We start from the raw sequence: 72,089 nt of genomic DNA on the forward strand, positions 1-72,089 counted from the left end.
TTGGGGAGGCGGCGGCGAGGCTCCCGCGTCCAGTGGCGGCGGCCGGGGAGTGGCCGGGGCTTAGGCCGAGCTCGGAGCTCCGGCGAGCTCGCGTGGGGGCGGCGTGGGGCGAGGGCTGGGGCGGCAAGGTGGGGAACGGGGTGCGGTGGCGGAGAGGGCTTTATATAGGGGGCTAGGGGGCTCGGGGAAGGGAAGGGGAGATAGATCCGGGAGAGGGGATCGGGTCCGGCGAGCTTTGGAAGGGGCTCGGGCTCGGGAAGGTAGGGAGGAAGAAGGAAGGAAGGGGCGACCGGCTCGGGGGAAGGAAGGAGCTCGGGGAGATCGGGTCGGCGCTGGGGCCCACGGGTCAGCGACAGGAGAGAGGGGCGCAGGGGATCGGCCGCCCGATCCTGAAAGGATTCGGATCCGGCGAGTGGAATTTGGCCCACACGGCCTATCTGGCGCCGGTGCGAAGAGAGAAAAAAAAACAAAATGTCTCATTTTTTCTATTTAACTAAAAACAGAAAGTAAATAATACAAAAAGGTAATAAAATAAAATCTAAATATAGAGGTATTATATACCAAAATTTTCAGAAAAAAATCTCTACACGTTTAACATTTTTCCAAGGCAAAAATAAAAACTTAAAAAATGTTTTTTTTTCAGAAAAACCCCTTATGCTATATTTTCTTTTTTGCAATTATTTTCACAATAAAACTTTGGTTTCCTTGGCTCAAAATATTTCAGAAATGCCTCACATTTTGGAGGGTCATTTTCCTCCGCTCTCTCTTGCGTGCAAGAAATTATTTCCCGGCATTTCTCGTGTGAAGAGAAAAAATAGACATGCAAAAGCAAAAGTCGAAAGAATTCAAATGCAAACTTTATTTCAATCAATATGCATAGATGCTTAGCTACAATTGTAAAACATTCTCAATTGGGAAAATTGGGATGTTACACCTTTTAATGGTATTGACCTTCATATGGACTCAATTGAGATTACTCACATAAAACAAAATGTAGAGTCTTGGAGCTTTTGCGAATATGTGTTCGTTATATCTTAAGGGATCCTTCTCACCATATCTTCTAGCCAATCCAATCTTTGAACTTCTTTCTGAAATATACTTGATAAAACTATCAGTCCAAGATGCAAATGTATGTTGTCATTAATCATCAAAACCACCAAGGGATCATTTGTTCTTTTAGAGCACCGCATTTCTCTTCATCTATCCTTTGTCTTCGTGCAAACTTTTTCTGCGGCGGCGACCCTTGCAACTAGTTCGCCGCGGCGCTCGCAAGAACGCTCGCCCGAGACTCCGTGCTCATCGTGTCGGGTGCGGAGCCACGACCATCGTCCATCACAATCATCGTGGTCCGACACGCACTGCATTTCTTCTCCTCCGTCCTCTCTCGCAGTGCTTTGTCGCAAGGACTTTCTCTGTGATGATGATGCTAGCAACTAGTTCGTCGCGGCGCGAGCAAGAACGCTCACCCGAGACTTCGTGCTCATCGTGTCGGACGCGGCACCGCGATTACCATCCACCGTAATCACGATGCACATTGTGTGTGTTAAGTGTGAGTGTTAGCTCTTAATCATGTATACACCGAAACATCATGTAGTCACATGACCCAAGGCAATGCATGACACCAAACACTGTGCCAACATTATTCCCCTAGTGCAAAAGGACTAGACACGAGAAACCAAATAATATGCAGATGTTAAATTTTTGCTTCAACGTCTTCAGTCAACCTTCGTTGAGCCTGAGCTAGTCAGACTGCAACAGGAAAGCAACCATGGGAGCGTTTGGTTGCCCGCATATGGGTCAACCACGCCAGTGCGGAAAGAAAATATGTTGGCTGGTGGCCTGTTTACACTATTCAGCATGCATAACCTGGACTTTAAAGCACCCAGAGCCTGGCCCAAGAGCTACGTTCAGATCAGTCGTTTCTCTAGAGCCTGGCTAGTGTAAAGTAGAGTGAGTGCACATGAGTGGAGCCCTTGCACGAGAGGAGGTAGGAGGAATGCGTGCTGTGTACATGCTTCTTCTTCTACCTCCACTAACCTCCCCCCTAATCTTCTTTCTTCCTCCTCCTTTCTAATCTACACAGCAGTGCTTTGATTTGAGATAAGGTCTACACGAAAAAGATGCACATCGATGTTATGGTTCAATTTTTACGATCCATTTATAGTTTCGTTGACCGTAAGTCATTAGTTTTGTGTTCATGTCCGGAGCTATTTTGGACGAATTTTGTCAAATTCTTCACATACGATCGACCGTTTGAAATTTCCTTTAACCGACAGCTTCATCATATAGTTCCACACGACATTTGTGTTGCAAGTTTCTGTTTTGACGATCCCACCGCACTCACGCCGCAATTACGCGTACACTGTATTTCTTCTCCTTTGCCCTCTGTCTCAAAGCCCTCCTACTCGTTCCTTTCGACGCTTGCATCGTTCCTCCTCCTTGTCGGCATCCTACTACACCAGAGTGATTCCGATGTCGGTCATCTTGGCCTCTTCTTTCTCGTCCTACTACATCGACGTTGTCATGACGCTAGCACTCCATTTATCTTGTGTCCACCTTCTCTGTGTGGACTTTCTATTCGATGACGAGGCTAGCAACTAGTTCATCATGCAGCCGACGGGTCGCTTGCACACGACTCTATCCACGTCGTATCGGACGCGGCGCCACGACCACCGTCCACCACAGTTGCAATGGTCCGACACACGCTGCATTTCTTCTCCTCTGTCCTATGCCCGAGTGCTCTTCACACAGACTTTCTCGACGACGACGACGCTAGCAAATATTTGATGCGATGACGACAAGAGCGCTCATCCGGGACACCGTGCTCGTCATGTCGGGCGTGGCGCCGCGGTCATCGATCACCGCACTCGCTATGGTCCAACATACACTTCATTTCTGCTCCCATGTCCTCTGCCCGAGCGCTCGTCCGCACAGGCCTTTTCTACGACTGCGACACTAGCAACTAGTTCGCTGCAGCGTGGACAAGAATGCTCGTCCAAGACTCCGTGCTCATCGTGTCGAACACGACGTCGCGGTCACTGTCCACTGAAGTCGTGAGGCACGGTGCGCATGCTAAGTGTAAGTGTTAGCTCTTAATCATATCGTGCATATATAATTAAATACCGTGTAGTTGCGTGAGCCGAGTCAATGCAGACAACCAAACGTTATGTTAAAATCTCTCCCTAATAATAAAGCACCGATGGCTTCTGTCGTCCGTCGTGGCAGTTTTGCAAAAACGCCCCCCTGTTTTTTTAAAATCAACCCGCGGTCCTTCAATAAGTGGAAAAAAATGTTTCGTCTTTAAAAAAACCCTCTGTCATCCACCGGTCCAGGGATTGGGTGGATCCGATCTGGCTGAGGAGGAGGCCGGTCCGTCTACGGCGGCTCCGACACCGGCGAGCGTCGCGGCGGTGGTCAGAGGTGGAGGCGAGGCCGAGGGGCGCGTGGGGCGGCCGGATCTGGCGGGGCGGCGAGGATGGAGGCGCAGGCGCGCAGGGCGGCGAAGTGCGGCGGCGGCGGCACTTGGCAGTGCATGCGGCGAGGCGGCGAAGTGCGGAACCGCCCGGCCGGGGCGGCGCGCTGCGGCGGCTGGGTGTACGTGGTGTGCGGCTGACGGGAGGATTCCCCTATCCCTATCCTCGTTGGTGATTCCCCTATCCCTTCCCTCTGTTTTTTCAATGGAACAGGGCTTAGCTTTGCTTTTTTGCTTGCCTCTCGGCTCTCGCTCTCTCCTGTGCCTGCCTCTTCCATTCATGCCGCTAATGGCCGGCCGTGTCTCCATGCGATGATGATTGGAGGTTTTCTGTTGGGCGTGTGATTCCGAATCCCTGACCGCGTTGTAAGTTCGTCGCCCACGCTCTTGAAATCCCTAATTTTCCCTGCGTTTTAACTGCCCGTTTGATCGTTTCAGCGGACGTAGTACGGGGTCATGCTGGGTTTCTTCATTGACTTGGTCGGCCATATCCCCATTTCGTTGGGTGTTGTCTCCAAGTCATGGTTTGTTTTGGGATTTGATTTGTGGCGTATTCGTGGCTGGAGCTCACTGACTGCCTTGCTCAGCTCATAAATTGGTTTTCTTTTTTCTGAAAACCAACAAGTGGAAGTAGCAGTACAAAATTTGAGATAGAGAAGTAGGACTACATTCAAGCCCTGTTCGGTAATCCACCAGCTCTTGCAATCTGTGGAGCTGAGAAACTGCAACTCCCTTAATTTGAACTACAGCTCCGCCAGCTCCGCTCCCGGAGCTGTGGAGCGGAGCGTCTCCGAACAGGGCCTCAGTGTTCTAGGCGCGTGCACCAAAATTGCCCCCTTTTGAACTTCATCTCTGTTGGAAGTGCTAATACAAATGGTGTAGGCAAATCTGAATTTTTTTAATCTCTGCGTCATGTTCCCCTTTCAATAACTAACCTTGAGTTGTCATCATATGGAGGTACGTAGAAGTTAAGTTACTTCTCCAAGGACTGCTTACTTTCCTAAGTGACCATATTATTTGATATGGAAAGAATATCAAGCGCACATTCAGAAGCAGTGTTGCAGCCATCGGATGGACGCGCTCATGTCTAAACCAAAAAGGGACTATACACATCTAACATCTGTAACTGTTAAGATCACAATGTTGTTACATTTTCATTTAATTGGAGGTGATAATTTATTTGTGCAGGTCTCTCCTTTGATCTTATTCTCTGGTGCCAGTGCTTTATTTGGGGGTAAGTTTTTTGCAATGAAGTTCAGTAATCATTTTCTTATCTAAAAAGGTTCTTGAAATTAGCATCGACCGCAAGCGCTGCTGGTGGAGGGAGAGCATGCATCGAGGAGGCAGGGTGAGTACGCCGTCCACCAGTGCCGGCTGAGAGCACGCCGCTGTGACATGTTTGCCACTGGCAGGGCCTTCTCCTGTTGCCATGTCTGACTTGGATTGAATTCGTGACGGTGTCCTTCTCCAACACAAAACAATGGATTGCTCGACCAAGGCTAGACTTCGCTGAGGATCCTCGGCTGGCGTCTCCATCAGGTTGCGTAGTTGGACCAGAAAATCGATCAAATCCTGGAGTAGTTGGACCAGAAAAGCATCATGTTGGCTTCAAGTTCGCCGGAGGAAGAAGCTTCGAGTTCGTCGGAGGTAGAAGAACATATGTCGAGCTGTCCAATATCGCTAACGATGGCTACACCAGAGGTATGTAATGCCTCGACACCCTTAAAAACAACCCTGCTACTTTGGTTGTCAACTTCTGGTGCCTCTATTCCTCACAGTTTCAATTATAGCGAGCAATAGTCCGACCGGTCATGTAAAAACTTAAAATCAAGTAACCTTGAGCTTAGAACTAAAAGTTGTTTCATGGTTAACTGAACTTGATCATGGAACTTTCCTTTGTTTGCACTGTTGTATAATGAATTTGCTTCCCTCGGATCTACCCAAAGTCTGCGAGGGTTGTTTGAAGCAGACTTTTTTGACGACCTTGAAGAAGCTACTCAAACTGAAAGTCAGGTGGCATCGCCTATGATGAGAAGTGAAGTAGATCCTATTCGGAACTGCAAATGGATAGGCTTACCGCTTACATAACAGAAAGCATATCATGAAGGCGCAGTTGAACGAAGCGAGTTGCAGACGTGCACAAACTTTACATGGGCATAGAAGAATGGAAAAAAATATGTGGCATAAATAACTTAAATGCAATATGGTAGTTGTCATTGTATTTTCTGTTTGCTTTAGTTACAAACATGGTAGTTGTTGTTGTAGTTTCTGTTTGCTTTTGTTACAATATAAACAATCCTTCATAACATGTGGAGAAAAAAATCACTACACCTTCATGCGGTTTAGGCATGTCTCTTTTGACCTGTATACATACAAAGACACACAACAGAAATATGAGGACCTTTGGAGAAAAAAATTCCTTCCATGGGTCCGGTTCCCCATAGAAACAATTGTCAATGAACTAAATGAAATAATGAGTTTTCAATACCCAACTATGCCAGCAAGGTCCAAATTATAGTACAGGAATCCTCTCAGAAAGGAAATACAGGCATTGTTCAATTCATTATAGTCATGAACAACTCTTTCGGCCATTTGGACTTAATTGAATATATTTAAAATCTATAATCATGCAGGTCATCTTATGATCTACGGATATTAAATTTTACGGAAAAAAGTAAAATAAGACTGCTAAAATAATGATCATTGGAATTGCTATATCTCTTACAAAAATCAAATTTTCAAGTTTGTGCCGAGCAGTTTCTGCCTTTATTTACAACTTAACTTTCAATTGCTACTGATACAGATGCAGGTAGCTGTTCTTCGGAGCTGCTGGGCAACCATTCATATAGAGGAAATTATTTCTATTAGTACCTTTTATTTTCTTTTGCTTGGAGAGTTTGTATATGTATTAGTCGCTACTATATATAATCATTTGTCATATGTTTACATACCTACTTGCATTTCAAAGGCGGTGCGGAGTTCAAGTAGATGTTGACGAAGAACATGATGGAAGGGGGGTCAAATACGAAATACATGATTCAAAAATCGACAATCTAACCCGGTGCAACGCACGGGCACTTTTACTAGTTGATCCTTAATACGAAAAGACTAAATACGGACAACTAAAACGATACGATAGAAGTTGTTTTTTAAGGCTGAATTTGCTCACACATCTCATCGGCTTCAGCTAGCCAGCCCGGAGTACGGGTGCCAAACACGCCCCATGTGTTTTTCCGTAAGAAAAAAGCAGTCATGTCGCGCCGGTTGGACATGCTAGAAGCTGGTCGAGTCGCACCGCGTAGCCGAGCGGGCGAAGCCAGTCGACTAGCCAGACAGACCCTACGCATCAGAGTATGCGTGCAGCCGAGCCGACGCCATCCCCAGCCCCCCATCTCCGGCGCCGCCCCGCGGCCCCAACTCCGGCCGCCGCTTAGCTCCGCCCGCGCCCTATTAAGCTTGTGAAGAAGCAGAGTTCATTGGAGAGATTAACGGACCGCCTTGTCGCGGTGGCCTCCATGGACGACCTCACCGCATCGCCGGCGAGCGAGGTGCCGTTCCGCATCAGCTTCTCCGGCCATGGCGGCCACCTCCGCCTCGACCCTACCCCCCACCCGCCCAACCCCGTGCCCGACTTCGTCCTGGTACGCGACCCCCGAAACTCCGTCCCACGCTGCACGTTTTTTACTCAGTGCGAAGTCTGAACCCTAAACCCACCGATGCTGTAATGGCAACCGCAGCCGCCGGCCTACCCGCCCGAGAGTCCCAGCAGCGTGAAGGAGTACCTCGAGGCTAATTACCTCAATCCCGAGCTCTACGTCCCCACCGCGGCCAATGACGGCAGGGTGTGGGATGTAGACTGGTTCGACCTAGCCAGGCCGCCTCTGGAGCCCTCTGCCCCGCGCACCATGCTTGTGCCCGCCTGGGAGCCACCTTTTCGCCGAAGATCGTTGTCCTCGTCGTCCGAGCAGCAAGTTTGGGACCCTGAGTCTGTGCAGATGGAGATGAGCCAAGTGTTCGATTCGGGGAATGGGGGGATGGTGCCACGGATGCCAGGCCCGGCGAAAGACTTTGTGAGGGGGAGAGTCAACAGCCGGCCGTTCCGCCCGGGGGGCCTGCAGGACGATGCAGCTGAGGCGGCAGCATTGGAGAAGGCATTTCCAGAGGGTGCGCGAAATGGCGATTGGGTGCGTGAGCTTATGAGTGGTGGCCCCGCTCTAAACGCTCCGCCAGGGTTCCCCAAGGGATTGGACTTGGGCCAGTTGAAGGTTCGGTCCTTGTTAAATATCGAAGTGTTTGTTCGTTTTACCAAGGAATGATATGGGTGTTCTAAACTGGGGCAGTAACAACTAACAACTAACAACTCCTGTCTTATGTTATATAGGAGTATAACAGCCACTGGAAGTGTTTCCAGGACGGGGAGCATGTTGAGGAACCTGCATCTTCATCAAATGACACGACGGTAACCAGCTTAGATGCTCACGGTTCAACATCCACATCGCTGCAGTTTTGTCATTATATTCTGATTGCCCCATGGTCCTGCAGGATAAGTACTCGGTGCAGTTTGATGATTTGTTCAAGATAGCTTGGGAGGAAGATGATGTCAACATTGTGCCACATGAAGATGATTGTGAGCTGGCTAGAGACGAGGGAGCCAACGGTAATTTATTGCTGCCGTACTTCATATGTTCAAGTCACATGAGTATATTCTCTTGCTTTGAATCGCAGCAGCTACTTTCTACACCTACAGATATGCCATTTTGACTTTTCACAGTCTCAATGCAATAATTTGAATATGTTTTTTAATACTAGCAAAAGACAAAAGCAATGAATTATGAAAGCATTTCTAAGATAGACCAAAGTTTGAAAATGCTGCCCGCAAGGATCACACAAAAACCTACACTTAGAGATGGAATATGAAGTAATTGATAAAATGCCTATTACTACCATGTACAGAGTATGGTTTCTTGTAAAAATAATAATATATACGATACGGTTACTTAAAGAAAGAGCTGTATATATGCTACATGTGCTTCTCAATGCTATTAAGTCTTATATGGTTTGTGTGTTAATCCTTCAATTTCCCATTTGTAGATGTCAATGAACGAAAGGTTGATAAGTTGCAAGATGCTTCTGAAACTCTTCCAATGGCAGACACTGACAAACTGGAAGCTAATATCAGAGGAGATATTTCTGAAGCTCAAACGGACTTGGACAAAATGTTATCATCTGAAGTGAGAGATACCCGCAGAGAAACAAGTGGATTAGTTGATGATAAGCCAGCACAGGAGGGCACGGTGGGTGCACATTAATATTAAAAAAATGCGACTTTTTTCATCTGTTGTGTTTCTTATTCCATTATTTTCATTGGTGCTTGGTGTTGCAGAAGCAGCAACATTTCTGAAGAAAACCGAACCACTGATTGTTATTTGTTTCCATTTCACTCAATAGGATTGGGCACTTGTTGTTGGGGATAATTCTATTGTGACAAACTTCCACAAACTTGTTCCGGATATGGCAATTGACTATCCCTTTGAATTGGATAAGTTCCAGAAGGAGGTAACTACTCATTAGCATCTGTACCTTTTATCCGAATATCTGAAGTTTCCTATGCTGATGAGCATCAGTGTGTTATGCTGTTTAAGAGCCTGAACTACATTTCATTTAACATGATGTTCTATAGGCACAACCATGCCACATGCTTGTGTAGTGGTCCATGCACCAGTGAATCGGTGATAGTGTGGTTCCATATCTCAGTGCTTTGACAGTCTACACCTTGTAAATTACCATGAATAGGAAACATTCAATTTCAATTTACCTAGCAACTATATGATTTTTTTTTTAATTTTATTGGTATTAGTTAGGATGGCACAAAATTTCTTTGTGCATGTGAGCTATCAACATTAAGAAACTTGAAGCTGTCGTCTTTCCATCCTCTTATGCCCTGAAAACTGTGAATAATTATGTGTTTTGAAGTCTCAACCTTAGTTCTGACAAAGCTCATTCACATTTTGAAGGGCTTCAGGTTTATGTATGATACAAGAATTGTGTGCTAAGAACTAATAAAATTGCACTCATATGATTTTACCACCATCTTGTGAAACACTGAGTGGTTGATAGACTAGGAATTCAGCATCCCTTCCAAATTCTCTATCCATCACATGCAGACACTTGTGTTAATACTTATGGTTCACACATTGACTACATATGGAAAGACATTACGTATTATGATAGCTGCAAATGGTACATTCCATTTCTATTTGTTCCTTGTCTTTGGCCCTTTTGGGACACAAGACTGCCATATAATTTTCGAATGGAAGGAAACATGAAGCAAGAAGGGGTGTCCCCTTCAGTGGCGGAGCTTCTCAGGGGCCGGGGCTGTTGGCTCCCAGCCCAAGAAAATTTTATGACCTTTAGTATTTGGCCCATATGTCAAGGAAAATCAGCCCAAAACACATACCCCCCCGCCCTAGAATTCAGTCCAAGCTCCGCCACTGGTCCCCTTCATATACTTCCTATCGAAGTTATGCATAGCAATACCAATGTCTAATTGGCATCACCTTATGGTTAGAATAGTATGGTACCGAATGCTTGATACAGTCGCTAACCTGTATTATTTGTATTTACCATAAATAGGCTATATATTATCTTGAGAAGGGGGAATCAGTCTTTGTGGCAGCCCATACATCAGCAGGAAAGACGGTTGTTGCAGAGTATGCCTTTGCTTTAGCATCAAAAGTACGTCTGACTTCACTGATACTTTTCTGTATATTTTTTTCTAAACTGCGGCCTTTCATTCTTCTTATTTACTCTGTTATTTGCGGTCAGCAACGTGCTTGAGTTAGAGGAGATCTCTAGCTTACTATTTATTACCTTATACTACCTCTGTACCGAAATACTTGTAGCTGGGGGAGGGAAACTAGTACAAGTTCCCCCAACTACAAGTATTTCGGTACAGGGGGAGTAGTTGCTTTCAGAAGTACACAGTATTCCTGATACACGCTCACTTTTACTTTTGTTAGTAGATTTATGTCTAGAGTAATGCATACTTTGTTACACTGCTTCTCTATGTACTGTAGCCGTTTATTCAGGCTCTCCGCTCTCCCAAACATATGATGACATGTCTCGATAGAAAGAATGTTAGTGTGGACACTATGATAACATACGTTATTATGCAGCATTGCACCAGGGCTGTCTATACTGCTCCCATCAAGACTATCAGCAACCAGAAATACCGAGATTTCTGCGGAAAGTTTGATGTGGGACTTCTTACTGGAGATGTTAGCATCAGACCAGAGGCAACTTGCTTAATTATGACAACAGAAATATTGCGCTCAATGCTTTACAGAGGTGCTGATATTATACGGGATATTGAATGGGTATGTCATTGCATTTCTGATTATTTTTCTTAGTGGAATATGCTCTGTTTTTCACTTTCCACTTCACATTTTTGCAATCTTATTAAGGGATCATGGTTCATGTTTCTGATGTGTGATTAATGATGCAATCAGGTAATTTTTGATGAAGTGCATTATGTCAATGATGCCGAGAGGGGCGTAGTTTGGGAGGAAGTTATTATAATGCTCCCGAAGCACATTAACATTGTCCTCCTTTCAGCAACGGTATGGATCGAGTGAAAACTGCAATTTTATTATGACTGCTGCAATCAACCAAATACGGAATATATAGCATTGATGTTGAAACTGTTACCCAGTAGTAGTTGAGTCATGCCAATTACACAAGTATGGCATGTCACTAATTTAGTACTCCCTCCGATCCAAAAAAAGTGTCATGGCTTTATGTTGTGACTTTAGACCGAAATAATGTAAAACTTTTAGTTGATTTGGTTGTAGTGGATCCAAAAATAATTGATTTGGTTGACTTTAGACTTCCCTGTTCTGAAAAATAATGTAAAAATTACAACCAAATCACCTTAAGATCTTCAGTATCAATTAAGAATCCAAAGGCAGCAGAATAGTACTAGCATTCCCTGTTCTGAAGTGAAGTCCGAATTATTATGTACTCCCTCCCAGTAGTAGTTGATTTGGTTGTAGCATTATGCAAGTTTTATAGTATGGAAGATTGTCTGATTGTGTAAGTTTCATAGGATGCAAGTACGGTCTTATGATCCAAGAACCTAGATTATGTCATACATGTACACAGGAATGTAATTTATTTGCTGGTTATGGTTATGCAAGTTTCTGGCTGCTACTGTATTCAACCACAATTGTTACTGGTTGTAGCGATCGTTTAATGATAAGCAATGGTTAATGTAAAAATTTGATTCCAAACTAACATATTAAATATATTGCAAAAGTGTTCTTCACTATTGTGCTACGAAAAATCTGAAGTTTGACATTCCATATTATTTCGTCCATGTTCAGGTTTACTTTAGGGTTGACTTTTTAATTATTCTGCCAGGTTCCGAATACAGTTGAATTTGCTGACTGGATTGGCCGAACAAAACAGAAGAAAATTCGTGTCACATCGTAAGTGTAACGTGCTATCATTTTGAAGTGGGGAAAAAATGCACAGTTTACCCCTGAACCTATTTGATATTTACTCCTCTAATCTAGTTTTGTTAATTCCAACCAGCTCCTCTGCTATAGTATTTTGTGCAATAAAAATCTTGTTGAACCGGTATGGCCCAGCCCATACAAGTTATCTCTTTAGGGCCCAGGCCCATGTAGTGGGACTGACCTAAAAAGGATGCTCCCAGCCATCCCGTTCCTAAGCCAGCCGCCACACAAAAAACACAGCTGCTGGAGGTACTCCTCTCTCCCTCCCGTACTCCTCTCTCCCTCCCGTTCCTACATGGTATCAGAGGCCAGGTCCGGCAAGGCCCGACGGACGGCGGCGCCGGCCGGCGTGGCTGCGGGGTCCGGTGGGGATCGACGGCGGCCCTGCGCGCTGGAGAGGAGGCGGCTGTGCGCGGGTTGTGCGCACGCGCGAGGAGGAGAAGCGGCTGCGCGGGCGACAGGGCGACGGCTGGTGCTGGTTCCTTCCTGCCCCGGCTCTCTTATCTCTCTCTGTTCTGCTGTGTTTCTGGAGGTGGAAGGGAGAAGGAGAGAGGAGGAAGCGAAAGAAGGGCAGCTGCTGGAGTCTGGGGTTGCGGCTGCTGCTGTTTGCCCGAGAAGGAGGTTGCAGCTGCTGGTGGTGGTGTGCACTACAGGGGAGACCGGGAGCTGGGTGCTGCTGCTAGAGGAGAAGGTGCTAGTGGTGGTCTGTTCCTGGAGCTGCTGCTGTGCTGTTAGTGGAGCTATTGTTGTGCTGTTCCTGCTGCTGTGCATCTGAGTTGCTGTTTTTGCTGCTGTGTGTTGGTTCTGCTGTGGAGAAGAAGTGAGGCTGTGGTGCTGCTGGAACACCAAAGATGGCTGAACCAAATGCTCTCGCTGCTGCTTTCGAGAAGCTCGCTAAGATCCTCGCGGAGTCCAACTCCAACTTTGGGGCCATCGTTCCTCGACAGGAAGTGGCTCAGAAGCTCGAAATGTCACCCCTGGACATGAAGCTAGAGGGGGCCACAAATTATTTGAGCTGGTCCAGAAGGGCATTGCTGGCTGTGGAACCGAAGGAACTTGATGGGCACTTATTGGGTGCGGTTGATGAACCCGGAGACAAGACTACCGCGGAGGGAAAGCGGTGGAAGGTCATAAACTCTGTGCTTGTTGGCTGGTTGTTGAACTCAGTGGTGCCCTCCATTGGTCGCTTTGTGGAGGGACTATCCACGTCCGCCGAGATATGGAAGACTCTATCCACCCAATACTCAGGCAAGGGTAATTTCATGCTAATTGCTCAGATTGAGGGGAAGATCAGTCGGCTGCGCCAAGGGATGACATGTCAGTGATGGCATATGTAGCAGAGCTGCAGGCTTTGTGGGCAGAGCAGGATAACTGTGATCCTCTGGAACTCTATGATGCGGCGTGCATCGAGTCAGGGCGCAAGTGGATTGCACGCAGGCGTGTGCTGAAACTGTTGGAAGGCCTCAGAGGTTGCTTTCATGGCAGGGGGCTTCCCTGTTGCACCAACCTCTCCTGCCAACTATTGAGGACACTATTGCAGCAATGTCTCAAGAGGAGGTGAGGCTATCTCTTGAGCATGCAAACGTGAAGTTTGTGCCGGCTTCGACATTTGCAGTCACTGAGCGCATGGAGTGGGGAGATCCCAACACATGTCATATTTGTGGGGAGGTAGGTCATTGGAAGAGGGAATGTCCAACTCGTGGTAGAGGCAGGGGATACAACAGAGGGGGCACTGACAGAGGCAGGTATGCTCGAGGCAGAGGTGGATACCCATGGAACTCAGGGGGTCAACTTTCTAGGGGCAGAGGTGGCTACTCAGGAAACTCAGGGGGCAGGGCGCATATGGTAGTTGAAGAGGACACTGGGACGTCACAGGGCAAGGGAGTTGATGAGGCTGCCTATGGAGACTTTGCTCACTTGGCCTTCACTGATGAAGGTAATTCGATGAAGGCATTTCTTACTCCTAATGAGAGTGCTTCAGAGTGGGTCTTAGACTCTGGAGCATCTAAGCATGTTGCGGGTAATTCCTGTGTGTTTGAGTCTTACCATAAGCATTCTCCTACTCACAAGGGCACTATACAAACTGCCGATGGTACCAATCAGCCTGTGGTAGGGGTTGGCACAGTCAAATGCACTTCAACCATCTCCTTATCGTCAGTTTTGCATGTGCCAGCTTTTCCTGTCAATTTGGTCTCTTTCAGTGCTCTCATTGATCAAATAGACTGTCGTGTGATCCTTGACAAGTTCGGTTGCTTGATTCAGGAGCGACAGACGAGCCAGACGGTTCGGACTGGCACCAGGCGTAGGGGGCTCTGGTACATGGACCAGGAGGTGCAACCGGACTTGGTGTGTGCTGCGACCATGGAGGACAAGGAGAAGCAGGCGATGATCCATCATTGTAGAATGGGTCATGTATCTTTTGATAAGATGAGTAGAATCTTTCCGGATGTTATGTGTGGAATAGGCAAGGGCAAGTTGACATGTGATGCTTGCGAATATGCAAAACACACACGAGCCTCATATGTGAGTAAGGGGCTTAGGAGCATATCTCCTTTTATGCTCATTCATTCGGATGTATGGACTAGCCCAGTAGTGTCAATGAATGGAAAGAAGTATTTTGTTACCTTCATTGACTGTTATTCTCGTATGACTTGGATTTACTTGATGCGTCACAAGGATGAGGTGTTTAGCTGTTTTCAGAACTTCCATGCTCTTGTAAAGAACCAGTTTCAGGTGCAGGTCAATGTGCTCAGGACTGACAATGGTACAGAGTATGTGAACAATATTTTTGGGGATTTCATGGCTAACCAAGGAATTCTTCATCAAACTTCATGTCCGGACACCCCACCTCAGAATGGAGTGGCCGAAAGGAAGAATCGTCATATTCTTGAGGTTGCTCGGTCATTAATGTTTACCATGAATGTGCCTAAGTTCTTATGGGATGAAGTAGTTATGACAACCACGTACCTGATCAACCGGACACCTTCCAGGATATTAGGTATGAAATCTCCGTCTGAGTTGCTCATTGGAGATAATAAGTTTGTTGTTTCCCCAAAGTTGTTTGGCAGTACTTGCTTTGTTCGTGATCACCGACCATCTGTTGGAAAGCTTGATCCTCGGGCAGTGAAGTGTGTCTTCCTGGGATAGTCTTCTAGTCAGCAGGGGTATAAATGTTGGTCTCCCTCTGAAAAACGCAGGTTCGTGAGTATGGATGTTACCTTCAGGGAGTCCGAGCCATTCTATGGTACGCCGACTGATCTCAGTCTGCTATTTGCAGAGCTTGACCACCTACATCATGTGCACGATGGTCAAGAGGGGGAGAAGGATGTGTCTCATACTCAGGGTGATTCTGTGGGCAATAACACTGCTAATGATGTGCAAGTTCAGGTCCAACCAATAGTGGGAACAATTCCGGTTAGTACTCTCACTGATGATGATGTGCAGGTTCCTGTCGAGCCAACCGTCGATACACTTAAGATTGGTGCTCTTCGGGTTCCTGTTCGGGATCGATGGCAGACGAACACCCTAGTGTACTCTTGACGGCAACCACACGTGCAAGGGGAGCAGCAAGGCAGTGAGGCAAGAGTGTGCAGGGGGAGCAACAAGGAAATGAGGCAAGAGTGCAGGGGGAGCAACAAGGAAATGAGGCAAGAGTGCAGGGGGAGCAACAAGGAAATGAGGCAAGAGTGCAAGGGGAGCAGCAAGGCAATGAGGCAAGAGTGCAGGGGGAGCAGCAAGATAGTGAGACGAGCTCATCTGACACAGTGGAGTTGCCCATTGCATTGCGAAAGGCTACACGTGAAGCAGCAAGAAAGGGTGAAGTAGCAAGAAAGGCTCTACCGAAGGATGATGCTTGTGATGATCTTGATATTGGCAATTTTGTGTCTTATAAGGCTTTGTCACCCACATATAAGGCGTTTGTTGCCTCCCTTCAAACTGTGTCAATTCCAAAGGATTGGAAGGCTGCAAAGCAAGATCCGAGGTGGCGTGAAGCGATGATAGAAGAGTTGGAAGCACTAAGGAAAAACAAGACATGGGTGCTAACCACATTGCCGGCAGAAAAGAAAGCAGTGAGTTGTAAGTGGATCTATACAGTGAAGCAGAATCCTGAAGGGAAGGTGGAACGGTATAAGGCCAGATTGGTCGCCAGAGGATATAGTCAAACTTATGGAATTGACTATGATGAGACGTTTGCTCCCGTGGCAAAGATGAACACAGTAAGGATATTGGTCTCCTGTGCTGCAAACTTTGGGTGGAAGTTGCATCAATTAGATGTCAAGAATGCCTTCTTGCATGGTGAGTTGCAAGAAGAAGTGTACATGGAAATACCACCAGGTTTTGGTACTTCAGAGACTACGGGGAAGGTATGCAGGCTGAAGAAATCCTTGTATGGACTGAAGCAATCACCAAGGGCCTGGTTTGATAGGTTCAGACGTGCTGTCCGTGGTATGGGGTATGGTCAGTGTAACGGTGACCACACGATGTTCTACAAGCACTCTGATCGGAAGATCACCATTCTTGCTGTTTATGTGGATGACATTATCATCACTGGAGATGATGAGGAGGAAATAGAGAGATTGAAGGGTTGTTTGAGCAAGGAGTTTGAGGTAAAGGATTTGGGTAACCTAAAATACTTTCTTGGCATTGAAGTGGCTCGGACAGAGAAGGGAATCTCTTTGTGCCAACGAAAATACACCTTGGATCTCTTGAGTGACGTGGGCATGATGGGATGTCGTACTGCCCCTACTCCGATTGAACAAAATCACCAAGTGACAGCACAATCAGGAGAGCTAGTGAATAAGGAAGAGTATCAGAAACTGGTTGGAAGGTTGTTGTACTTGTGTCATACCAGGCCTGACATTACGTATGCTACGGGGATGCTACGGGGGTGGTGAGCAGATACATGCATGAACCAAGGAGTGGGCATCTTGATATTGTGCACAGAATCCTGAGATACTTGAAGGGGACTCCGGGTAAAGGGTTGTGGTTTGGGAAGAGTGGACATCTTGAGGTGGATGGCTATAGTGACTCTGACTGGGCCAGTTGTCAAGATGATAGAAGATCAACTTCTGGTTACTGCGTGTTTGTGGGAGGAAATTTGGTATCATGGAGAAGCAAGAAACAGCCGGTTGTGTCTAGATCAACAGCAGAAGGTGAGTATAGAGCATTATCTCAAGGGTTGTGTGAGATGCTCTGGGTGAAGTACCTACTGAGCGAGTTGAAACTTCTGAGGAAGGGGCCCTTGAAGGTGTGATGTGACAATCAGTCAGCTATAGCCATCGCTAATAACCCAGTTCAACATGATAGGACAAAGCATGTGGAAATTGATCGGTTCTTCATTAAGGAGAAGCTTGATGCCGGGGTCATCAGCCTTACTCATGTCAGTTCTGGGCAGCAGTTTGCAGATTGTTTGACAAAGGGTCTGGGAACAAAGGATTGTAACTTGGCATGTCACAAGATGGGAATGATAGATATCTACCACCCATCTTGAGGGGGAGTGTTGAACCGGTATGTCCCAGCCCATACAAGTTATCTCTTAGGGCCCAGGCCCATGTAGTGGGACTGACCTAAAAAGGATGCTCCCAGCCATCCCGTTCCTAAGCCAGCCGCCACACAAAAAACACAGCTGCTGGAGGTACTCCTCTCTCCCTCCCGTACTCCTCTCTCCCTCCCGTTCCTACAAATCTTGATAATTGTTTCTTTTGATATTAGTCCGTAAAGAGAGATCTAAAGGATTGGAGCATCACCAAAGAACTAGCCATGGACAGGGGTGCGTGGAAGCTTGCTATCCATGTGCCAGAACCATGAGTTGGTTGCGAGATATTATGGGTTTCACCTCTAGCCTACCCCAACTTGTTTGGGACTAAAGGCTTTGTTGTTGTTGTTCTTTCTTTTGATATAAGCCTATGATGATCCTATTAGGCCCTTTTTTCCGCATGTATAATAAATTAATAACATGTCATATGATCTGTTAATGGTCTATGCCACTAAAACTTGTTAGCCAGTAGTATGGATGAGGAGGTGCACGCTTGAATCCCGGAGAAGTAATCAACATGCACATACAAATTAGGAGATCACATACACATGCTATGTTAGTCAATAGTCATCTTCATGTAGTTTGCTTGAGACAGTAATTTGGTAGAGGGCCTGGCCGTGTGGATCATGGAGATAATTCAGGTGGTAGTGGCTTGCATGATTGGCTGGTTATCAATTTGATTCATCTTTCAATGGAACAAAATGTGTCATTTGGTGTTAAACATTTGGCTATCGCGAGTGTGTATTTGTCCCTAAGAGGCTGAGTGAGAATGCAAATACACTCGGAGAGATAGAGAGAGGAGTTGAGTTACACAGGATGGAGTTGGGTACCTAGAGGAAACAGTCAGGGTACCGCGTTTCTTTGACATGTATTAATGTATATAGTGGGAGCTGAATTCTGCTTCTTGCCCTCTCATTTTTTCCTAAAGGAGGGGTATTTTTGAAACACTCTTCTCACTCTAGTATATGGACAACAATTTGCCCTCCCCTGATGTGGGGGACATAACACAAGATACCTTTTTGGGTTGGTGCACATAATTGGATAGTGTAGGAGCTTCAACAATATTAGGCTCTAGGTGAGGTCAAATAATTCATCACCTTACAGTGTAATTTTATCTTCTTAACTGCACTTCTGTAATAACATGCTTCCTGTTCTTAAGCTCTTTCAACATATACTTCATCATATCACAATTTGCATCACCGTATGACCACTATATTTCACCAGGACTAACAAAAGGCCTGTTCCCCTCGAGCATTGCCTGTTCTACTCTGGAGAGGTATACAAAGTATGTGAGAAGGATATATTTCTTACTCAAGGATTTAGAGACGCCAAGGATGCTTTCAAAATGAAAAATGCAAATAAGTTTGGAGCTAAACCTGGAACAAAATCAGGAACTCCTGCAGTACGTGCTGGAACTCAAGGCAGAAATCCAGACACTTCTAGTAAAGGGAGAGACCAGAAGCTCCCAAAGCACCACCAAACCAATTCAGGAGCAGCAGCAATTCAGCAAAATACCTCAGGGTCAAGGAGATCTGAGTCTTCGTTCTGGATGCCGCTTATAAATAACCTTTTGAAGAAATCACTTGTGCCTGTATGTGAGAAATATTGCTTTTGACATCTCTCTCCATGCTTTAATTCACGACAAGTTCTTTGAACCTCATGTTCTTCTGCTTTGAAATGTTATTTTTCACTGTGCATTCTGAACCTAATACTCCACTGTAAAATAACATTTTATCTTAACATTTTTTGGCCATGAACATAATTTTCCTTTTATCTATTGTATGTTACTTAACATTTGACACAAGCTGTTCTGATCATTTCTATGGTTCTTCTGCAGGTGGTAATTTTTTGCTTCTCAAAGAACAGGTGTGATAGGTCAGCAGATAGCATGTTTGGTGCTGATCTCACCAGTAATTCTGATAAAAGCGAAATCCGTGTCTTCTGTGATAAGGCCTTTTCGCGCCTCAAAGGGTCGGACAGGAACCTTCCTCAGGTTATCCAGTAGCAAAGTTTTTGACTGGTTAGCTTAACTTTATTTTGAAGCTATATGTTTTGACATCTTTGTTAGGTTGTAGGAATCCAAAGCCTTCTGCGAAGAGGAATTGGAGTTCACCATGCTGGGCTTCTTCCTATTGTGAAAGAAGTAGTTGAGATGCTGTTTTGTCGCGGTGTGATTAAGGTTAAACTTTGAACATCTAACTGATATTTATCTTTGAAAAAGGTTCTTCACTGTGGCCCGCAAACCCCTTATATAGTGCCTATTGCACCTAACACTGTCAACTATAAATCCTGACATCCGAGGTCTGACCTTCCCAACATTAAAAATTGGTGGGCATAACCCTCTATGGTGGTTTTGCATGGTGGTTTTTCCATGATTTCGAGCACATGGAGCTCTAATGTGGATAAGTTGGAATATTGCTTTTGAGCGACCACTTAGTTTGGACTTTGACAATTTGCCACTATTTAGATTGTAATTGATTTTTTGCCACTCTTTAGTTTGCCATTTGATCTTTTGCCATTTGTTCACACAAAAACAATACTTATAAATGATACACATATTATATGCACAATAGAGTGGACAAGTATACCCCTGTGTGCCTGTTTGCCACGCACAGGACGAACTTGATTCCCATCTCTCGTTGCACGACAGTCCACCCGCACCGTGGTCGCGCGTCGCGCCGCGTTCGCACGCGCCGAGGTCGCGCGCCTCGCCCCCGCCCGCGTATGGACGCGCCCGACGCCATCCGTCCGGCCACCGGCCGTGCGCCGCGCCTGTTAGGAAAGCAACTTATCTGTATTGAAGGCCCAAGGGGCATATATATATTACACATGACTTGAGGTGCAAGGAAAGTAAACGTAGACTAATAAGGACTCGTAGACTAATACTAATACTTCCTACCCCCCCCCCCCCCCCCCTTCAAATGCAAAGCTTATGCAATAACATTGCATTTGAAGAAGTGTAATACTAAAAAAAATGATAATTCAAATCCGCGTCTTGAGAGTGTCGTCGTAGCATGAAGAGTCTTCAAAACTTGTCGAGTCGCCGAAGGAAAGAACGAAGAGATGGCATATCAGAGGTAGACACCGCATCACTTGAAGATACAAGATAAGTATCAAGAGAAGATGGGTTGTCAAAAGAAGATGACACATCAGAGGAAGACACCGAAGAGATGGCACATCAGAGGAAGACACGGCATCACTTGAAGATACAACATAAGTATCAAGAGAAGATGGGTTGTCAAAAGAAGATGGCACATCAAGAGAATAAAGCATTGCGCAGAAAATCATAATCCACGACAACCGTCGGCGAAAGAAGCTCGGCGGATAAGGCACGACGGACGTAGATCGACAATGCAAAAGAAGTCCGGGAAATCCTATAGAAAACAACAAGGGCAAACAGGCCACAAAAGTTGCATAGAAAGGATCAGGACCAAAGAAAAGGCCGACGGACAAAGGTATGGTGGACTCGCATGACGTGAGAAAACACAAAATATCAACGGATTTGGTTGACGCAGCGGAAAATGACAGAGGCCAAAACAGCAGTAGCAACACGTAAGCAGCTAGCAACAGGTAGCATGCACCACGTAGCAGCACGGGGGATCACGTCATGTACGTGGCTTGTAGAACAGCAACCTAGCAGCAGCAGTGGGAAAGCCAGCACATGGTAACAACAGGAGAGTAGAACGCTGGTCACCATGCAGCCATGCAAGCCATGTGGGCCATGAAAACAAGCAAGGGAGCAACATGCAGGAAATCATCAAACCAAGCCGACGACGGCCTACCAACAGCGACCAGGCAAGTAGCTTTGCATGGGCGACGGCTGGATCCCACGAACGAGAGACCAGAACCGAAACTACCAGCCTCGATCTGGAGCACGATGGAGCAGGCCTCGATCTGGAGTTGCGGCAGCAGGGAAGGAGCCTGCCGCAGTAAGATCCACAAGATCCGTCGGGGTCAGGGCAGAGGTTGATCTCCAGCTGAGGTAGATGAGATCCGGCCTGACGAGCTGAACCAGCGCGGATTGGGGGCGATGACTTGCGAGACGGGAGCCGACGAGATCCGGCCTGACGAACTCTAGCAGCGGACGTCTAGTCGGCGGCTAGCAGCGGACATGAGCCGGCGGCCCGAGTCGCGGGAGACGGGGACAGAACGGGTCGCGGAAGACGGGGGGCAGGACGGGGCCGCCCCTGCTCAGATCGAGCAGCAGCGCGAGACGGCCAGAGGACGATGGCGGCATCACGAGGGGAGGCAGCGTCCGGCCGAGAGGAGGTTGGTGGCGGCGCGAAATTGGATCTGCACGAGTTGCGCGTGCGAAAAAATAACCTAAAGCTCTAATACCATGTTAGGAAAGCAACTTATCTGTATTGAAGGCCCAAGGGGCATATATATATTACAGATCTGAGCAGCAGCGCGAGACGGCCAGAGGACGATGGCGGCATCACGAGGGGAGGCAGCGTCCGGCCGAGAGGAGGTTGGTGGCGGCGCGAAATTGGATCTGCACGAGTTGCGCGTGCGAAAAAATAACCTAAAGCTCTAATACCATGTTAGGAAAGCAACTTATCTGATTTGAAGGCCCAAGGGGCATATATATATTACAGATGACTTGAGGTGCAAGGAAAGTAAACATAGACTAATAAGGACTCCTAGACTAATACTAATAGACTAATAAGGACTCCTAGACTAATAATAATACTTCCTAAAAGCGCCAAGGCCGCGCGCCTCGCCCCTGCGTCGCGACGCGCCTGACGCCATCTCGCCTGGCATGTGCGCTGCACCCTGCCCTAGCCTACGACCCCCGTGCGGCCTGACCAGCGCCCTGTGCCCGGCCTCCGCGCCCCGTGGTCGGCGTGCCAGGCCGTGCCCGTGGCCGCCCCTGGCTGCTGCCTCGTCGCGCTCATGGCTGCCCGCTGGAGCGTCCGTGGCCGTGCCCGTGTGCTTGCCCGTGCTGCTGCTTGCTTGCTTGCCCGTGCTGCTGTGCCGGCCCCTGCGTTGCCGGAAGTATCTGCCGCCGTCACCACTGTCTCTGGAAGTACGGGCGAGAGAGAGTTGGGGAACGGGGAGAGGACGTTGTGCATGGTCAATGGTGTGGAGGCGTGGAGCAGGGACAATCTCGTATTTTCTCATGGGCAAGGGCAAAAAATCAAAGTGCAAAGTAAGATGTGGTAAAATATCAAATCCAATATAAGCAGTGGCAAATTATCAAAGTGCAAAGTAACACGGGGCAAATAATCAAATCCCCCGTTGGAATATTGGACAAGCACACCATCATGGCTCCGCATGTCATCTTCTTCCTCCTCCTGCCTTCTCTCTCCCTCTCTCTCTCTCCTCTGCCCTTGCTGGCCACGGCCACCTGCTCCTCTTTGTTGTCCGTCACCTCCTTACTCAATGGCCGCCTGCTCCTCCATGCCTTCCAGAGCTCGCTGCACTCCGCACTGGCTCGGTGCAGGACGATGCTCCCGTGTGCCATGGCATGGTGGAATCATCTCCTCAACCTGAACGGGGATCTGGAGCTGATAATGATTGGTCCATATGCTGCTTGTGCTGCCCCGTCCCGAGCTCGTCTCGAGCCCAGTGGTGAAGGCCTGCTGCTCACACGGAGCCGAGTTCATCTCAAATACTGCCAACTAGCGTTGTACTCTTCCTCCCAGTTGATTTTCCGAGTTAAACATCGTCTCCAATGGCGTCTCCCGCCTGAAGAGAGTGAGTGGAATATGATGCCATGTGTCCATGTGGGGTCCTGACATGACTCTGCAGTTTTCCTACTTAACTAAGCTGTAGCTCCACTTGTGGAGAACTATTAGCATAGTTGCAAAACCACCTCGCGAAACCGCTCTAGAGGGTTTTCTGCACTGGTTTTGGAAGCTGGGAAGGTCAGATGTCAGGTTTGATAGTTGAGAGGTTTAAGTGCGCCAAGCATTATACTTGTGAGGGTAAACTGGGCTTCTCTTTTCGTCTTTCAGTTACATGTTAGAAACTGATGTACTAAGCTAATCAGGATTAATTACTTCTCAATTTTCAACGTTCTAGTTTTTGTCTTAGTAGTTGCACTTCTTGAAGCCTGAAGGGAAACATTCATGGACGGGCCATATGTTGTAGGATATTTGCTAGATGTAAACAAAGTGTAAATGCTTACTAGTGAGTAGTGGCTACTAGTTGGCAGTTGTGCACTGTGCTCCAATAATAATTGCTGAACCAGTATCATGGGCACAAGTTCTTTAGCTTGAGTGAGCAATTTAACAGTGAAATGATTGTTCGGTTCAAACCAGTGTTGTCAGCTACTAGCTAAGGCCTTGTTTGGTACTAGGGTTTTTGAGGAGATTGGTGGGGATAATCCCCACTGGGATTTGGGTGAAACCCCAACCTTCACCCAATCCCTTCAAATCCCCATTTATCCCCAATCCGCTAGGTAGGGGTAGTGTATTGGGTATTGAGAAAAATGCACTAGAATTTGGGGATTTGTAGGGAAATGTGGGGATGAAACATGTCAAATACGCTAGAACCAAATGGTGTTATGGGATATGTGGGGATTTAGGGGTTTGACCGGGATAATCCCCACTAATTTCCTAAAATACACTAGTACCAAACAAGGCCTAAACAGTTATATTTGCTGCAGTTATATTTTATAAATTAACCGAGTGGCAACCTTTTGACTTGCTTAAATTTGTTGCAGGTACTGTTTTCCACCGAGACATTTGCTATGGGTGTTAATGCTCCCGCAAGAACGGTGAGTTCTTTTTTTATCTCTTCTCTCATATGGAGGGTTTCAGTGTTTCTGTATCTTGTGTTCCGACTTCAGATTGCTATTATACGTAACTTGTGGCTTGGGGTGAACGCCTTGTAGACCCAGTTGCCTTTCTTGCCCATTTCCTAAACATTTTTCCCAGCCACACCCCTGGCACAGTGAGTTCCATTAATAAGATAAGACTCTATACATGCTCTGGTCAGGAGACTCATGACATTTGGTAGATAGAAGTTTCAGTTTTCAACTGCTAATTAGTGACTATAATACACAAGATCAGATACAAAGGGAAATCACAGGTCTGGTGCCAATGCAATCCACTGTCACGTAGAGGTTAACGGGCCGCTCTATCTCTCCTCGCTCATGAGGGGAAGGGAGGTCAGAAGAGAGTGGAGGTTCGGGGTTGCAAGAGGAAGGGGACACCGTACCTTGAGCAGCTTGGCTTCGAGACAGGAAGAAGCGGAAGTCGCTGTCGTGCTGGCCCTGCTGACGCTGGTGGTCTTTGACAGTGTGCATGGCCGGCGAACAACCATCGCGCCAGCACACGGCTGTGTCGCCGCCCGAGGCGGACCACCCCCTCACTCCTCTTCCAGTGCACCCGACCAACGAGCGCAGGCGTGGTAGCCCAATGGCTGCAGCGTGCTTGTGCTAGACGGATCTGGGGCCTACGCCAGGGGAGGGGGCATCGGCGGCTAGGATTACCAGGCTGCAGGTGCAGCGGGGTCGATGTCGCGGGCAGAGGAGGGCGTGGCTCCGGAATACGATGGCGACACGATTGTAGCCGCCCATATCAGACTACTTGTCCTGAGCTGCAGGCCGCGGTCGTCAAGCGCGACATCATACAACGTGAAGGTCTCGCTAAGCGGCAGCGCGGGATACGGTGGCATGAGGGTGCGGCAGCCGTGGCGCGAGATGGAGAGAATAAGGGGTGTGCGGCGGCCACGGCGCAAGAGGAAGAGAAGGGGGGAGGGGGGTTGTGCAGCGGTGGCGCATTAGGGGGAGAAGGGCGTCCAACGTTGGTCGGCGCACTGTTTTGGCGGAGTGGGAAGACATCTCGGGAGGGACGGGAACGGGGCGAGGGGGTCGTGGGGGTGTTCGTGGGCTCGTGGCTGTTTCTTTTTCCCCCTTTTTTCTCGCTACTTGGAACGAGGCGCTGGTTTCTTTTGAGATCAGGTGTGGGGAGTGAAGGGAGGAGCGAACAAGGCGGGGGCAGCCAACGAGGTCGAACCATCACGACGTTCGATTGCCCTTTAATAGTAGAGAAATACTCACCTCGCCGAGATGTGGGATATAAGTATATAACCGTCAATTTGTCTTGGCATGTGTATTGGGAGTTTGGGACAATAATATCTAGTGATTTATTATGGTTTGCAGGTTGCTTCTGTTGAATATGCTTTGGACTAGACCAATTTTAATGTATTGCTAGTATCTTGCCAACATTGATTGACAGGTTTCTTTTTCTAAATATATTTTGCAGTTTGCTGTTGACAGTTACACATAATGTCCAGTGTTTAGTTGAAGCAAACATAAATGTAGTCAGGCTGATGTACATATTGTTTTTTCTTATTTCTGTGCGCCATTTGGAATCAAGCTAATTTTAGCTCATGATTAGTTTATATGTTTGAGCCTACCATGCCTTTTAAGCCCAAGATTCTGATAAACTGCTCTGTACCCCCGACTAAACCTTGCAAATTCAACAGGTTGTGTTTGATACTTTAAGGAAGTTTGATGGAAAGGAACATCGAAGGTTACTTCCAGGGGAGTATATTCAAATGGCTGGACGAGCTGGTAGGAGAGGACTAGATACCATAGGTACAGTGATAATGATGTGCCGAGATGAAATTCCTGAAGAAAGTGATTTGAAAAATCTTCTTGTTGGAAAACCAACTCGACTGGAATCTCAGTTTCGACTAACATACACTATGATACTACATCTTTTACGTGTGGAGGAACTTAAGGTATACCTATCACTGTCGACTAGAAAACTTTCCTGCTCAGCCATGTTATTTGAAAAAAAGCAAGTTTTGTATTTAGATGTGGGTGTATTTCCTGTGGCCAACCATCTTTCAATTTCTCGAGCTCATGGGGCAGATGCACATGCTCTGAAATATATATGTATCAACTTCCAACTCTGGATACTCAGAATTGCAACGTAAACTTGTCATATGTCCCTCTTGCTAAACTGCTCAAATCAGCTTATTTCCTCTTAAACAATCTTCTTTCTTGAGCTTACTGGTGTCGAAGCACATGCATTAGTAATATATATGTTTGAATTATAGACCAAAAACGGAAATATAAGTCAGAAATATATGTTGCTCTTGCTGCTGTTAGACATACATATATTAGCTGTCTGATATCCCTATTGTTTTAAGGGGTTGAGTGCAATTTTTCTTTGCCTGTATACTGGCTATGGCCTCATGGGAATACAAGTTGCTATTCCTAACAGCTGCACTGCTCAACTCAGGTTATTTACCTCTTAAAACATAGTAATATTGTCAATCAATGTTTTGATAAATATGTTGATCAGAGAGTCTGTATTCGGGGGTAACACCTTGTACCTGGCATGGATGGGTGCCCCCATTATCTCTACCAATGGACGCGCATTGAGATCTGCGCACATTCTCTTGTCACATATATATCGTGAGAGCATGTGCACAAATCTCAAGGTACGTTTGAATGGCTGATAAAGTGGAAGCACCCAGCCATACATACAAGCAAAAAGTCAACTCATGTATTCAACTAAATTTCTTGACTTGCAGTCTGCTTAATTTGCATTGCTGTTCGATGTGAGACCACGGGCCGTTGCAATTGGCACTGATTCCGAATGAGCATAGGGTGGAAGCATAATTGATTGCATTGTTGTTAATGTCATTATCAGCTGGAAATACTAAATACATGATAAACTTTGTTAAGTTTAATTTTCTTTTCTCCTAGGCATACTGACTTTACTGTCGGTATATATATTTTTCGCTTTGGGAGACGCTAGAATGTGTCTCGATGTATTCCATTGAAAGGATAATGCACAAGGCCAAGAGGCCCTACAGAGGACGTGACTATGTTTTAGATGTGTGCCACTATGCTCTTTTTAAAATGTTCCAGAGGAAATGGGATATCCTTTACTGATGCATTGTCTTGTAGGTGGAGGACATGCTTAAGAGAAGTTTCGCAGAATTCCATGCACAAAAGGATTTGCCTGAGAAGGAAAAGCTGCTTCTGCAAATGCTACGTCAACCTACAAAGACAATCGAGTGAGACATCTACCCTTCTTTACCAAATTATATTAGGACCGGTACCAATATTTGATATTCTTGTACTTGTGTTTAATTTATGGGCTGGGTATCTAATTTGTGGAACTACAACCCTTTGTAGAATATACCCAGCACAACTTTAGAGTAAGACATTTGGCACTCCAAAGAGGTGATAGAATACCGTAGTTGGCAAATATGTTGATCTAGTCTCATTTTTTGGATGTGCAAAAACGACCATCTATTCCTAGATAATCTTTGTTCGTCTATCCAAGTTGGCAAATGAGTAAATACGCAGCAATGTCTTGTAGCCAAATATTGGAGTAGTCTGTTGGACTTGGTTACAGAAGATAAAGACGATTAAAAAAAACCTTGGTTACAGAATTGCAGACATTTATTTATTGAATCTGGAAGCTTAGTCCTCTACCTCCCAGGCTCCCAGTCATGAACTGTGCATCTGGCCCCAAAAAGGACATGATTGTGGCACTCATTCTCTGTAGCACCTTGCAGGACTAGATGTACAGTTGGGTTGACCCAGGGCACAGAATCGGTCCTCTGTGAGATCTTTGGATGCTATGAAATGCCAAGTTGATCTTTGGAGTACTTGGTATTTTCTTTTGTATACAGTTAATCAATAAATAAACCTACGGCTCAGTGGATAGAGTGTTTGTTTCCTATGCAGAAGATCTTCGGTTCTACCCCTATTTGGTGCGGTCAATCATTTTACTCGTTAACAATCACTCGTTGGGCCTTTTGGGGGCTTTCTTATTTAGTATTACATTTCATCATTTTCTTCGCCGTGTTACCTATATAGCACTATGAAGCATGTAACTCGTTTTGGTAAAGCACTAACCATATGGAGTAATAATAATAATAAAGTAGCAAGATAATATATTGCATGCAATAAACTATCCTATCTGCATCATAATATAATTATTATATTCATTCTTAAATCGTCAGGTGCATAAAAGGAGAGCCTTCTATTGAAGAATATTATGATATGTTTTTAGAAGCTGAAGAACACAGGGAATTTGTCACAGAAGCAATTATGCAGTTGCACACTACTCAGCAGTTCCTTGCGCCTGGAAGATTGGTGGTTGTTAAATCCAAATCTGTATGTATTCTTTCTATTGGGTTACATTTTACACATGCTTTAGTTTTGCTGTTCATCCTTTCAGCGATTTTTTTGTTTACTTATCCTGTCACAGATAAGAATTCAATTTTGCGACCTTTTATTAAACAAATACGGATCCCATCCCAAGGGGAGAAATCCTTAAATTCAGGTGACATGAGTATACACACAAGTAGCTTACTTGAGTTGAGCTTGGCCCAAATTCAGTCTTGTGTTTGAAATTAAGCTTGATATCTGCATCTTCTTGATACAAACTGAACTAAATTTCTGTTGGACCCCAATTAGCTTACCACCTTTGAGCTTCTTTCTCAGTACCTCCAATTTGAATGATAAGAACTTTGACCAGCCATTTGAAGCAAGCTACATTAACTGTGAACTTCTTGTGGCACTTCTATGTAATTTATAGAAGCCTGTCACTTCTATATATAATGAATCGAATTTGAGAGGTCATCCAGGGGCTTACTGGCTAGCACCATGGTTGGTGGGATAGACAGCTTGGGTTCGGTCCTCACTTCTACCTTAATTAGATCTGTTCTTTGTTTGTTCTAGACATCACCCATTTAATCTACTCGATGTCATATAGGTTCTAATATTGAAACGTCTGTTCTATTGTTCTACCATGGATTCTGATAAACCACAGTAGGCTTGAGGATAAAGTGGTGCTTTGCGCTTATTTCTCCCTCCTACTTTTGTTACAAATGGTTACTGGCACAACAGTGGCATCTTTTCCGCATTATAATGTATATGTTATATGACAGGATGATGATCACTTGCTTGGCGTAATCGTGAAAAATCCATCCGTTGCACTAAAGCAGTATGTTGTTCTTGTACTGACCTGCGATTCCACTTCATCTGCACTATCCCCTAATTTATCCAGTCAAAATGAGAAGGGGCCAGGGGATTCTCAAGGATATTTGGTTATCCTTCCAAAAGGAAAACGTGGCATGGACGATGATTTTTTCTCTTCCTCTAGAACACGAAAAAGTTCAGGTGTTATCAATGTAAAGCTACCGTACACGGGGGACGCATCTGGAATGGGTTTTGAAGTAAGAGCTGTGGAGAATAAAGAGATTATTAGTATATGTACAAGCAAAATAAAGATCGATCAAGCCGGACTCCTTGAAGACATTAGCAAAACAGCTTACTCTAAAACAGTTCAAATGCTTATTAAAGAGCAGCCAGATGGAAAGTACCCTCCTGCGCTGGATGCAATAAAAGGTACATATATTCTGCGAAGGCTAAACTGCCATATAAAATCTTGTGCTATTCCATTGAAGGTCAAATCAGATTAGAAAAGAAGACCTTGTCTGCATGCGGATTATTGTGTTCATTAGTTTACTAGTATGTTCCAATTCGTTTGCAGTCAATCTTGTAAGTAGAATAAGTTACAGGGCTATGGCGTACATGTTCTTATGGCTTATACCTCCCTTAACTCCTAAGGTGTTTGTGCTAGAGAGACTTGAATGGGCAAGAATTATTGAAGTTGCAACTAAACAAAATGTGATCATGTAACTCTTAATTTTCACTATCTTATTAGTACAGTGGAACCTGTCTAAGTTCGCTGATGCAACATCAGTATTTTATGATTTACCTGACTGATCTGAATTTATTTGGCCGTTTCTTACGATTGGAAAGAGCTCAATAATCTTTTAATGCTTTGTTCCACTTCCTGTGCTTGATTTATAAACTGATCCAATTTGTTTATTTTCGATGCAATGCAGATCTAAAAATGAAAGACATGGATCAAGTTAAAAGATATCATGCACATAACAACCTACTGGAAGAAATGTCTAAAAATAAGTGCCATGGTTGTATAAAATTGAAGGAACATAAGATATTGATGAAGGATCAAAAGGTGCACAAGGATCGGCTGGATCAACTGAAATACCAAATGTCAGATGAGGCACTTCAGCAGATGCCACAGTTTCAAGGCAGAGTAAGACTTCACATATTTTTTCTTGTCCTTGTGGGTAGATTAGAATTTTTTTTTCCTTAAGCAACCATAACTATTATTCCTGGCACAACAATTTCCAAGGGTGGGAAACTCAAATTTTTCATAATATGTCCAATCATTTCTGATCTGGGTCTGCACAGGAGGTTCTTGGTTCTTACCCTACTGTATTGGAACAACAGTTTGGTTTTGAGTATAAATCATAAGGCTAGTTTTTGTTCATGGTATTTGTTTATATACGCTCAATCCAAACAGAATATCATAATTGGAATGCGGACTGGTCCAGCTACACATGCTTGTGTTGGGATTAGGGATGGAGGCGGGCATCCTGCATAGTCCCGCAAAATCAATCAGCTAGTACAAAATAAACTAACTCTATCAAACAAAAGGTACAACTAATTTTACCCATCTTGTATACGAAGCGGGGCGGATCCGGGCGCCGCTCTACATCCCTAGTTATGATACTGTCACAGTTGATTAGTTACCATGGTTTTCGCAAAAGGCCTCAACCAGGATATTAAGAGGGAAATATCATTTCTTGGAGTGTGGATCACATTCACCTCAATTAATATTTTGAACCTTTAAGATTCTGTCATATCTTTCTTATTTTTTCCACGTGTGCAGATTGATGTACTAAAGGAGATCCATTACATCGATTCCGATCTTGTTGTGCAACTTAAGGGCCGAGTGGCATGTGAAATGAACTCTGGTGAAGAGTTAATATCAACAGAGTGTTTATTTGAGAATCAGTTGGATGAATTAGAACCTGAAGAAGCTGTGGCTATTATGTCAGCATTTGTTTTCCAACAACGGAACGCGTCAGAACCATCTCTCACTCCGAAGCTGGCTGATGCCAAAAAGAGGTTAGTTTCTTTTTGTTGCCTGCTTCTAGTGCTTATCGCTCCAGCACACCTTGTGTCTTGGACCCTGTAACATTGCCAAGTACATTTATGAACAGAGGGTGCAATTGCTTACATGATACATACCTCAAGTACCTTTCGTTCTTCTGTGTGTCTCCCTATTAGGCTCTATGACACGGCAATCAGCTTAGGACAGCTCCAAAAGAGGCACGAGGTGCCTGTGGATCCTGAGGAGTATGCGCGTGATAATCTCAAGTTTGGTCTTGTTGAGGTTGTCTACGAATGGGCAAAGGTAATACTACCACACACATCTTGGTGGGAACTCTTTCTGCGGGATGGCTGTAAAATTATAACTCTTCTTCTGTGGCGTCGGTGTGCAGGGAACGCCTTTCGCGGACATATGTGAGCTGACAGACGTATCTGAAGGGCTGATTGTACGAACAATCGTGCGGCTGGATGAAACATGCAGGGAGTTCAGGAATGCCGCCTCCATAATGGGTAACTCTGCGCTGTACAAGAAGATGGAGATCGCGTCCAACGCCATCAAGCGCGACATCGTCTTCGCAGCAAGTTTGTATGTCACAGGAATATGATGCGCCTGGGCCTGACCATGTTTGTAAAGTAGAGAAATTCCTGTTCTGGGTGTCTAGTTTCTTCGCAAACCCAGTCTTAACAAGCGCACAAGTGTAAAGATGTTTTTAGCGAAAGTACCGCCCGATGCTGTTGACACCCATGACTGGGTAGGTAGAATCAACAAAATCTACTGCATTTTCTGACCAGTTTGTGATGTTTTTAACCAACAAGCATGTACAAGAAGAATTGCCACGACTTCACAGAGATATACAGGCCTATAAATGTTCAAGTCAGTAATCATATATTCATATGGCAGCATCTACCGAACGTAAGATACTGGGTGAACAAGGCAAAAGAGGCCGCTGCTGCTTCTTATCGTGCTTCACCTGGTTAGCCATGCCTTCCGGCCTGAAGAAGAACATGGCGTCGTGCGTCTTGCGCATGGGCTCAAACAGCACGTCCTTCACCTGTCAAAAAAGCGCAAGCTAGAAGGATCGGTATTTCGACGCCATGTGTATATTGTGTGCAAGAAAAGGCCGGGAGGCAGACGGCGATGTCCGAGCCGGAGAAGCCGTAGGATCGGTATTTCGACGCCATGTGTATATTGTGTGCAAGAAAAGGCCGGGAGAGAGTATGGTGACATATGCAGACGGCGATGTCTGAGCCGGAGAAGCCGTCGGTCCGGTGAGCCACGCTCTCGAAATCGCTCTTGGTCAGGCTGTGAGGGGTGTCGCCGAGATGGACCTGCAAAGGTGAAGCCTGACCGAGTTAACTGAACCTTGTTAAGGGTGACTCAAGTTTTCTTTTGGTCAGCTCGTTACCTTGAGCATGCGTTGTCTAGTTTTAAGGTCAGGCAGTGGAATGTAGATGCGTTTGTCGAAACGTCGCCTCACGGCCTGGGGCACAAGTATGATGCGTTCAGTACTACTACAAGGATAACACACAGCACAAATGTACATTGCATTTTTTTTGGCAGATGTTCAGTACTATAAGGATAACACACAGCACAGATGTTCATTCTTGACATTCATACGTTCTCCATCCCTTGAAGCTTCCTGTATCTTGTCCTAGATTCACGTAGTGCTGCAGCGCGGCCGCCTAGTTGCGGGAGTCGTCCTCCTCCATCGCCGGCAGCGTGGATCGATCGCTACGGTTGGAAAAGGAGAAGGAAGAGGGAGCTCCCCGGAGCCGAATTGCATTTCCGAAGGAAGAGGAGGAACTATGTTCAAAAAAAAAAAAGGAAGAGGAGGAACTTGTACGCGACGGACTGGTGCGGCTTGGTTGGGCTCGTCCATCCCCGCATGTCAGAGAGACAACGAGCAGGAAGAAAGAAAAGAAGCCGTAATGCTGGGCCGTGGAGGATGCTGCCTGCATGCATGCCCGTGGTGTTTTTGTTGGGCCCGCTGAAGCCGAAACGAACGAGAGGCTCTGGCTCGGCTGGTCGCCCGTGCGCGGCAGCAGCCGCGTTCTCTGTGCCGTTTGTTTCGTTTAGTACCACCTCGCTCGCGGAGAGGTGAAGAGGCGGTCGAGGCTGGTATAAGAGGAGGGGGAGGGCAGCAATACAACTCATACCTTTCTCGGCCTTTTGGCTAAGATCAAGTGTAGTATCTGTTCTTATCAGTTTAATATCTGATATGTGGACTACATGTCCACAACGATATTAAATTTATTTTTCGTGGGGGTGGGCCCACCACAGTAGCTTGCTGCTGGGGTCCACATGCGTCGCCTGGGCGTTGCACTGCTGCCCTGGCCCGGCGCACCCCAACCAAATCAATAGTTAAACTGTTAAAATTTAATTTCTGGCTCGGCTGGCTCTGGCTCAATAGTTAAACTGTTAAAATTTAATATCTGGCGCACCCCAACCAAATCAATAGTTAAACTGTTAAATTTAATATCTGTTAAAATTTAATAGTTAAACAGAGGCTCTGGCTCGGCTGGTCGCCCGAGCGCAGCAGCAGCCGCGTTCTCTGTGCCGTTGGCTAAGATCAAGTAGTATCGTATCTGTTCTTATCAGTTTTTAATATCTGATATGTGAGCTACATGTCCACAACGATATTAATTTTATTTTTTGTGGGGTGGGCCCACCACAGTAGCTTGCTGCTGGGGTCCACATGCGTCGCCTGGGCGTTGCACTACTGCCCTGGCCTGGCGCACCCCAACCAAATCAAAGTTAAATTTTGTAAATCCATTTGAAATCTGGACCACCATTTTTGAAGTCTTTCAGAAGCAAACATATGAAAATCTGTTAAGGTTTGTAACTTCACGCCGCGGAGATTCTGCCAGGCAATGCTTATCGGACCGTCGAACTTCAAGGAACTTGTTCACATAAACCTGTTTAAAAATTAGGAACAGCGATTTGTATTGTATTATGTGCTTAACTACTCTTGTTTTGAAAGTCTCAAAACGCCTGAAAATTTGTAACAGATTCAAAACCAGCTGGACGGCTTGCACGGCCTGGAGATTCTGCTAGGTACAGAGATTACTTCTATGTACAGCTGTAAGAAGGTCATGCTGACTTGCTGTGTCAAAACTGGTATGTTGAACCCTGTTTATTTGGTAGTACTTGTTGCCATTCTCAACTTGTTGCAGCTATGAAGGAGAACAAACAAGTTAAATGTTCTCAAGGTCTCGCCTAATCGTCTGATTCCTGCTCTCTGCAGCGGCAGCAGGAACTGTCACGCTGCTCGGTCGGGACTCTGCAGTGGCAACAGGCCATGCTGATTTGCTGCGTCCAAACTTGGCCTGTTGGATCCTCTTTATTTTGTACTACTTGCTGCCGTTCTGAACTTGTTGCAGCTATGAAGGAGAACAAACAAGTTACGTATCCCAACATTTTGTTTTCTCAAGCAAACTTCAAGGAACTTGTTCACATAAACCTGTTTACGTTTTGTATGTGTCATTAGGGGGCGGCAGTAGGCGGAAGTGGGCGCAAAACAAGCGGAAGAAGGCCAGGCACTGACGGGCGACAGTACCGCTAGAGCGGTACTACCGCTCACCAAGGCAGTACTACCTGTTTTCCTGCTTATGTCTGTTATGAATTTATCATGTTCCCTAATCAGACTTTTCTAAAGTTGGAGAATATTGCAAGTGCTCTCGAGCAAGAACCTTAGAACCACTAGTATCCACTATAGCCATTGATGGGCCATTCAAGCTTCTGAGCCATAATGGAAACGCGCGACCGAAAAGGATTTGTTGGTCATTGAAGCTTCTGAGCCACTGAAAAGCTTCTTACTGAAAAATAAAGAAGCCGTATTAATACGGGGCCTTGCAAGGATGCTGAACACCATATACTATAGTAACCAGTATCTACATAACCCTATTTACTGCAATTACAAGATAAAGGAAGAACATACATCTCTTTTTAATAGAAAAAGGACTGCTGCAATCAGTCACATAAATGATATAGATTAAAGCACTGAGTGTTGCTACTGTAAGGCACTCCACTAGAGTAAGTTTTCCATTCTGATCTCCTAATGAGGCTAGTTAATCATCAAGAGGTTACTCTCACCAGAAGAATTGTTGGTTGCTGATACACTGGAAGCCTATTGAACTATCAAAACCATAACTGAATGGTACAAGGCCATGTATGGATAGAACAAAACAAGATTTATGACGGGGGGATAACCCCGGGGTAGTCTAAAATCAAGCGTTTCTCCCATCCTCCTTCGAAAACAACAACGCAAGACGAGCTCTTCCCACGAAGGGCCGGATGCCTCTGGCCGGTTGCGCAACCGAGCCGGCTCGGGGCAAGGGCGCACTCCATCCGGCTCGACTGCGTCCCGCTAGCCAGCGGGTTAGCTCCAGTCACATCGCCCTAATAAATGCGTCAACGACTCAAGTACTGCTGACCTGACCGTGCATGGCTACAATGGTGGCGTTCGTACCACGGACCCTCGCCGATTGTGACTAGCCAAGGCGACACAGTGGCAGCACGCCCGCCATCCACTCCATTACCTACCCCGACGTGGCTACAGTGCAGCCGGCCGTACCAATGACTATAGCCGTCTGCACAAGACAACACTGTATAGTGAGGTGCACGCCGTTAACAAGCACGCACCAATGACGACCACTGGCCCGCGGGTCCTGACTCCTGGCGGGACCCTGCATCCGGCGGGCCCCTACATGCGTCAAGACTCCTCTAACCGGTGGGTCCCCTGGACGGATAGAGAGGCTGCCAGCCGGGTCCCCCTGGTACCCTTTATTCTTATTGTAAAGCCAGGGTGTTAGCCTATAAAAACCCCTCGTACAGCCTCATGCACGGGGTCGGCCGATCACACACATACAAACACACATGAGAGGTAGAAGGCTACTAGCTCCTTCTTCCTCCTCCATCGTACAGCTCAAGGAGCACCATTGTAGCCCCATTCGGTTCATCAACCAAACAAGCAGGACTAGGGGTGTTACCTCCCACGAAGGGCTCCGAACCCGGGTACGTCGTGTGTCTCGCACCGCTTATCCCCAATCCCATTTCCGGAGCCCGCCGGTGTTCTTACAACCCCAACCACGATCGATAAGCCACCCCATAGCATCTGTCGCCTGAAAACGACGACAGTTGGCGCCCACTGTGGGGTCGTCCCTGGTGCCGGTCGGAGTCACGCTCCGGACGGGATCCCTTGCTAACTCCGTCGAACGCATCCGTCTAGACTGATCAGCACACCCTCCATGACTGTTGGGTAACGTAGCATAAATTCAAAAATTTTCCTACGCATATTCAGATCTTCCTATGGAGAGACCATCAACGAGAGAGGGGTGAGTGCATCTTCATACCTTTGAAGATCGCTAAGCGGAAGCGTTGCTAGAACATGGTTGATCGAGTCGTACTCGCGGCGATTCAGATCGCGGTGTGATTCCGATCTAGTGCCGAACCACGGCACCTCCGCGTTCAACACACATGCAGTCCGGTGACGTCTCCCGCACCTTGATCCAGCAAGGAGGAGGGAGAGGTTGGGGAAGATCTCCGGCAGCACGACGGCGTGGGTCGATGGAGAGACGAGGTCTCCCGGCAGGGCTTCGCCAAGCACCGTGGGAGAGGAGGAAGAAGGGAGGGGGGGGGGGGGGGGGCAGGGCTGCGCCGAGGGAGATGGAAAACTGTGTGTGAAACACCCCCAAAACCCCCACTATATATAGGAGGAGGGGAGGGGGGTGCCACCCCTAGGGTTCCCACCCTAGGTGGTGCGGCAGCCAGGGCAGGGGGAGGGGGTGGCGCACCCCTAGGTGGGCCTTAGGCCCACCAGCGCCTAGGGTTTCCCCTCCTCTCCACCTCCTGCGCCTTGAGCCTCCTTGTGGGAGGCGCACCAGCCCATTTTGGGCTGGTTGCCCTCCCTCTTTTGGCCCATGCTACCTCTTGGGGCTGGTGGCCCCTCCCGGTGGACCCCCGGGACCATTTCCGGTGGTCCCGGTGGTCCCGGTACATTACCGGTGACGCCTGAAACATTTCCGGTGTCCAAAACCATCCATCCTATATATCAATATTTACCTCCAGACCATTCCGGAGCTCCTCGCGACGTTCGAGTTCTCATCCGGGACTCCGAACAACTTTCGGTAACCTCGTATAACAATTCCCTATAACCCTAGCGTCATCGAACCTTAAGTGTGTAGACCCTACGGGTTCGGGAGACACGCAGACATGACCGAGACACCTCTCCGGCCAATAACCATCAGTGGGGTCTAGATACCCATGGTGGCTCCCACTTGCTCCACGATGATCTCATCGGATGAACCACGATGTCAAGGATTCAATCAATCCCGTATACAATTCCCTTTGTCTGTCGGTATAGAACTTGCCTGAGATTCGATCGTCGGTATACCTATACCTTGTTCAATCTCGTTACCGGTAAGTCTCTTTACTCATTCCGTAGCACGTCATCGTGTGACTAACTCCTTAGTCACATTGAGCTCATGATGATGTTCTACCGAGTGGGCCCAGAGATACCTCTCCGTCACGCGGAGTGGCAAATCCCGATCTCGATTCGTACCAACCCAACAGACACTTTCAGAGGTACCCGTAGTGCACCTTTATAGTCACCCAGTTACGTTGTGACGTTTGATACACCCAAAGCACTCCTACGGTATCCGGGAGTTGCACAATCTCACGGTCGAAGGAAAATACACTTGACATTAGAAAAGCTTTAGCATACGAACAATACGATCTAGTGCTATGCTTAGGATTGGGTCTTGTCCATCACATCATTCTCCCAATGATGTGATCCCGTTATCAATGACATCTAATGCCCATGACCAGGAAACCATGATCATCTATTGACTAACGAGCTACCCAACTAGAGGCTTGCTAGGGACACATTGTGATCTATTTATTCACACATCATTACTGTTTCCTGTTAATACAATTATAGCATGAACAATAGACGATTATCATGAACAAGGAAATATGATAATAACCATTTTATTATTGCCTCTAGGGCATATTTCCAACAGTCTCCCACTTGCACTAGAGTCAATAATCTAGTTACATTGTGATGTATCGAACACCCATAGAATTATGGTGTTGATCATGTTTTGCTCGTGGAAGAGGTTTAGTCAACGGGTCTGCAACATTCAGATCCGTATGTACTTTACAAATTTCTATTACTCCACTCTGGACATGGTCCTGGATGGAGTTGTAGCGGCGTTTGATGTGCTTCGTCTTCTGGTGAAACCTGGGCTCCTTGGCTATGGCAATGGCCCCAGTGTTATCATAGAAGAGTGTCATTGGACCCGACGCGCTTGGAACCACTCCAAGGTCGGTGATGAGCTCCTTCATCCAAATTCCTTCATGAGCTGCTTCTGAAGCAGCTATGTACTCCGCTTCACATGTAGATGCTGCCACGACTTCTTGCTTGCTGCTGCACCAGCTCAGTGCCCCACCATTCAAAACATATACGTATCCGGCCTGTGACTTAGAGTCATCCGGACCTGTGTCGAAGCTAGCGTCGACGTAACCCTTTACGACGAGCTCTTCGTCACCTCCATAAACGAGAAACATTTCCTTAGTCCTCTTCAGGTACTTAAGGATATTCTTGACCGCTGTCCAGTGTTCCATACCGGGATCACTTTGGTACTTCCCTACCAAACTTATGGCAAGGTTTATATCACGTCTGGTACACAACATGGCATACAAAAGAGAGCCTACGGCTGAAGCGTAGGGGGCAATACTCATCTTCTCTCTATCAGCTGATGTGGTCGGCGACTGAGTCTTACTCAATCTCATACCTTGCAAAACTGGCAATAACCCTTTCTTTGAGTTTTCCATACTGAACTTCTTCAATATCATGTCAAGGTACGTACTTTGCGAAAGACCTATGAGGCGTCTCGATCTATCTCTATAGATCTTGATGCCTAATATGTATGCAGCTTCTCCAAGGTCCTTCATTGAAAAACTCTTGTTCAAATAGGCCTTTATGCTCTCCAACATCTCTATATTATTCCCCATCAATAATATGTCATCCACATACAGTATGAGGAAAGCTACAGAGCTCCCACTCACTTTCTTGTATAGACAGGCTTCTCCATAAACCTGTATGAACCCAAACGCTTTAATCACCTCATTAAAGCGAATGTTCCAACTCTGAGATGCTTGCACCAGCCCATAGATGGAGCGCTGGAGCTTGCACACTTTGTTAGCACCCTTAGGGTCGACAAAACCTTATGGTTGCATCATATACAACTCTTCCTTAAGATTCCCGTTAAGGAACGCTGTTTTGACGTCCATTTGCCAAATTTCATAATCATAAAAGGCGGCAATTGCTAACATGATTCGGACTGATTTCAGCTTCGCTACGGGAGAAAAAGTCCATTTGTAGTCAATTCCTTGAATTTGTCGAAAACCCTTTGCGACAAGTCGAGCTTTATGAACGGTTACATTACCGTTTGCATCAGTCTTCTTCTTGAAGATCCATTTATTTTCTATGGCTCGTCGGTCATCGGGCAAGTCCACCAAAGTCCATACTTTGTTCTCGTACATGGATCCTATCTCGGATTTCATAGCTTCAAGCCATTTGTTGGAATCCGGCCCCACTATCGCTTCTTCTTAGTTCGAAGGTTCACCGTTATCTAACAACATGATTCCCATCACAGGGTTGCCGTACCACTCTCGTGCGGAACGTGCCCTTGTGAACCTTCTCCGTTCAGTAGTAACTTGATCCGAAGCTTCATGATCATTATCATTAACTTCATCTTCAGTTGGTGCAGGCGCCACAGGAACAATTTCCCGCGCTGCGCTACTTTCCTGTTCGAGAGGGGGTGTAATTACCTCATCAAGTTCTACCTTCCTCCCACTTACTTCTTTCGAGAGAAACTCTTTCTCTAGAAAGGATCAGTTCTTGGCAACAAAGGTTTTACCTTCGGATCTAAGATAGAAGGTATACCCAATAGTTTCCTTAGGATATCCTATGAATACGCATTTCTCCGCTTTGGGTTCGAGCTTTTCTGGTTGAAGTTTCTTCACATAAGCATCGCAGCCCCAAACTTTAAGAAACGACAACTTAGGTTTCTTGCCAAACCATAGTTCATACGGTGTCATCTCAACGGATTTAGACGGAGCCCTATTTAAAGTGAATGCTGCAGTTTCTAATGCGTATCCCCAAAATGATAGCGGTAAGTCGGTAAGAGACATCATAGACCGTACCATATCTAATAAAGTGCGATTACGACGTTCAGACACTCCGTTGCGTTGCGGTGTGCCAGGCGGCGTCAGTTGTGAAATGATTCCACACTTCCTTAGGTGTGTGCCAAACTCGTGACTCAAATATTCTCCTCCACGATCAGATCGTAGACAATTAATTTTTCTGTCACGTTGATTCTCGACCTCACTCTGAAATTCCTTGAACTTTTCAAACGTCTCAGACTTGTGCTTCATCAAGTATATACACCCATACCTACTCAAATTATCGGTGAGAGTGATAACATAACGATAGCCACCGCGAGCTTCAACGTTCATTGGACCACACACATTAGTATGTATTATTTCCAATAAGTCGGTTGCCCTCTCCATTATTCCTGAGAATGGAGTCTTAGTCATCTTGCCCATGAGGCACGGTTCGTATGTGTCAAATGATTCAAAGTCAAGAGATTCTAATAGTCCATCAGTATGGAGCTTCTTCATGCACTTAACACCGATATGACCAAGGCGGCAGTGCCACAAGTATGTGGGACTATCATTATCAACTTTACATCTTTTGGTACTCACACTATGAATATGTGTAACATCACGATCGAGATTCATCAAGAATAAACCATTCACCAGCGGAGCATGACCATAAAACATATCACTCATATAAATAGAACAACCATTATTCTCTGACTTAAATGAGTAGCCATATCGCATTAAGCAAGACCCTGATACAATATTCATGCACAAAGCTGGTACTAAATAACAATTATTAAGTTTTAAAACTAATCCCGACGGTAGATGTAGAGGTAGCGTGCCGACGGCAATCACATCGACCTTGGAGCCATTCCCGACGCGCATCGTCACCTCATCCTTGTCCAGTCTCCGCTTATTCCGCAGTTCCTGCTTTGAGTTGCAAATGTGAGCAACAACACCGGTATCAAATACCCAGGAGCTATTACGAGCGCTGGTAAGGTACACATCAATAACATGTATATCACATATACCTTTGACGTTGCCGGCCTTCTTGTTCGCTAAGTATTTGGGGCAGTTCCGCTTCCAGTGACCTTTTCCCTTGCAATAGAAGCACTCAGTCTCAGGCTTGGGTCCATTCTTTTTCTTCTTCCCGGCGTCTGGCTTACCGGGCGCGGCAACGGCTTTGCCGTCTTTCTTGAAGTTCTTCTTACCCTTGCCCTTCTTGAAACTAGTGGTCTTGTTGACAATCAACACTTGATGCTCTTTCTTGATTTCTACTTCTGCAGACTTGAGCATCGAGTACAACTCGGGAATGGTCTTCTCCATCCCTTGTATGTTGTAGTTCAGCACAAAACCTTTGTAGCTTGGTGGGAGAGACTGGAGGATTCTGTCAATTATAGCATCATCCGGAAGTTCGACTCCAAGTGAAGTCAGATGACCGTGTAACCCACACATTTTGAGTATGTGCTCACTGACAGAACTGTTCTTCTCCATCTTACAGCTAAAGAACTTGTCGGAGACTTCATATCTCTCGACACGGGCATGAGCTTGAAAAACTAGCTTCAGCTGTTGGAACATCTCATATGCACCGTGTTGCTCAAAACGCCTTTGGAGCCCCGTTTGCAAACTGTATAACATACCACACCTAACGAGAGAGTAGTCATCACTCCGCGTTTGCCAGACGTTCAGAATGTCCTGGGCTGCTGCGGGAGCGGGAGGGTCACCTAGCGGCGCATCAAGGACATAAGCCTTTTTAGCTACTTCAAGGATGAGCTTCAAGTTCCGAACCCAGTCCGCATAGTTGCTACCATCATCTTTCATCTTGTTTTTCTCTAGGAATGCGTTGAAATTGAGGTCGACGTTGGCCATCTACAATATTTATAAAGACAACTTTTAGACTAAGTTCATGACAATTAAGTTCATTTAATCAAATTAAGTATGCACTCCCACTTAAATTGACATCCCTCTAGTCATCTAAGTTATACATGATACATGTTGACTAACCTGTGTCCGATCATCACGTGAGACGGACTAGTCATCATGGTGAGCAACTTCATGCTGATCGTATTCAACCATACAACTCATGTTCGACCTTTCGGTCTCTTGTATTCGAGGTCATGTCTGTACATGCTAAGCTCGTCGAGTCAACCTAGGTGTTTCGCGTGTGTAAATCTGGCTTACACCCGTTGTATGCGAACGTTAGAATCTATCACACCCGATCATCACGTGGTGCTTCGAGACAACGATCCTTCGCAACGGTGCACACTTAGGGGAATACGTTCTCGAAATTTTAAGAGGGATCATCTTATTATGCTACCATCGTTCTAAGCAATAAGATGAAAAACATGATAAACATCACAATGCAATCATATAGTGACATGATATGTCCATTATCATCTTTGCTCTTTCGATCTCCATCTTCAGGCATCGCATGATCATCATTGTCACTGGCGTGACACCATGATCTCCATCATCATGATCTCCATCATCGTGTCTCTGTGAAGTCGTCACGCCAACTACTACTATCATTACTACTATAGCTAACCGTTAGCAATGAAGTAAAAGTAGTAAGCACATGGCGTTGCATCTCATACAACAAATTAAGACAACTCCTATGGCTCCTGCCGGTTGTCATACTCATCGACATGCAAATCGTGAAACCTATTACACATCTCATACATCATACATGCAACATCACAACTTTGGCCATATCACATCACATGTCAAACCCTGCAAAAACAAGTTAGACGACCTCTAATTGTTGTTGCAAGTTTTACATGGCTGATTTGGGTTTCTAGCAAGAACGCTTTCTTACCTACGTGACAGCCACAACGATGATATGACAAATCTATTTACCCTTCATAAGGACCCTTTTCATCAAATCCAATCCGACTAGAGTAGGAGAGACACACTCCCGCCAGTCACCTTTATGCACGGTGTGCATGTCTGTCGGTGGAACCAGTCTCACGTAAGCGTACGTGTAAGGTCGGTCCGGGCCGCTTGATCCCACAATACCGCCAGAAAAGAATAAGACTAGTAGCGGCAAGCAATTGACAAATCATCGCCCACAACCTTTTGTGTTCTACTCGTGCATAGAATCTACGCATAGAAAACCTGGCTCGGATGCCACTGTTGGGTAACGTAGCATAAATTCAAAAAATTTCCTACGCATATTCAGATCTTCCCATGGAGACACCAGCAACAAGAGAGGGTGAGTGCATATTCATACCTTTGAGGATTGCTAAGCGGAAGCGTTGCTAGAACGCGGTTGATGGAGTCGTACTCGCGGCGATTAAGATCGCGGTATGATTCCGATCTAGTGCCGAACCACGGCACCTCCGCGTTCAACACACGTGAAACCCGGTGACGTCTCCCGCACCTTGATCCAGCAAGGAGGAGGGAGAGGCTGGGGAAGATCTCCGGCAGCACGACGGCGTGGTGTCGATGGAGAGACGAGGTCTCCTGGCAGGGCTTCGCCAAGCACCGTGGGAGAGGAGGAAGAAGGGGGGCACGGAGATGGAAAACTGTGTGTAAAACAGCCCCAAAACCCCCACTATATATAGGAGGAGGGGAGGGGGTGCCACCCCTAGGGTTCCCACCCTAGGTGGTGCGGCAGCCCCCCCAGATGAGAGGTGCGGCGACCAGGGCAGAGGGAGGAGGTGGCGCACCCCTAGGTGGGCCTTAGGCCCACCAGCGCCTAGGGTTTCCCCCCTCTCCACCTCCTGCACCTTGGACCTCCTTGTGGGAGGCGCACCAGCCCACTTTGGGCTGGTTGCCCTCCCTCTTTTGGCCCATGCTACCTCTTGGGGCTGGTGGCCCCTCCCGGTGGATCCTCGGGACCATTTCCGGTGGTCCCGGTACATTACCGGTGACGCCCGAAAGATTTCCGGTGTCCAAAACCATCCATCCTATATATCAATCTTCACCTACGGACCATTCTAGAGCTCCTCGTGACATCCCGGATCTCATCCGGGACTCCGAACAACTTTCGGTAACCTCGTATAACAATTCCCTATAACCCTAGCGTCATCGAACCTTAAGTGCGTAGACCCTACGGGTTCAGGAGACAGGCAAACATGACCGAGACACCTCTCCGGCCAATAACCATCAGCGGGGTCTGGATACCCATGGTGGCTCCCACTTGCTCCATGATGATCTCATCAGATGAACCACGATGTCAAGGATTCAATCAATCCCGTACACAATTCCCTTTGTTTGTTGGTATAGAACTTGCCCGAGATTCGATCATCAGTATACCTATACCTTGTTCAATCTCGTTACCGGTAAGTCTCTTTACTCGTTCCATAGCACGTCATCGTGTGACTAACTCCTTAGTCACATTGAGCTCATGATGATGTTCTACCGAGTGGGCCCACAGATACCTCTCCGTCACGCGAAGTGACAAATCCCGATCTCGATTCGTACCAACCCAACAGACACTTTCAGAGGTACCCGTAGTGCACCTTTATAGTCACCCAGTTACGTTGTGACGTTTGATACACCCAAAGCACTCCTACGGTATCCGGGAGTTGCACAATCTCACGATCAAAGGAAAAGACACTTGACATTAGAAAAGCTTTAGCATACGAACAATACGATCTAGTGCTATGCTTAGGATTGGGTCTTGTCCATCACATCATTCTCCCAATGATGTGATCCCGTTATCAATGATATCTAATGCCCATGACCAGGAAACCATGATCATCTATTGACTAATGAGCTACCCAACTAGAGGCTTGCTAGGGACACATTGTGATCTATTTATTCACACATGTATTACTGTTTCCTGTTAATACAATTATAGCATGAACAATAGACGATTATCATGAACAAGGAAATATGATAATAACCATTTTATTATTGCCTCTAGGGCATATTTCCAACAATGACTACCTCACGTGCTGGACCAAGCTGCGCAACTCTTGTGAAGGGGTACACTAAGTGCAGCCATCCAATACTTCATCGAGGGCTACCGAGACGGCACCCTCCTCAAGCACAAACTCATGTGCTAGGAGCTGGCCACCTTGGCGGAGCTCATGGCTAAGGTGGACAAGTACGCCACGGCCGACTCCGTGATGCGGATCAAGGTTACCGCGACCGGCAAGGCCGCCCGTCGCCGGCTGCCAACAATTGAGGACAACAGAACAGCAAGCGGAAGGCCAACCAGCCGGATCCCCGATATGGAAGCAAGCAGGTCACCACCATCGAGGAAGAGTAGGCATCTGCCCAGGCCGCCAGCCAGCGCCAGTGGGTCGGTAAGGGCGTTTGGCAGCCCAACCTCATCTTCGAGCACATGTTCGACGCGCCCTGCAAGATGCAGTCCGGTGCAAAGACGACCACTCACACACTTCAGTAGTGCAACTTCTCCCAGCGACTCGCCCGAGGTGAGGGCCTTCCGGCTTATCCACCTCCCCCAATGACGGCTGCCTCCGCGACCAGTTCCCCGATTAGAACCGGGCCTACGTCGTCTTCACCAACGAAGGTAGCGACAAGCATAGCCAGCGTCAGCGCCGGCATGAGGTGAACACCACCGTGCCCTCGGTCCCGTAGTACATGCACTGATCCGAGAATCCGATCACCTGGAGCCGAGCTAACCACCCGACTGTGACGCCAAACCCTGGCAGCTACGTCCTCGTTCTTGACCCCACCATCGCCTCCAACAGGCTCACCTCCGGTTCTCACGAGTACTGGTCGGCGGCGGCAACAACATCAACATCCTCTACTGCTACATGTTGCTCAAGCTAGGGCTCAGGCAAAAAGACGTGCAGCCAACCCGGACGGTGTTCCATGGCATCGTGTCCGGGCAGTCTTGCTCCCCCATCGGCAAGATCCACCTCGACGTCCTCCTCGGCGACAAGGCCAATTTCTGCGCGCGAGGCGATATGGTTTGAGGTGGTGGACCTGGACAACCCCTATCATGTGCTCCTGGAAAGGCCGGCGCTCGCCAAGTTCATGGCGATCCCCCACTATGCGTACCTCAAGATGAAGATGTTGGGTCCCAAGGGCATCATCACCGTAGCCGGCGACTACAAGAAGTCGATTGAGTGCACGCATGACAACAGTTGGCTGGCCAAGGTACTCTTGATAGCGGAGGAGAAGCGCCACCTCAACAGGCTCGTGGCCGAGGTGTAATGGCATTCTCCTACCTTAAGTGTTTTGGTGATGATGACAATTCACTACGTTATCTAACCGGGTGTCAAGTTGTGCACGTACAACATGTAAAACACTAGACGGTTAGGTATTCCCTCCAAATGGAAAAGATCGAAGACGTGTTCCCTACGTGTTTATTCTCTTTGGTTGTAGGGATCCCGTACTATTAAGAGGGAATCCACATTGGAAGTCTATGGGTGAATCAATTCTCTCTCACACTCTTTTGCACCCACCTCGTTCCATCGCATCATTGAGAGAGAGGCCCCTCCTTCCCGATTGGCCGGTTGTATCGCTGCCTAGGGCGGTTGTATTGCTCCCCAAAGGGCGCTTGAACCGACCCACCACAGGTCCAAAACCGGACACAGTTCTATTGTGCTGCGGTGGTTGGGCGGTGGTGGCCCGGTTGTACCGCTATATTAGTATAGCCGATACTACCGATGTTCTCGGCGGTTGTACCGCTTGGGACTTAGTCGTGCCAAGTGCTACTTCTCAAAAAACAACGCCAAAAATTGACACGTTGACGGAGACTTGCTTTGGTCGGTTTTTCCCTTGAAGAGGAAAGGGTGATGCAACACAGGAGCAGTAAGTATTTCCCTCAGTTTTAGAACCAAGGTATCAATCCAGTAGGAGAATCTCATCAAGTCCAGAGTACCTGCGCAAACACAAACGAGCTTGCACCCAACGCTATAAAGGGGTTGTCGATCCCTTCAAGATTGATTGCAAAGTGAGATCTGAAGGCAGAAAGTGCAACGAAGTAAAAGAGTAAGGCTGAAAATATGGTGTGGAGTAGACCCGGGGGCCATAGTGTTCACTAGAGGCTTCTCTCAAAATAGCAAATATTACGGTGGGTGAACAAATTACTGTCGAGCAATTGATAGAACCGCGAAAAGCCACGACGGTATCTAAGGCAATGATCATACATATAGACATCATGTCCGAGACAAGTAGACCGATACTTTCTGCATCTACTACTATTACTCCACACATCGACCGCTATCCAGCATGCATCTAGTGTATTGAGTTCATGACGAACATAGTAATGCCTTAAGCAAGATGACATGATGTAGAGGGATAATCTCAAACCAATGATGAAAACCCCATCTTTTTTACCCTTGATGGCAACAACACGATGCGTGCCTCGCTACCCCTTCTATCACTTGGTGAGGTCACCACACAGTATGAACCCAAAACCAAGCACTTCTCCCATTGCAAGAATCATAGATCAAGCTGGCCAAACAAAACCCACAATTCGAAGAGAATTACAAGGATATGAAATCATGCATATAAGAGATGAGAAGAAATTCAAATAAGATTCATAGATAATCTAATCATAAATCCACAATTCATTGGATCTCGACAAACACACCGCCACAGAAGATTACATCGGATAGATCTCCATGAAGATCATGGAGAACTTTGTATTGAAGATCCAAGAGAGAGAAGAAGCCATCTAGCTACTAGCTATGGACCCGTAGGTCTATGCTGAACTACTCACGCATAATCGGAGAGGTCATGGTGTTGATGAAGAAGCCCTCCATATACGAATCCACCCTCCGGCAGGGCACCAGAACGTGCCCCAGATGGGATCTTGCGGAGAGAGAAGCTTGTGGCGGCGAAAAGTACTTTCGATGATCTCCTGATTTTTTCTGGAATTTTTGGGAATATATAGGCGAAAGACCTAGGGCAGAGGTGGCCCAGGGAGCCCACAAGCCTGGGAGGCACGGGCCCCCTGGCCGCGGCTAGGGGGATTGTGGGGTCCGTGGTGGCCCCCTGCCCTGATTCTCAGGCTTCCCGGTCTTCTTCTGTTTCAGAAAAAAATCTTTTTGGAAGTTTCGTTCCGTTTGGACTCCGTTTAAAATCCTCCTCTGAAAAGGGTCATAAACATGAAAAAAAACAGGAACTGACACTTGGCACTGAGTTAATAAGTTAGTCCCAAAAAAGATATAAAAGACATACAAAACATCCAAAGTTTGACAAGACAATAGCATGAAACCATAAAAAATTATAGATACGTTGGAGACGTATCAAGCATCCCCAAGGTTAACTCCTGCTCGTCCTCAAGTAGGGAAGTGATAAAGACTGAATTTTTGATGTGGAATGCTACCTAGTATAATTGTTCTTTGTAAGTTCTTTCATGTGACATGAATGTTCAGATCCGTAAGATTCAAAACAGTAGTTTGCTATTGACATGAAAACAATAATACTTCAAGCAAACTAGCAAGGTAATCATGAACTTTCAAAATAACAAGGCCAAGGAAAGTTATCCCTACAAAATCATATAGTCTGGCTATGCTCCATCATCCTCACACAACTAATGTAAATCATGCACAACCCCGGTATTGGCCAAGTAATTGTCTTCGCACTCTTACTTTCTCAAACTTTTTATAACTATCACGCAATACATGAGCGTGAGCCATGGATATAGCACTATAGGTGGAACAAAGTGAGGTGGTGGTTGTGAGACAAAAAGGAGGAGATGGTCACATTGACTCGGCGTATCAAAGGGCTATGGAGATGCCCATTAATAGATATCAATGTGAATGAGTAGGGATTGCCATACAAAGGATGCACTAGAGCTACTAAGTATGTGAAAGCTCAAAAGGAGAACTAGTGGGTGTGCATCCAACTTGCTTGCTCACGAAGACCTAGGGCAATTTTGAGGAAGCCCATCATTGGAATATACAAGTCAAGTTATATAGTAAAGATTCCCACTAGCATATGGTGGTGACGAAACGAGAGGCTCTCAATCATGAAGAACATGGTGCTATTATGAAAGCACAAGTGTGGGAAAAGATAGTAGCATTGTCCCTTCTCTCTTTTTCTCTCTTTTTTTATTTTTTTTATTTGGGCTCTTGGGCCTCTCTTTTTTATTTGGGCTCCTTGGCCTCCTTTTTTTTATTTCCTCACATGGGAGAATGCTCTAATAATGATGATCATCGCACTTTTATTTACTCACAACTGAAAGCTCAGAACGATGATGACTCTTTGGAAATACCTCCGGCAGTGTACCGAGATGTGCAACGATCTAGCTTGGCGTATGACGTTGAAACATCTCTCTAGCTATCTTACGATCATGCAATGGCAATATGAGAGTGATGACACAAGTCATGAGACGAAACGGTGGGAGTTGCATGGCAATATATCTCGGAATGGCTATGAAAATGCCATAGTAGGTAGGTATGGTGGCTGTTTTGAGGAAGGCATATGGGGGGTTTATGCACCGGCGAAAGTTGCGCGGCACTAGAGAGGCTAGCAATGGTGGAAGGTGAAAGTGCATCTATACCATGGACTCACATTAGTCATGAAGAACTCACATACTTGTTGCGAAAGTTTTTATTAGAACTCACATACTTGTTGCGAAAGTTTTTATTAGAACTCACATACTTGTTGCGAAAGTTTTTATTAGTAATCGAAACAAAGTGCTAAACGCATACTCCTAGGGGAAGGGTTGCTAGGTGTTAACCATCGCACGATCCCGACCTCAACACAAAGGATGGCAATCAATAGATCAATTATGCTCCGACTTCCTAACATAGCGGTTCACCATACGTGCATGTTACGGGAATCACTAACTTCATCACAAGTATTTCTAGATTCACAACACCCTACTAACATAACTCTTAATATTACCAAATCCATGTCTCAAAACTAATTGAGAGGAATCAAGACTTCTCTTTCTACTCAATGCACATGGAGATGGAGGTTTTTGTATCCTCTTTGGGTACCTATCACCTTTGGGACTACTTTCATAGCATAAGCCAACTACCAAGTCATGCACCGCCGTGCTCTAAAAAGATCTAAGTGAAGCACATAGAGCAAAATTATCTAGCTCAAAAGATATAAGTGAAGCATGGTGAGCATTCTAGGAAAATCACGATGAGTGCATGTCTCTCTCTCTCAAAAAGGTGTGCAGCAAGGATGATTGCGACACAACAAAAAGAAAAGACTCCTACGATACAAGACGCTCCAAGCAAAACACATATCATGCGGTGAATAAAAATATAGCTCCAAGTAATGTTACCGATGGATTGAAGACGAAAGAGGGGATGCCTTCCCGGGGCATCCCCAAGCTTAGGCTTTTTGGTGTCCTTGAATTTGGCTTGGAATGGCTTGGGCATCCCCAAGATTGAGCTCTTTCCACTCCTTATCTCTTTTTCCATGAGAACATCACCCAAAACTTGAAAAATTCACAACACAAAACTTAAACAGAAACTTGTGATAACATTAGCACAAGAAAACAAACTACCACCTATTTAGGTACTGTAGCAATCTTGATTTCTATTTATATTGGTGTTAGGCTACTGTATTCTCACTTTTCCATGGCTAGTACCCCCACCCCCCGATACTATCCATAGTTTTATCAAAACAAGCAACCAACTCAACAAAAACAAAATCTGTAGAAAACATACCAGTCTGTAGAAATCTGTATACTTCGTATACTTCTCGTACCTCAAAAATTCTGAAAAATTACGAATGCCTGGGAAAAAGGTATATCAAACAGAAGCAAAAAGGATCAACTCGAAAGCTATTTTTGAATAAAAATGAAAAATCATCTCGTGAGCGAAAAGTTTCTGTCTTTTTCCAGTAGGATCAAACAACCATCACCAAGACTAGTCATAAAGGTTTTGCTTGGCTCAAACAGAAAAAGAAACACAAAAAACACAATCAAAACAGAGTTATGATGGTGTGGACACAACAAAACAGAAAGAAAAAATAAATTCATTGGGTTGCCTCCCAACAAGCGCTATTGTTTAACGCCCTTAGCTAGGCATAAGGCGATAAAATCACGTATCGTCGTCTTTGGTGCTCAAACCATAAGTGGCGTGATCACTCATCATCTTAAGGTCTTCATCTTTCTTACTAGATGATTCACCACTATTTTTAGGAACAAAAACATACTTGGTGACCTTATTGTGGGCAAAATTTGGAGTATACTGCACAATGGCAAAAGCGGAACCCAAGTTGGTTATAACATCCTCTAGTTTGCCAATCCTAGCGGAATCATGACCTAGTTTTTCGTTAACTGTGGGTTCCTTCTCCTTTAGATTTTTCAAAACCATTCCCACCTTGTATCCGTACTGAGTGATTTGGTTGTGGATCTTTTTATCCAAATTCTCAATTGGTTCGATCGTAGCAACTTTATTTTCAATGACGTCTAGCCTACACATGAGATGTTCCAGGGTTAAGGTAGTTCCATTAACCATGAGTGGGGGTGAGCCAACCAAATTTATTACAACACCGTAAGAATCAACGGTATGGCTACCCAAGAAATTTCCACCTACGATGGTGTCAAGAATATACCTATTCCAAGGAGAAACACCCACATAAAAACTGCGAAGCAGGACGGTAGTAGATTGCTTATGAGTAGATCTACTCTGAGCATTGCAAATCCTATACCAAGTGTTGGGGATATTATCTGCGGTGTGACCCGCCCTAGTTCGGCCAGGTCACCAAGTGGGCAACTCATCCTTTGGTGATTTAAGCTTTGGCCCAATAGGTCCGGGACCTGGATGGCGGTTCAAGATCCTCGCGGAGAACCAATTATCAGGGAGTATTCCAGTCTTGGAAAGCACGGCGATTTAGAGATAGAAAGACTCACGAATTACGTGAGGGCAAGGATTCTTGCAAACCCTAAGGGCTCGACCTATATATAAAGGTGAGTCCCAGGGAAGGAGGGGCAGGTTAGAAATCATCGAGTGCTAGGTCAGGCGAGTTACGCCCTCCTTGTAATCGAAACACCATCAATACAACACCAAGCAGGACGTAGGCTTTTACCTCCTTACGATGGGCCGAACCTGGGTAAATCTGTGTCTCACTCCTGATCAACCTCTTTGAGTCGCCACTAAGGTGCGATGGCTCCAGCACTAAGTCCTTTCATGAGGACATCTGCCGTGACAAAACCACGACAGTTGGCGCCCACCATGGGGCCTGCGCACGGTGGAGTTGAGTTCTCAAAGGGAGCCCTACCAGGGTCAGCGAGCTATGCAGTGGGGCTCATGACTCGGAGCCGTCGCAGGAAGTACTACATCAGTAACTTGCTGTTGGGGCCCGAGGCCGATACAATCGAAACCGGCTACAGAATCCCCTTCGGCAAGATCAACGTTTTTGTCGACATGGTTGGATCGCCTACGCCTGAGCCGGACATCTTCACCGACATCGTCGAGCCGGCCAGGTACGTCCGCCCTGTTGCGGCGCCAAATCTAACCCGCCCGACCTTTGTTGGTTTCACACAGGGATCTGAGGAACCAGAATGATCGGTGACTCAGGAGACCACGCTAGTCAACATTGATGACGAGTCATCCATGGGCCACTCAGACTCAATTCAGTCTCTACATGGGCGCTGCCTCGGAGGCCTGTCACTAGCAATGGACCCCGAGGTTCTCGACCGAACCCGCCATCAGATCGCCGTCTACATGGCAGGGGCGACTTAGCACCCGCCAAACCCGGTAGGCAACGACGGGACTCGCGAAACATCCAGAAGCCCGGCTGCGATCTTGGTGGATTTGGCGGCTGAGATAACAAGGCTCATGGCGACCCTTGTAACAGCAGAAAACCAGGATACGATAAATGCCAAGTTAACAAAGCTAAGAGATGGGGTGGCAAAGGCCCAGCGAGACGCTGAGGTAGAAGTCGCCAGGATCGAAACCCAGCAAGCTCAAATCACCGCTGAGGCAGTTCGCGTGAACACCGAAAACTGGCGGCTCCAGAGGCATCAGCGCGCATCTCACGCTGTCCATCAGTGGAGGCACAGGGGCGTTTACCCCCTGATCTCAACCCGACCCGCCTATTCGACACTCCACGTACTCCCGGAGCAGGAGACGCTCCAGGAGGAGGGCCGGGCCAGCCGCCAAACCCGCCGCTTCAGCCAGCTGTTGATCGCGTCCCTCGATTCCAGACACCTCGAGGTCACTTTTCCAACCCGGTGGATAACGTCCTCGCCACGACTCGCCATTTAGAGTCCCTTCCGATTCATGGCAACACCCCGGCTGGAATAGAAGCAAGGAACACCATTGAGATGTTGAAGACGGTGGTGGTTCAAAACGCCCAGTTCTCGCACAGCCTCGATCGGCTCCACTCCACCCCCCAGGCAAGCTGCACCAGGAGCCGGCCAAAGGACCAGCCCGCCATAACCAGCGGACCGCGACCCTTTCCCCACGTCAACTCGCCTGATCATTGGGACCCGCTGGGTCGGGATCACCCGGACATCCAAACCGGCCCAGCGCCGCTTGTTAGAGGTGGCAGGCAGGTAGGGGTGCCATGCTTGGCGCCCGCCCTTCGCAATGAGCGAATGCCAAAGGATTTTAAGGGACCAAGAAAGGTTCCTAACTACACCCCGGACCTTGAGCCAGCATCATGGGTTGAGAGTTATAAAATCGCCATGGACATGCTGGATGTAAGTGAAGCAATCTGCGCCAGGTACTTCACAATGATGCTCGAGGGAACGGCACGTACTTGGTTAAAAAACCTGCCCCCAACTCCATCCAGAATTGGGCTAAATTGAAAGAGCGTTTCATCAAAAACTTCCGGGGAACTTGCAAGCGCCCGATGACAATAGACGATTTACAGCACTGCGTTCAGCGCCCTGATGAGTCGGCTCACCACTGGACGCGGCGGGTCGCGGAAATCATTCACTCATCGGACGGTGTCACAGCGGCTTAGGCTGTGCTGATCTTGGAGCAAAACTGCCACTATGAGCCCTTGGTACAGAAGTTGGGGCGACTCAAGCGAAAAGTCCAGGATATGGGGGAGCTAATAGACACCCTCACTAGGTATGCCAAGGCGGAAGACACTAAAGATCCAGGAGAAGATGGCGGCAATGCCAACTCGTTGAGGAAAGGCGAGTCGTCCAAAAATCATACTCGGTTTCAGGGACGCGCCCGCCATAATCACAGAGGGAACGACAAGAGAAGGCAGCAAGAAGAATCCTCGGACTTAGTCGCCAACACCAATGCCAACAACGGCAACCAGCGCCAGAAGAAGAGGGGTTACAGTGGCAAAAAGACGCGCAATTATAACGAGATACTCAAAGGCCCTTGCCCGCTCCACGCCATGGCGGATGTACCGGCGACTCACTCCTGGGAGGACTGTTACGTGATGCGGGAATTTCGGGCGGAGGCGATCAAAAAAGGGCAAAGCGGTGACCCGGACCAACGACAGGAACAGTTCGGTGCACCTAACCAACGCCAGAACCCGTTCGGCGGCTTCCCCGAACCAGGGGCTCAGGGCGGCTCACAGCCAAGCAGTGGCCAGTACCCAGTGCATAACCAACGGCGGTATAACCCGCCCGGAGTTTTTCAACAGCCACCCCCACAGGGGCTCTGCAGGGGCAAGATGATAATGGCGGGTTCCGCAACAATCCCAAACAATTAAGCAACGGGCAATACCACGTCTTCACCACCAATGCATGTAGGCGTGATAAAAAGGTGAATCACCGAGCGTACAGTGTATCAGAGCCGGCACTCCCTAGGTACATCCAATGGTCCAAGCAAATTATATCGTGGAGCAGGGAGGATCACTCGCCCAGAGTTGGCAACCCCGGCGACTTAGCGTTGGTCATGGCTCCTCAAGTCGGGGGATATACCTTATTGAAGGTACTGATGGACGATGGTAGCAACATCAACATATTATACTTCGACACTTTTCGAAGGATGAACCTGCTGGAGAAAGATTTAATGCCTTCAACCACGATATTCCACGGAATTGTCCCAGGTAAATCAGCATACCCCATAGGCCGGGTTAAACTCACAGTTGCGTTTGGAACAACATCCAATTACGGGAGTGAGTCGCTTATGTTTGAGGTGGTCAAGTTGAAGAGCCCCTATCATGCGTTGTTTGGGCGACCGGCTTACGCCCGTTTCATGGCTCGCCCTTGCTATGTTTGCCTTAAACTCAAGATGCCCGGTCCTAAGGGACCCATCACGGTTGATGGTGACAGGCGGATCGCAAGAGAGTGTGAAGAAGCGGATGCAGCTTACGCAGAAGTCGCTTGCGCTTTAGAAGAGCTCAAATATCACCAGGCCAATGTTGATCCGGCTGATATGTCACCTCTAAAGAAGCCAACAACAGACGCCGAGCCTCCCCCCAAGTTCGAACCAACAGACGACACTAAGATAGTGGATTTCGTCCCTGGCGACTCAACCAAGCAGTTCACTATCGGGGCGGGTCTGGACCCCAAATAGGACAGCGCGCTCATCGAATTCATCTGTGAGAATCGGGACATCTTCGCATGGAAACCTTCTGACATGCCTGGTGTACCGAGCGAATTCGCTGAGCACCATCTTAATGTTGACCCAAAAGCAAAACCGATTTAGCAATATCTTCGCAGGTTCAATGAGGAACGACGCAAGGCAATCGGGGTAGAAGTCGCCCGTCTTTTGGCCGTCGGGTTCATTGTAGAGGTCTTCAACCCCAAATGGTTGGCTAACCCGGTCCTCGTGCTCAAGAAGAACGACACCTTCCGCATGTGCATTGATTACACATATCTTAACAGAGCCTGTCCAAAGGACCCTTTCGCCCTTCCCCGTATCGATCAAATCATTGATTCAGTGGCGGGCTGCGAGCGTTTGTGTTTCCTGGACGCTTATTCTGGGTATCATCAAATCAAGATGGATGTGGAAGATCAGGAGAAGACAACTTTTATAACCCCCTTCGGGGCTTTTTGCTATGTGTCCATGCCATTTGGTCTCAAAAGCGCCGGGGCGACTTACCAGCGCTGCATCCAAAATTGTCTCCGTGGCCAAATCGGACGCAACGTCCACGCTTACGTTGACGACATTGTGGTCAAAACTCATAGGAAGGAGACGCTCTTGGAAGATTTAAGGGAAACTTTTGACAATCTACGGGTATACCAGATGAAGCTTAATCCCACCAAGTGTGTCTTTGGCGTTCCCACAGGAAAGTTGTTGGGTTTCCTGGTGTCTGAGCGCGGCATTGAAGCCAACCCAGACAAAATCGAGGCGATTACTTCGCTTGGGAAACCAGCGAATATCAATCAAGTTCAACGGATGGTGGGTCGTATCGCAGCTTTAAGTCGCTTCATAAGCCGCCTGGGAGAAAAGGCTATTCCCCTTTATCAGTTGCTTAAGAAATCTGACCGTTTTGTTTGGACAGATGAGGCCAATGAAGCTTTTGAAGCCTTGAAGCAGCAGCTGGTCAACCCGCCGGTTTTGGCCGCCCCGACTGAAAAAGAGCCTATGCTTCTGTACGTTGCGGCAAACTCCAAGGTGGTGAGCGTGTCAGTGGTCGTCGAAAGGAAGGAAGAAGGGAAGGAATATCCGGTGCAACGCCCGGTGTATTTCATTAGTGAGGTGCTAACCCTCTCCAAGCAACGATACCCGCACTAGCAGAAGTTGGTCTATGGGGTCTTTATGGCGAGTCGAAAGGTCAAACACTATTTACAAGAGCATCCCATCATGGTGGTTAGCTCTGCTCCTCTCGGAGACATCATCCAAAACCGAGAGGCGACAGGGCGAATCGCCAAATGGGCGATCGAACTTGGGCCGCACCACGTGCGATACACCACTCGCACGGCTATCAAGTCTCAGGCCTTGGTTGATTTCATCAACGATTGGACCGAATTACAGATTCCGGAAGACAGGCCCGACCTCACGTACTGGACTATTTACTTTGACGGGTCTAGGCAATTGGAATGTTCGGGGGCGGGCGTGGTGTTGATTTCGCCCCAAGGAGACAAATTCTGCTATGTTCTCCGACTCATGTTTCCATGCACCAACAACGCTGCGGAATACGAAGCCTTGCTTCATGGTTTGCGACTCACCAAAGAGATTAACCTCACGCGGGTCAGATGTCTCGGCGATTCTGATCTGGTGGCTCAGCAAGTTTCAGGTACTTGGGATTCCCGGGACCCCCTGATGGCGGCTTACAGAAGGACTGTGTCTGATGTGGCGGGTCATTTCCATGGCTATCAAGTTGATCATATCGATCGACGCCTTAACGAAGCATCTGATGCCCTTTCGCGTCTCGGCTCACAGCGTAAGCCAGTTCCTCCCAATGTCTTTCTTAATATTTTGCATAATCCTTCTGTAAGGTTGCCCTTAGAAGAGGAGTTGGCAATACCAGACCCTGAGTCCCAGTTCATGGCGGCTCTCCGTGTTACGCCGGATTGGGTTCTTCCATATCTGGCATATCTCGCCCGAGGCGAGTTACCTTCGGATGAAGTGCTGGCTCGCCAAATTGTTCGTTGAAGCAAATCCATGGTCATCATCAATGGTGAATTATATAAGCGAAGCACTTCTGGGGTATTCCAACGATGCGTTTCTTCCGAAGAAGGATGCGTGATTCTGAACGACATGCATGCCGGGATTGTGGGCATCATGCCGGGTCACGTTCCCTGGTTTCAAAGGCGTTCCGTCACGGTTTCTTTTGGTTGACGGCTCATGCAGATGCAGAAGAAATAGTTCGTCGATGTGATGGTTGCCAGCGTTACGGATGACGGGCTCATGTGTCGGCTCAAGAACTAAGATGATACCTATTACTTGGCCTTTCGCGGTTTGGGGGCTGGACATGGTTGGCCCCTTTAAGATGTCGTCCAACAAAAAAACTCATCTGCTGGTGGCGGTTGATAAATTTACCAAGTGGATCGAAGCAGAACCTGTTGGTGCTTGTGATGCGGAGACATCGGTCAAGTTCTTAAAAAAACTGATCTTCTAGTTCGGGTATGCACACATCATCATTACTGATAATGGTACTAATCTATCACAAGGTGCGATGCAGGAGTTTTGCCATCGTGAGCACATCCGGCTTGATGTCTCTGCAGTGGCTCATCCATAATCTAATGGGCAGGACGAACGGGCGAATCAGGAAGTATTGCGAGGAATCAAACCCCGACTTATGGTTCCCCTGGAACGCACCCCTGGGTGTTGGGTTGAGGAGTTGCCTTTAGTACTATGGAGCATCCGGACCACCCCAAACCGTTCTACTGGTTTTTACTCCCTTTTTCCTGGTATACGGAGCAAAAGCTGTTCTTCCCACTGACATTAGGCATGACTCGCCCAGAATTGCTGCTTACGTGGAACAGGATAACGAGTTGGTGCGTCAAGATTCTTTGGACTCTTTGGAGGAAGCACGCGACTTGGCTACCGCCCGATCGGCGATCTATCAGCAGGACTTGCAGCGTTACCACAGCCGCCGGGTCAAGAGCCGAACCTTTCAGGAGACCGACTTAGTGCTTTGATTGATCCAAGATCGCACTGGCATGCATAAATTATCACCACCATGGGAAGGACCGTTCGTTGTCAGCAAAAGTCTTCGCAACAGGTCATACTATCTGGTGGATCTTCGGCCTGATCGGCCAACCACGGAGGCTGAGTCAACTCGCCCCTGGAACATAGCCCACTTGCGGCCTTATTACACTTGAGCTATTAGCTCTGCTTTTTGTAAGTTTTTCATTTTTTATGAAGCAATAAAATTACTGCCCACAAGCTCGGGGGCTTTCCTGCTATTTCATTTTATTGAAAGTATGGATATTTTATTTTGCTCATCAACAAGTCGCCCAAGCATGGACGCTATCCATACCAGAGAGCATAAGTCGCCATGATGTACTTATTACAAAACTGGGTATCGATAAGACAAAGAGGATCAAAGTTGCTACAAGCGCGCGATTCAAACATAGGCGCCTTATATGATTCTGTGGATTAGGCCGGCTTACTTGGGGACAATCTGTTCCCAAGTCGTTTTGTGGTAATAGCGTATACGCTTCTACAATCCTATGACCGGTCTTTCCCTAATCATAGGTCACTTGGGGGCTTCCTCTCACTGAGATCAGCCTTACTACCCATTTGGCCTGCGAAAAATTACCGCATTACAAATGGTTATACTGGACTGTGTGTTGGCCAAATCGCCATATGGACCCATGAACTCTTGGCGAGTTACTCCGCTTTATGGACCCTGAACTCGCCTTGGTTAAAACATGTCTGGTACCGGCTAGCGCCCCACATGGAAAATAGAGAAACCATTGGTTCACTGAACCTGCTTCACTGAAGCTTAACTCGTGCGTGATCAGCCGGTCTAAATACTTGAGCTTTTTATACAAAAAGTCTCCCTTGGGTAGCACCTGAGTTTGTATAACTCGTCCTATCCTGTCGCGACTTGAATGAGCCGACGAAATTCTTATCTTTTACCTTCCTGGCACTGCCACAAGGTTTTTCAAAATTTTCCGACTCACCTTAACATGTGGAGTGGGTTATTATTTTATCATCCATTACTCACTGAGGTGGTTTGATGCATGTTTTTTAAAGCCTAACAGGTTGATGATCGAAATCATTATTGCCATGACGGGTCAAGCATCATAAAATGCCCTGAGGGCGGGTCAAGCATCATAAAACACCTGGAGGGCGGGTTAAGCATCATAAGGCGCCTTGAGGGCGACACAAGGGTTTTAAATACATCACAAGACAGGTTTGTTTTCTACGAATGACTTATTACAAGGCTCTGATGGCCAAATCCATGAAGGATTACTCTGCTGGTGTCCCCGGGTCAGCCTGCTTTGAGCTCTGACCGACTTCAATTTGCAAGTCGCCCAATACCCAGTTACACTTGGATAAGGCGGCAAATTCATCTTCATCGTTCAGAACTGATGAGAGATCCACCTCCAAATCAAAAGGGTTCTTGGGTCGACGCGGAGTCAAGCTGGTCGTCACAAAGGTTGGCGGATTAACTTTCTTATTCTTATCATCATAGGCAGCCTGATACTTTGATAAATCCAAGCATGCTGCAAGCTGAGTCGCCGCCAAGCAGGATTCTTTGACAACGCGTTGGTAATCCTCTTGAGCAAATTCTGACCCGTCGTCCTTGAGCTGGGGAAAGGCTGCTGCTACTTCTTCGGGTTTTAATTCTGGAGCATACGCCAAGCACCGACTCAACGAAGTCAGCACCCCTTTTCGGGCAGCTGACCGGGTTAGCTCGCCGATCTGAGGCGGAAGGGTAGATAAGCAGCCAAGCATCTTTTTTTATTGATGTTATGGGTTCCTTGGCACCCATCACTGCTTTCACGGTCAGCACGCTTCCGGTATATAGTTGCTATGTTAATGTGTAAATCGCCTTCAACATCAGGTCGCAGTCATTCTGAAGGTTGGCAGCTCTCGGACCTATATAAGGGATAATGATGGTCAGTAACTTCTTCATGCTAAGTTATTTATTTACAAAGTGCAAGGTCAGGGTCTTATTTCTTACCAAAGATAGCTTGTGCCATGTTGGAGATATGTTGCTTTAAGCCGACCAGCTCTTGTTGCACGGTATCCAATTTAGCTTCAGCTTTTTCTGCTCGCTTTACCATGGTGTCTTGATAAGCTTGAGCCTTTTTGAGGGCGGCTTTCAGCTTCTCCATCTCAGATAAGATTATTTGATATTTTTCTTCTGATTTTGCCCGTGCATCTTGCTGATCGGCTAAATTTTTCTTTAAGTCGCCAAATGCTGACTCAGCTTTGGCAAGAGATTCCTGTCAAAATATATTATCAAGGGGCAAGTGTCATAATTATTGCAAGCAACATCTCTGACACTTGGGGGCTAATGTATAATTTTTTAGACACAATTATACAGTATCAAGACCCAGCTCGTCTTTCAACAAGACGACCCGGCCCTTGGGGGTTACAGGTCGAAAGATTTCTTCTACTATCAAGACCCGACTCATCTTTCCAGAGATGACCCGGCCCTTGGGGGTTACAGGTCGAAAGATTTCTTCTACTATCAAGACCCGACTCATCTTTTCACAGATGACCCGGCTCTTGGGGGTTACAGGTCGAAAGATTTCTTCTACTATCAAGAACCGGCACATCTTTTCACAGATGACCCGGCCCTTGGGGGTTAACGAGGATAATATAGTATGCGGAAGGCGTACCTCATGTCTGTTCTTCATCATAAGGAGCAGACTTTTTTCCATTTTATAACTCGCCTCCAGGCGACTTGCAAAACTGGAGCAGAGCTCTTTAAATTCAAGATTTTCATATTGGGATAGCTTAGCCTTGGAAATTTCATGTTCAACAGAAGGTTGAGCTGATGATGATACGTGCTTCGACAAAACTGCTGAAGCCGTCTTAGAAAAGCGAGTGCCAGTGATGATCACAACATCTGGATCTTCTGCCGTTTTCAACGGACTCGGCGGATTGGGCGTTTCCATGCCTTCCTTGGGCGAATTCGGGAGATCCGCTTGACCTTCAGATTTATCCTTGGACGGATTATCCTGAATCGGCGCCGATTTTTCAATAAGCTCCGGAGCTGTAATGGAAGTTGACCCGCCAGCTTTCCTCTTCTTCGCTTGTGCCCTAAAAGAAAAGGGGGTGCGCTTAAAAACAGACATTATCATCATCAGGACAATGAAAGTATTATAAGAACTTACCCTGGAACACGGATCATCGGTGGAAGGGCTGACATTACTGAGTCGCGTGACAAAGGAGGAGAATTCTGCAAAAATAACACCTCAAGATGTGAGCGAGTTATAAACATGATCCAAAAGGAAACGAAAGGAGATGCTATTAAAAGGATACCTCATTCTGCCTCTTCTTAGTTTTCGTTGGTAACCCGGACACCAAGTCTCCAGAATGACTTCGACTTTCCGATTGGAAGCATATTGCGTTTTCTTCAAAAGGAAATTACCAAACAAGCATTTGGGTGAGACATGGGAAGTTTCCCACAAATCCGCCTGGACGGCTTAGGCGGAGGAGAAGATGAGTCGGAGGAAACATAAATTACCTCTATAGAGTCTTCCTGGCTTTCGTTGTCCTCATTCTACACAAGAGATACGGAGGCGTAAACACAAAACCATAACAATGAATGGCAAGTCAAAGAAGGTAGAATTTTACCTCTGAAGGTACGTCGCCGACTTGGGATTCATGTGCGTTAGACGGCTCAGTAACGGCGGCTTTGCCTTTGCCCTTGCATTTCTTCTTTGGGGGCGGCTTGGCTTGCTTCAGGGCCATCTTTTTCGGCCTCTTGGACCAGAATTTGTTGCCTTTCTGAAATGGCATTTTTATTATGAGAATCATAATTCAACTAAGTCGGAAGGAATGAAGTAAAGGCGGGTTAAGTTATTTACCTTTGGCGCCGGGTTGATCTTGCAAAATGGCTTAAGACCTATTTGACCACACTTGGCGAAGGGCTCGCCGGTCAACTTCTTGATGATGGATACAATGTCGTTTTCTGTCAGTGCTGTACGGAAGTAGCACTGGGGATGGTCCAAGGTGCCATCAAACTCACACATTAGGCCATCTCGGCGACTTAAGGGGAGGATGCGCCATTCAACCCAGCAGTGGATCAAATCGATCCCAATAAGACCGTTGTTTGTCAGAGATCTTAACTCGGATAGCACTGGGATACAATCTGACTCCTCTTCTTCAGTAAGCTTGTCTGGGAGTTTGAAGTTTGTCGGAAGGCGTTCCTCCCTATAGCCAAGGAGCTTGTTCTCACCCTCAGGAGAAGTTTCCTGGCAATAAAACCAAGACTCGCCCCAGCCTTTGGGATGGTTTGGCATGGCGAGTGATGGGAATGGACTGTCCCTGCGGCGTTGAACGTTGACGCCTCCAAGTTCCAAGCTAGGGCCATTGGAAAATTCTGTCTGGCGATTCAAATGAAAGAAATACCAGAACAAAGGAACTGAAGGTTCCATCCGCAAGTAGGCTTCACAAAACACTTGGAACTGACATAAATTGCTAATTGAGTTAGGTCCTAAGTCTTGGAGGCGGACATTCATGAAGGTCATGGCGTCTCTGAGGAATTTTGACCCTAGCGGCTTAAATCCCCGTTCGAGGTGCTGAGCAAAAACAACTATTTCCCCTTCCTTCGGGTTGGGAATCTCTTCTCCAAACCCGGAACGCCATCCGATAACCTCTTTCGGGTCAAGATTTCCCGTCTTCACACATTCATTGAGGAAAGCTTCATCAACTTTGGTCGGGAGCCAATCGGCTTTGAAAACGGTACCCATGCTACAAAGGGAGAGACTACGGGTAAATTAACTCGCCGAGCGCTTACTAAGTGGTTAAAAGATCAATTAACTCGCCGAACATTTGTCAGGTGACTAAGGGGGTTTGTTGACTCACCAACAAAGGGTCGGGTCAGAATACCAGGGCGATTTATGAATTTCCTACTGCTTAAGAGAGATGGCTCAGAGCTTCAGGGATGTTCGCTAAAATGGTGAAGTATGGATCCATAAACATGTTTTATACAATAGGCGGTAACATATGGATCTACAGAGCAGGCAAAAATAGATGAAAAAGCCTGGATAAAGGAAAACAGCCTATGGCTAGGGTGAGAACAATGAAGCTGATATTGGCGAAAATCTTTCTAGATTTTCAAACCAAAGCTAGTCAACTAAGGGTATGGTTGATGCTACTGTGCCTACTGTTATCGTCACGAACTAACCAACGATTATGGAGGCATTCAAGGTGTTCTAAGAAACCGGCAGACATGAACTTCGAAGAACTGAGATCTGCCTCTAATGGCGGAGGACTGACCTGGTGATGACGACCGGAGGCGACCGAGGAAGATCCGCGGCGAGTGCTGCGCGTTTAGCTGGCGTCGGGATGCGTCGGATACGACGGCCGGAGACGGAGGTGTTCGGGCGGTGACGGAGGTCGCAAGGAGGAAGGGGACGACAAGATAGGTAGGTGGAAATGTGCCCTGTCTCTTCCCCCAGCCTATTTATTAGGTCAGGCGCTGGAATCAAGGCGCCACGCGCGGGAACTGCCAAAGGGATAAAGATTCGCTATAATGGTGCCCAAAAGTTTTGGGATATCTGTGCTGAAGGATCCGTTGGGGATTGCGTCATTATCTCTTCCGACATTAAAGGGATAAGATGATGTCAACAAGAAGTGGTTCGACGACTTAGGTATCTCCGCAATAGATGGCGGTTTAAGTGTATGATGCATAAAAAGGAGTAGAATGAGTCGCCCTTAACTAGGTAAGAATATTGGCGTGAACAGGTTCAAGTCAATTTGGGGCCTAATGTTGGGGATAATATCTGCGGTGTGACCCGCCCTAGTTGGGCCGGGTCACCAAGTGGGCAACTCATCCTTTGGCGATTTAAGCTTTGGCCCAATAGGTCCGGGAGCTGGATGGCGGTTCAAGATCCTCGTGGAGAACCAATTATCAGGGAGTATTCTAGTCTTGGAAAGCACGGCAATTTAGAGATAGAAAGACTCACGACTTACGTGAGGGCAAGGATTCTTGTAAACCCTAAGGGCTCGACCTATATATAAAGGCGAGTCCCAGGGAAGGAGGGGCAGGTTAGAAATCATCGAGTGCTAGGTCAGGCGAGTTACGCCCTCCTTGTAATCGAAACACCATCAATACAACACCAAGCAGGACGTAGGCTTTTACCTCCTTACGAGGGGCCGAACCTGGGTAAATCTCCGTCTCGCTCCCGATCAACCCCTTTGAGTCGCCACTAAGGTGCGATGGCTCCAACACTAAGTCCTTTCATGAGGACATCTGCCGTGACAAAACCACGACACCAAGCGTCCTTTAAGTTTTCTTCCTCTATTTGTTTGAAATTGAGGACTTCGTTCTCAGGAGTATCGTTCGAAGTGGTGGACCTAGCCATGAGGACAGGTAGACTATCCCACACAAACGAACAGAAAGCAAGCGGAAAAAGGGCGAACGAAAAGGCAAACGAAGAAAAAGGGCAAATCTTTTTTTGTAATTTTTTGTTTTGCAAAAGTGGGGGAGAGGAAAACGAGAGGCAGAAAAAGTAAATGCAAGACATGAGTTTGCGACACTTACTTGGATGAGTTCTTGACTTGATCCTTCCCGACAACGACGCTAGAAATTCTTTTTGCTACTTCTCAAACAACAGCGCCAAAAATTGACACGTTGACGGAGACTTGCTTGCGCCGGTTTTTACCTTGAAGAGGAAAGGGTGATGCAGCACAGGAGCAGTAGGTATTTCCCTCAGTTTGAGAACCAAGGTATCAATCCAGTAGGTGAATCTCGTCAAGTCCAGAGTACCTGCGCAAACACAAACGAGCTTGCATCCAACGCTATAAAGGGGTTGTCAATCCCTTCAAGATTGATTGCAAAGTGAGATCTGAAGGCAGAAAGTGCAACGAAGTAAAAGAGTAAGGCTGAAAATATGGTGCAGAGTAGACCCGGGGGCCATAGTGTTCACTAGAGGCTTCTCTCAAAATAGCAAATATTACGTGGGTGAACAAATTACTGTCGAGCAATTGATAGAACCGCGCAAAGTCATGACGATATCTAAGGCAATGATCATACATATAGGCATCACGTTCGAGACAAGTAGACCAATACTTTCTGCATCTACTACTATTACTCCACACATCGACCGCTATCCAGCATGCATCTAGTGTTTTGAGTTCATGACGAACAGAGTAACGCCTTAAGCAAGATGACATGATGTAGAGGGATAATCTCAAACCAATGATGAAAACCCCATCTTTTTACCCTTGATGGCAACAACATGATGCGTGCCTTGCTACCCCTTCTGTCACTGGGTGAGGTCACCGCACGGTATGAACCCAAAACCAAGCACTTCTCCCATTGCAAGAATCATAGATCAAGCTGGCCAAACAAAACCTACAATTCGAAGAGAATTACAAGGATATGAAATCATGCATATAAGAGATCAGAAGAAACTCAAATAAGATTCATAGATAATCTGGTCTTAAATCCACAATTCATTGGATCTCGACAAACACACCGCAAAAGAAGATTACATCGGATAGATCTCCATGGAGATCATGGAGAACTTTGTATTGAAGATCCAAGAGAGAGAAGAAGCCATCTAGCTACTAGCTATGGACCCGTAGGTCTAGGGTGAACTACTCACGCATCATCGGAGAGGTCATGGTGTTGATGAAGAAGCCCTCCATATCCGAATCCCCCCTCCGGCAGGGCACCAGAACGTGCCCCAGATGGGATCTTGCGGAGACAGAAGCTTGCGGCGGCGGAAAAGTACTTTCGATGATCTCCTGATTTTTTCTGGATTTTTGGGAATATATAGGCGAAAGACCTAGGGCAGAGGTGGCCGAGGGAGCCCACAAGCCTGGGAGGCGCGCCCCTTGGCCTCGGCTAGGGGGCTTGTGGGGTCCGTGGTGGCCCCGTGCCCTGATTCTCACGTTCCCCGATCTTCTTCTGTTTTGGAAAAAATCTTTTTGGAAGTTTAGTTCCGTTTGGATTCCGTGTAAAATCCTCCTCTGAAAAGGGTGAAAAACGCGGAAAAACATGAATAGGCACTTGGCACTGAGTTAATAAGTTAGTCCCAAAAAAGATATAAAAGGCATACAAAACATCCAAGGTTTGACAAGATAATAGCATGAAACCATCAAAAATTATAGATACGTTGGAGACGTATCACCAAGCAGTCATGGCAGGTGGAACCGCTGGCCAACCTTCTCTTGTGGTCCAGTTGTTGGGCGGTGGCTCGGTGGTTGTACCGCTAAAATAGGCAGCCCGGTGATACCGCCTTGGTAACCGGTTGAACTGTTGCCGTGTAAAAACGGTTGTAACGGTTAGAAAGTGGTGGGAGGGGGGCTATATAAAGGTTTTTTTTCACCTCCCTCTTATCTCTACCTCTCTCTCTCTCCGCCATTGATGCACTCCAAGCTTTCTTGCCTGATCTCTCTCCCTAGCCACCCAAACTTGTTGTCTTGCTATGAATTGAAGGAGGAGATCTAGATCTACACTTCCAACAAAGGAAAATTGATTCCCACGAAGTTTCTTGTGTGGGTTTTGTTACTCTTTGGTGTTTGAGCACCCTAGACGGAAGAGGTCACCTCAGAGCCACATTCCTTTATGGTGAAGCTTCGTGGTTTCGTTGGGAGCCTCCAATTAAGTTGTGGAGAGAGCCCCACCTTGTTTCTAAAGGTCTGGTTGCCACCTTCAAGGGCACTACTTAGTGCAATCACGGCACCTCGCATTGTGTGAGGGCGTGAGGAGAATATGATGGCTTTTGTGGCATCTTGGGGAGCATTGTTCCTCCACACCGCTCCAACGGAGACGTACTTCCCCTCAAAGGGAAGGAACTTCGGAAACACATCGTCGTCTTCATCGGTTCCACCTGTGGTTATTTCTTACCTTTACTTGTATTTACTTCTTGCTTATTATTGTTGTTGTTAGCATCATATAGGTTGCTCACCTAGTTGCATATCTAGACAACCTATTTGTTGCTAGACCTAATTTGTTTGAAGAAAAGATTAAAATTTGTTACTTTCCTATTCACCCCTCCCCCTCTAGGCAACCATATCGATCCTTTCAATTGGTATTAGTGCCTCATTTATTTATTAAGGGTTTCACCACCCAAAGAGTATGGCTGGCGACGAGGACCCGGTTGAGGAGGTGCTCGTGGGATCTGCTGCGAACTCGGTCACCCAAGAGGAACTAAATGAGGTCGTGTCCACATTTAAATCCTCAGTGGTTGTCGAAGTCAAAAACATGCTTATGGATTTCCTTGATATTTACAGACCGTCTACCAACCCGTCATTGGTGGCTAATCCCACAACTTCGGATATGGGGGCCAATTCCAAAAAGGGAAATGCTAATAATGAAAAAGATAAATCACCTCAAGGAACGAGTGGGGCAAATACCTTTGCCTCGGTACCTCCTCCCATGGTGTATGGAGGACCGGTCCACCCACTGCATATTATTAATCTTGGTCCTCCACCAAAGCTTGTTTTGCTAACTTGGTTTTTCATATAAAGACTCATTTGAATCACATCTCAACACAGCTTGGGAGAATCATCGAGCAAGGCTACTACCCTCATGATCCAAGAAACCTTACTCCAAGAGAAGAGGTTAACAATCAGCTCAACCATTCAACCTTGCTCATCTTTCAAGGAGTTGTTCCCATTAAAGATCTTGCACATTTGTGTCCATTCACTCGTGCCAAAGATTGTTGGGAGCACATCATTTCCATGTACAAGGTAAGTTCTAGTATACAACGGTTAAACTATGAAGTGATACTTGATGAGGCCAATGGATTTTTTATGATTGAGGATGAAGATCCTCGTGAGCTATACCAAAGGGTGAAGACTCTTGATGTCCCTCTTCAAGATCATGGAAGCAAGGGTGTGGATGACAATTGGATCAAGCATAATTTTGTCAAGGCTATTATGCCCTTCAACAAATCCATGTCCTCCGTCATCCGTGAGAGGCCAGTCTTTCACCCCTTGTCTTCAAGCGTTGTGGTGGATGAGTTCATTGCCATGAACATGTTAAACAAGACCGCTGACAATGCTCTTGCTTGTGTTCAACGGTCAAGAAAAGACTCTCCCAACCTTGCCTTGAAGGCCAGGGCTGAATTGGAGGAAGATGAGGAAGAAGAAGAGGAATTGTGCCCCGAACACACCAAGTATGCTTATCATGAGAATATGGCTCTTGCATTAAGACAGTTTAGGGGCAACAAGAGAAACTCAAAGCCAAATTTCTTGAAGAACAACTCAAATGGGCCCAATGGCAAGTAACATGTGAGGACTTGCTACAACTATGGCAATGTGAGTTACTTAGTGGCTGATTGTCCTTATGAGAAGAGGGAAGACAATGGTGGCAAACTCATTCGGAAAGACAAAGCCAAGCCCTTCCCCAATAAGAAAAACTTGTTCAAGAACAAGCCCCAAAAGGTGTTTGTGGCTCATGAGGAGTACCTCTCCGATGAGGATGTGGCTGGGCGGTACAACCGGTGGTCAACGCGGTACAACCGCTAATCACCTGTTGTCTCGCCCCAGTGGAACACTCGGTCTGTTATGCGGTTGAACCGCTAATTCCCCAGTCTCTTCCAGGACCAGTACAACCGCTCAGCGGAGCGGTACAACTGGCCACGTCAACCGGCGCCTAAAGGGAGGGCCAGGATGAAGGGGGTACTCACTTTCCCCTTTCATGCCCAACTCCCCCCTCGATGCTCTAGCCGCGAGTCACTGTCACCACCGCACCGGAGTGCCTTCAGCGCCCCCGATCTGCGGCCTCCTTTCGGATTTGCTCCGTAGAGGCCCTTCCACCCCTGACCTCCTCCCATGGATGCTGGTAATGCCCTCTTCTCCTCTTGTTTTTGGATTCTCTCCCTTGAATCATCTTTTTGATAGGGCATTCATAGGATCCCGCGTTTTTGGTTAAAACTATTGGAAGTAGGAGGTCCTATATATGCTTCCAATCTCTACCTAAGAATAAATCATGGGTAACTTATGGTTGTCCGTCATAGTTTTTGCCCCTAAAGTTGCCCCAAATTACCCACTATGCCATCCACAAGTCAAGATAACGATTTAGATTTTTTCTGTCAAAATCGCCGCGCGGTTTCATTCTTATAGGGTTGGCACAATAATGTTGCTAACACATGTGTAGCATAGTGGTTCAAGCCCCACGCTCCTAGAGGGCAGACCCTGGTTCCCTATGGCTTTTTTTGAGTCCCCCTTTTCTCTTTTTATTGCAGCTAGCGTGCACATCATCCTCCCTAGTACGGGTTCATGGTCCGGGCCATGTTTTTATCTTTATTTTTATGCCTTTTATTTTCTCATTTCAATTTTTGTTTTGACTATCTTTGAATTAATTCATAATTTCCCCAAAATCAAATTTTTAAAAGTTGTGAGTTCTAAAAAAATTGTTCATGAAATCATACAATGTTTATTATTCAAAAAATTAGCACTTTGTAAAAAATCATGAAATTTAAATTTTTTATGATTTCTAATAATATTCATTATTTCAAAACTGAATTGTGAATCACACAAATGTTTAGTATTCGGAAAATATTCAAAAAATGGGAAGATTATAGGAAAATGAAAAATAAGTAAATTGAAAAACTAAGAGGAAATATGAAACCGAAAAGAAAAGTTAAAAATGTAAGATAATAAAAATAGAAACGAGGCAAAAAGCGGTTCATTTCCCGAAAGCGATGGACACTAAAGTGTGAATATGAGGTTTATGTACGAGTGGCTTAATATTGATTTTCATATTGTTTGAAATTGTGCTAATAATGATTATTATTTTCATACTGTCATGTGGTCTATTTTAGTAGTTCTCCATAAGATTGATCTAAATAGCTCTAGAATTTGAGCGGTTAAGTCTTGTAGGTTTAGGTTTTAATTAGTTTTTGAGAAGTGTTTATATTCCTAGGGATTGGGAGTAGTGTGTGATCGACGAGATTAGTTGTTAAAGTTTTAAACATTCCATTGCCCTACACAATAACAAGTGTTGGGGATGTTACCTATGGGTAACCCGCCCTTAATGGGCCGGGCCACCAAAGGGGCGACTCACCTTTGGCCATGTGTCCAGTGGCCCAGGAGTTGTGGGGCGGTTCAAAAAGACCGTGCGGATGATGGAACATCAAGGAAGCTCCTGGTCGTGGGGAGCACGACGACTTAGAGATAAGGAAAACTACCAGGTATAGGATAGCAGGACTTTGTAAACCCTAGGGCCTCGACCTGTATATAAAGGCGAGTCCCACGGAAAGGTCAGGCGAGTTAGATAGAATCGAGAGCTAGGTCAGGCAAGTTACGCCCTCCTTGTAATCAAAACCATCATCAATCTACACAAAGCAGGACGTAGGCTTTTACCTCCTCACGAGGGGATGAACCTGGGTAAATATGAGTCTCGCTTTCGCTCACCCCCTTTGAGTCGCCACCAAGGTGTGATGGCTCCATCTTTAAGTCCTTTCACGAGGACATCTTCCGTGACAAAACCACGACAGTTGGCCCCCACCGTGGGGCTAGCGCACGGTGGAGTTGAGTTCTCGAAGGGAGCCCTATCAGGGTTAGAAAGCTATGCGGTTGGCATCATGACCAAGAGCCGCCGCGGGAAATACTACATCGACAACACACTATGGGAGTCGGAGGCCGATTCCGTCGAATCTGGCTACCGAGTCCCCTTCGGCAAGATCAATATCTTCATCGGCATGATCGGGACGCCTGTTCCTGAGCTGGACATCTCCACCGACATCGTCGAGCCGGCCAGGTACGTCCTCCCCGTTACACGGCAAAGCAAGAGCCGCCAGGTTTTCGTCGGCTTTACACAGGGAGGCTACACGCAAGACGGAGAGGCGGGCCAGGAGATCACCCCCGCCAATTCCGATGGCGAGTCTTCCATGGACGAGACGACGTCGATCCACCCCCTTGAGGAAGGGCAACTTGGAGGGCTATCGCTGGCGATGGATCCCGAAGTCCTCGAGAGATCTCGCCGGCAAATCGCCATCTACATGGCAGGGTCGGCCCAGCCTCCTCTGAACCTGGCTGGCAACAACGAGACTGGAGAAACATCCAAGCCTCCAGCGCAAATCATGACGGAACTAGCAGCGGAGATAGCCAGCCTTATGGCAACTCCAGTTACATCTGAAAATCAGGAGTCGGTCAATGCCGAGCTAACCAAACTACGGGAGGCAATGGTCA

General features: G+C 46.8%; 1 protein-coding gene and 2 non-coding genes across 3 annotated transcripts; all 3 read left to right on the forward strand.

Annotated features, from left to right (window-relative positions):
* Nucleotides 1–6,802: 6,802 nt before the first annotated feature.
* LOC123404187 (DExH-box ATP-dependent RNA helicase DExH11) lies at nucleotides 6,803–32,326 on the forward strand. The gene is made up of 22 exons (XM_045098102.1): nucleotides 6,803–7,113; nucleotides 7,210–7,737; nucleotides 7,854–7,931; nucleotides 8,015–8,129; nucleotides 8,564–8,766; nucleotides 8,921–9,028; nucleotides 10,106–10,207; nucleotides 10,648–10,848; nucleotides 10,981–11,091; nucleotides 11,891–11,958; nucleotides 18,749–19,115; nucleotides 19,362–19,517; nucleotides 19,593–19,703; nucleotides 24,195–24,248; nucleotides 25,964–26,221; nucleotides 27,402–27,511; nucleotides 28,469–28,622; nucleotides 29,399–29,858; nucleotides 30,362–30,576; nucleotides 31,216–31,454; nucleotides 31,617–31,743; nucleotides 31,832–32,326. Exons 1-22 carry the CDS (start codon nucleotides 6,988–6,990, stop codon nucleotides 32,042–32,044), a joined length of 4,104 nt encoding a protein of 1,367 aa, XP_044954037.1. The 5' UTR covers nucleotides 6,803–6,987; the 3' UTR covers nucleotides 32,045–32,326.
* A 1,266-nt stretch (nucleotides 32,327–33,592) lies between these two features.
* On the forward strand, nucleotides 33,593–33,789 carry LOC123406451. The gene has a single exon (XR_006612154.1). It is a non-coding gene; the product is annotated as a U2 spliceosomal RNA (small nuclear RNA).
* A 198-nt stretch (nucleotides 33,790–33,987) lies between these two features.
* On the forward strand, nucleotides 33,988–34,183 carry LOC123406456. Its single transcript, XR_006612158.1, has one exon. It is a non-coding gene; the product is annotated as a U2 spliceosomal RNA (small nuclear RNA).
* The last annotated feature ends 37,906 nt before the right edge of the window (nucleotides 34,184–72,089 follow it).

Source organism: Hordeum vulgare, chromosome 6H (assembly GCF_904849725.1).
Source record: "Hordeum vulgare subsp. vulgare chromosome 6H, MorexV3_pseudomolecules_assembly, whole genome shotgun sequence".
In the NCBI taxonomy this organism is placed as follows: domain Eukaryota; kingdom Viridiplantae; phylum Streptophyta; class Magnoliopsida; order Poales; family Poaceae; genus Hordeum; species Hordeum vulgare.

What these genes read in the sequence shown, in the direction of transcription:
- LOC123404187 (XM_045098102.1), top strand. Translation starts at nt 6,988, where the DNA reads ATGGACGACCTCACCGCATCGCCGGCGAGCGAGGTGCCGTTCCGCATC. An exon ending in TTGTCCTCCTTTCAGCAACG is followed by an intron (nt 11,092 to 11,890) that starts GTATGGATCGAG and finishes TTATTCTGCCAG; the next exon opens with GTTCCGAATACAGTTGAATT. An exon ending in TTGTCTACGAATGGGCAAAG is followed by an intron (nt 31,744 to 31,831) that starts GTAATACTACCA and finishes GTCGGTGTGCAG; the next exon opens with GGAACGCCTTTCGCGGACAT.